We start from the raw sequence: 58,102 nt of genomic DNA, 5'->3' as shown, positions 1-58,102 counted from the left end.
TCTACACCTTGTTATCTCAGATTCTCCAGCATCTGCAGTTCCTACTATCTCTGAGACAACTTGGGAGATTTACCTTAGTAGGTATACATGAATGCAAAATATAAGGTAGAAACATTCTTAAACCTTGCACCAAGCCATTACAAAGCTTGTTGTTTCATTCTTAATAAGGACATTTGCCATATTGAACATAATTTGCTTTAGGATTTTGACAAATGTATTCCTTTGCTTTTACATTCCTACTGTATACACTCTGTAACTAGTGGTAGTGACTCTCTACTGTATAATCTCTACCAGCATTGCCCCAAGTATGCTAGTGTACTACAAAGACGTTTAAGAAATAATGCACTACTAGATAAGTGAAACTACAAGCCTAGTTCTGCTTTATATTAAGTTCAGCTGGACCAACTTCTTAGTTAAACCTCACTTTGCACCAAGCTGACATTGTATTGTATGCATTGGGAAACTTCAGTTCTTAAATTTGACTTCAATGGAATTGGACTGATGAACTGAATTGTATTGCATTGATCCTATTAGAATCAGCGTGCATCCAAACACCATTCATAGTATGATAATAGCAAGTCTGGTAAAATCTTTGAAAAGATCTAAAATCTGTATGCTGTATATTCCTGAGGAGGTGAATATGGGTGTAATTGCAACATTTAAAAGACATTTAGATAGGTACATGAATAGGAAAGGTTTGGAGGGATATGGGCCAGGACCGGGCAGGTTGGACTAGTTTAGTTTGGGATTATGTTCAGCATGGACCAGTTTGACCGAAGGGTCTGTTTCCATGCTGTGTGATTCTGAACCTATGTATGTATCTTATACTAAGGATACTTTTATTTGAAATGTGGTGAAATTCGACGTTCAGCAGTTCGGAGATGCCACATAAATAACACAAGAAAATTAGAATGACCTTCATTAGTATCCCAATCTAATATACTCCACCTTTTGCAGTCTCAGTTGTCCAAGCAGTTACTTCGCGTGAGTCAGTCTGTTCTCAATGCATAGATGAGTTTTCAAATGAAACCATTGACAGCTGCTGATTTTATTTTGTGGGAACTGTGCAAATGGAATGTTTTTGTCTGTCAAGGAAATGTTAATAACTAGGGTAAACCATGATGAAATGATTTATGTGCTAATCAAACAGTATTTGGAGTTAGGGGAGTGATTAGAATGACAGCTAATGAAAAATATTTTATTAAGTTGACATATTTTTAGCTTTCACAACTAATGTAGCTTTCATTTAATTGTAGATTGTAGATATTATAGAACAGACATCGATTTATTGCTTTCTCTATTCAATTTCATTCAACTTTGCAGAAACTGTACCAACGGTTTCCAAACCCAAAGAACCTCAAACTGTCATTAGCAAATCTAATGAGGAAATAATACAGACACTCGAGGTGAGAAATAGAATTGCATGTTTATTTTAGTAGCCAATCTGTGACTTAATGCTATATCTTAACAAATGAAATTAACATTATCAATTCAGTAACTTAGATTTTTGGAGACTAATGACATCAAAAGATGTGGAGAGAATGCCACTTTCCTTGCAGTGTGATGCGATGATCAGCCATGATCTAATTTGAATGGTGAAGCAGGCTTGATTAGATGAATGGCCATATATTCTTAATGAGTTTTCTTTTTATCTGATCTGTTTGTGACTGCAGTTGCAAACAATCATGACTTATTCTTTTATTCTTCCAGACAAGACCCTTACCACAACCATTCGTTTAAGGAAAACATCTTTTGTTATGACTGCATAGTCTATTCCTCTTAGTACAATGTTGTTTATTTTGAATTTGTCAACAGTATGATAAAGATAAAAATTGTTTCATAAGGTTATTTATCATTCCCTGCTTTATTCTATAACTCTTTAATATAACAGCTGATTCTGAACTTTATCTTGCCTGAAACCAAATTTCATCAAGTGACATCCTATCCACCCTCTGCATTCAAATGCGTCCCTCGGGTTTTCTGACTCCATTTAAAATGCATTGCCAGTTAATGTGCAAGTACTGACATTCCTGACTTAGATATTGCTCAGTAGCCATGTTCTTTCATTTAGTTTTCTTGCCATAACTGTTTTTCCTGCTAGCTCAACTTTTATTTGGCCAAATGAAAATGCCTCTGATACCACTTCCTAAAATTTCGACTTGAACCTTTTTTTTCCTCCTGACTTTTCTATAAACTTTGCCACTTCCCACTGATTCACATCCTCCTTATGTCTGTATATAATTTTTGAAAAGCCTGTCCTTTTGAAAATGTTGCAGTTTGCCCAAGAGCTTTTATTTTGTTTTCCTGCTTATGGACATTGTTAGCAAGACCAGTATTTATAAGACTATAAGGCTTTAAGTTATAGAGGCAGAATTAGGCTGTTCAGGCCCCTCAAGTCTGCTCCACCATTCGATCATGGCTGATATATTTCTAAACCCCATTGTCCTGTCTTCTCCCTGTAACTCTTAATCCCCCTACTGGTCAAGAAACTACATATCTCTGTCTTAAATACACTCAATGACTTGGCTGTCACAGAAGGCTGTGGCAATGAGTGCCACAGATTAACCACTCTCTGGCTGAAGAAATTCCTCCTCTTTTCAGTTCCAAAGTGTTGTCCCTTCATCCTGACACTATCCCTTCAGCTCCTAGTCTCCCCTACCAGGGCAATATCTTCTCCATGTTCACTCTATCCGAACCTCTCAGTATTCTGTAAGTTTCAGTGAGATGTCCTCTCTAAACTCCATTGAGTACAGATCCAGAGTCCTCAACCGCTCCTCGTATGACAAGTCTTTCATCCCCGGGATCATTTTTGTGAACCTTCTCTGGACCCCTTACAATGCCAGCACATCCATCCTTGGAAAAGGGGCCAAGAAATGCTCCCAGAATTCCAAATGTGGTCTGAGCAGAGCTTCATTTAGCCTCGGAAGTTTATGAAAGAATCAGAGAATCCCTACGGTGTGGAAGCAGGCCATTCTTTGGAGTCCACATTGACCCTCTGAAGAGCGACCCCACTTCCCGCACATCCCACCCTGTCCCTGTAGCCGTGCATTTCCTATGGCCAATCACTCAACCTGTACATCTTTGGACTGTGGGAGGAAACCCGAGCAACCAGAGGAAAGCCACATACACATGGGGAGAATATGAAAACTCCATACAGTCAACCAAAGCTGGCACTGTGAGGCAACAGTGCTAACCACTGAGCTGCCCCTTCATCTTTGCTGTTGTATTCTAGTCCTCTCAGGTTGGGAAAGGTAGGGTGTGGGATTAAAGGAGTAAATAACAGGTGGAGATGGAGCCCAGAGAGAGAGAACAGCAGTTGGGCAGTTAAAGGACTGGATAATGGTGAGCTGGGGAGAAAGATAAGCTACTAATGGGGACCATTCGTGTGTGAAAATGGGTTGGATATAATGAAAGCAGTCTTTGTGATGATGGGGTGTGGTGGTAGGTAAAGGACACAAGGTGGTCAGGCCCTAAAATTATTGAACTCATTAGTGAGTGCTGAAGGCTGCAGGGTTCCCAAGTGGAAAATAAGATGCTGTTCTTCGCTGAGCCTCACTGGAGCACTACAGCAAGCCTGAGGCACCAATGTAAAGGTAAATAAAGGTCAACATAGTGCACCTATGGATAGTTATTAATGCTTAGTAAAGATTTAGTTGAACATTGAAGCTTCTGTTTGCTTATAGATGTTCTGTTTAAATTCTGTACCATACATAATTGAATGTTATCTCTGTTATTTGAATGGAGGATGTGCTTTTTGTGGTCTTCTGTGTTGTTTGTACAAATGTAATCCGTATGGTTAAAGGATCCTGTCTTCTTGCTGCCTTATTGCATGGAATTTGCAATATTCTAGTACTATTACTACTTCTGGATTAACTGTTTTAACTCGTGAAGTGAGAAAAAGCAATATCCATTTGTACTAATGATGGTTGTTTTCTATAGGTCCTAGAGAAGAAGGATTCAGAACATAAATCTGATGAAGAAACTGAAGAGAAGGAGAAAGATAAAGGTGACGAAGAGGATGAAGCTGCAGAAGAAGAATATGATGAGGAAGAATGTGAAGAGGTCAGTACTTAGCATTTCAGCCATTGTTCAGAAGCAAGGCTGGCAAATTTATGACCTGTTAACATTTCTGCTATATATGTACCATGGATCAGAAAAGTACCCATTTGTACTTATTACTACCAAGTCTGGAGAGGTGAATAAAATCCTCTTTTTTTCCAGTACTGAGTTTGGCATTTCAGAGCAATGGCAAGATTTGTGGCTGAATCGGATGAGAGTCTCGGGAGGCTGATCTTGACTTCGGGAGCATCCCACCCCAATTCAGCTTTCTGTCTTGCCAAATCTTCCCAAAAAAAAAACACAACTCAGACTTGGCCCAAAAATGTAGCATTCAACCCTGAGTTTTTGAAATTTGTCAATAAATATATTTTTTTCTTCAATTCTATATGTACTTGATATAGTTGCATTATAACTATGAAGAACCAAGCCAGACAGACCCCCTCTGACAAATAAAACTGAGTTAGCTTTTTGGAAACTTACTGAGGAAAAAGTTCAAATATTCACTGAAAGTGATGTCCTGAAATTGATAACATACACACATATACTAACATATAAGCAAACCGAACAAAGCACAGGGTAAGGTAAGGTGGAATTGTAAAACAATTACAGTTCTCAGATGATGGATTTATACATTCTGATGTTGATCTAAAGATTCTGGTGGGTTTTGAAGCTCATCTGGTTCAGTTGGTCTCCTGAAGGTAGTGTAAGGAGTAGGTTTCCACATTTTACAAGATCTCTGTTCACAGGTAGTTTTCTATCACAGTTGATCACCTTTTGCAGAACCAAGTACTCTACTTCCGAAGAGTTCCTTTGTTACAAGATGTTACTCACTTCTGTAATGACAACAGAAGCTTATAATGATGGCCTCTCTGAGAAGATGGAGGAGAAGAAACCCTCTGTTTTTAACAAAATGGTTACAATAGTCCATCAATGCTCCTCTTAGCACTGCAAGTTTCAGTTTTCAGTCTTTGTTTAGCAATACCTATAGTAGTTTTGTGTTTTGGATTAGCTGTTTCAACTCCTCAAATATCTAAACGCAATGTCCACTTTTCTTGTAAAGAGCATAACTCCCTCTCCCACCCAAGGCATTTCAAGGTTTCTTTATGAGCTGTACACTGCAGATGATGACTTTCAATGTTTACATAATTACACTTGGCATATCCTTTTCAGGGTGTCCTCAACAATTTGTCATGTTAGTTAGATTATGTTTTGTAAATTCTCATTGACCTTGGCCATTTTAAACCATCCCACCTCCTTTTTAAGGGCTTTCTCTTGAACCAAAGTTCCAGGCTTTGAAGTTAATTGATTTTTAAGGATCAGTGGTCCATATTTTATAGCATCATGACAATTTGGAGATACAAAATAATAATTAATTGTCTATCACCTGTAACTTTATTTCATTATTGGCAACTACATGTTCACGATCATAAGATATTGAATGCAATTTTGTAGAAAGTAAACTGAAAAATGATTTTCACTGTTTTTAGGAAAATGACTACATTGCATCATACTTCGATGATGGAGATGCCTATGAAGCAAGTGATGATAATATGGATGAAGCTACATATTAGTTGTCTGCCGGATTATGCAATTAATGTATACTGTGAAAGTGTTCACCATTCCTGCAGGATTGTTCTGTGTGTCCTCAGGTCATTTGCAGGGTTTTGTTTTGCACATGTAAAGGAATTCAAATAAGAAATATTGTTTACAATGAAGATAAATGGGTTCCACTTTAGCCTCAATAAGCATACATCAGTTAGCGCTGGTCACTTTAGACTGGTTGATTGAAACAAATCCTGGTTTAAATGCACTTAGGTTGGTGGTCGCACTGGCGTTCATGTACCTATGCAAGTCTTGTAGCAAAGAGCAAGAGGAATGTGTCAAAGTATCTTCCCTGGTGGTAATTTACATGTCAGCAGTTTCAGATAATGATTATCGACAGGGATCATTATTTATTCTGAACTATAATATATTGTAAGTGAAAGTAGACTGGTTTATTGCATCTTTGGTGCTAAAATGTGTCAGTTCTTTCAACTGGTTCTGACTTAAACAAGCATAAAAAAGAATTCAAAGCAATGGGTTGGAATAATTTGATTTATACTGCCTGAATATTTAGGAGCACTTGTATTGTTCTCAGGCTTAAAATTGTTCTGAAGTTATTGTTATCATAATGAAATGCAAACATGTTTGCAAAAAAAAAATCAATTGCCTCCATTGCCCAGGCATGTAACCTACCTCTTTAAAATTATAATTGCACAAGTATATGTCCTTGGATACTTCAAGCCTCCAGATTAGTGTCACCTCTTCAATGTAATTGGTTTTATTCTTGTGTTTGTGCGTTATGGGGCATTGCTTGCTAGGCTAATATTTACTATTCATCCTCAATTGCCTTTGAGAACTGATGAGCTGCCTTCTTGAATTGCTGCAGTCCTTGGGATGTAGATAACTTCCTGTACTATCAGGCAAAATGTATAATGTTTAGTAACTTCTTTAAAAGAAAGAGGCAGACCAAGGTTGAATATGAATGTGATAACTCACTACCCTCCGAACTATTCTCATTGAAACAGCATTTAAAGATCATTTGTTTGTTTACAAAAACCGTGATGAATAGTATCCTATATGAATCCTATATGAATAGAAATTTAGGAAATGACATGGCAGATCATGAAATGTGGTCAATCTGTCCCATTGATCTTTCATAAAAAAAATTCCAGGCTCTTCAATACATCTTACCGGCTTATACTCAGTATGGCTGCCTTATTTCCTGCTGTGCCTCCAATGGCTGGGTACCCTTTGGCAATCAGAATTGTACATCATGCACTAAATATGGATGTATGAGAGCTGCCTCATCACCTCTTGTGAAGCCAATATGTGGTTAACTATTCCTATAGTTGTTACAGTGTTGTGTTTTGATTCAGTGAGCTGTCCACCAAATAATCAACTCTTCTCCTGTAGCCCAGAGTGATATAGCTTCTAATTACACTTTTTAATACCTTCTCCAAATTTTGTTTCCCACTTACCAACCTGACTAGCACTGATACTACTTGAGTGACCCCTTTGTTATTGCTGAACCTACATTCAAGAACATTGTTTTCTGATTTCACCAGCCTTTAGTCTAAATGCCTCAAATTCCATGCCTTGTGAGCAAGTGACACAATCAAAAGCTTTTCTGAAATCATAAAAGAACTTGGTTTTCGAGAAAAGACATGTGCCTTTCATGTTCTCAGGTCACCCCAAAGCATTTCGGTCGATGAATTGCTTCTGAATCATAATCTCTGTTGTTTTGTGAACAAAATCTGCAAGGTCCCTCAAAGAACATACAAGTAAATGAATAAATAAGCTATTTTAGTTTGGGTAAGAAATAAATATTTGTTCTGCACTAAAGTCCCTGCTAAAGTTATAAATTCATTTTTTTTTCATTCTGAACTTAATCATAAACCTTAACGTAATGTTGTCAAAGATTTGAAGATGTCCTGTGAACTCCTGGTTTTTACTTAACATCAGGACAGTATTTTGAATAGGAAAAAATAGACTTCAGTCAGTCTGCAGCCCTCTTCTATCATAATCTGCATATAATCAAGGAACATGTAGACAACTTTCTAAGTGGTCTGACTGGAAGGTCTAGAATTACCCTGACAGGTTATTAATGAACTAATGACTTGAAAATTAAAGTGTAATATTACCTTGCCTTTACATTTTTTTAATAGGTTTTGTTAGTCAATGAAAACCAGTAGTACCAGGGCTTATTTGCATTTGATTTTGTATATTTTTGTGCATAAATAAATGATTTGGTATTTGCTATAACGTATGCTAAATGTATGAAATTTCTGCAGATTTTTAAAGTTACATATTTATTTGATTTACTTTCTAATATCATTTTGTTTATGTGATGTAAACTTAACATACCATGTCATATTCTTAATTCCCAAAAGTGTCAATAAAGTGTTTGGTTATATCACACACATATTTTGTTGTTGATTGAAATCTCAATTCTTATTTTGAGATTTTTGTCTCACTATCAGAAGTTAACAAATCAGATTAACATAGCAACAGAAAAGCAAATTTATATTTTGTTACACTGAAATTTGTTAATTTGGTGGATTTTGGTCTTTTGCAAGAAATACCAATCGATCAAATTTTACAACACAGAATTTTGTCAGCCTAATGCATCTTTCTTGTCTCCTCAGAGAAGCTATACAACTGTCCCACTCCCTTGCTCCACTTGTTTCTCCCTTCCAGTATTATTGAATTCCTTGTGACAGTTCCTTTACAATTTCCTTTGTAATAGTAATACGTTTATTAAGATTAGGCACATGATGATTAAAAATCATGTTTAGAATTTTTTTCATCCTCTTCCTCCACTAAGCCCCTCCCAAACTTTTAAATGCCAAGGAGAAGAAAGAAACCTAGGATCAATAAGGGAAGAAGCTGGAAGCTTGCTTCTACTTTTCAAAAATTAATTCATGGGATGTGAATATTGCTGACAAGTTGGTATTTACTGCCTATCCTAGTTGCCCTTAAAAGCAGCGGTGAGCTGCATTCTTGAACAGTTAAAAGTCTGTGCAGTAAAGATACTTCTGCAATGCTGTTGGGTAGGGAGTTCCAGTATTTTGGTCCACAATCGAAGAAAGAATGTAATGTTTCCAAACCAGAATGGTGCGTGTGACTTGGAGTACAGGTAGTAGTATTCCCAAATGTCCGCAGTCCTCATCGTTTTTGGCAGTGGAAGTCATGATTTTGCGATAATGGTAAAGAAACCTAGCTGACATGCTGCAGTACATCTTGTGGGACAGTGTACCAATGGTAGAGACAATGATTGGGTGATGGACATGTTGCCAATTGAGCAAGTTGCTTCTTTTCCGAATGGTCTCAAACTTGACTGTTAAACACATCAGGCAAGTGAATAATGTTCTATCCTATTTATGACTAGTCTCATAGGTTGTGAACTGGTTTTAGCAGGTCAATTGGATTTAAAAAAAAAACTTGTTACTAAATCAGCACTTCTGACTGGGTTTTTGTAGTTACAGTGGATATGTAGTTGGCAACTGTTAAAATCTTACCCTTCTACATCTTAGGAACTTAATGGTAACGATGGAATGTCAGAGATGTTGTTACACTCTTGCTTGTCAGAGATGATCACTTCTTTTATATGTTGTAACTGTACCTGCATCTACTACTTCCTCTGGCAGTTCATTCCACACGTGAACCACCCTTTGTGTGAAAAAGTTACTCTTCAGGTCCCCTTTAGATCTTTCTCCCCTCACCTTAAAAATATGCCCCCTAGTTTTGAACTCCACCACCCTAGAGAAAAAAATCTTTGTTATTCACCTTATCCATGCCCCTCATGATTTTATAAACCTATATAAGGTAACCCCTCAACCTCCACTGGAAAAAGTCCCATCCTCTCCTTTATAACTTAAACCTTCTAGCCTGGCAACATCCTGGAAAATCTTTTCTGCACCTTCTCCAATTCAGTAATAGCAAGGTGACCAGAACTGTACACAGTACTCCAAAAGTGGCCTTACCAATGTCCTGTACGACCTGAACATGATGTCTCAACTCCTATACCTAATGGTCTGAGCAATGAAGGCAAGCATGCTAAATGCCTTCTTAACCACCCTGTCTACCTGTGACCCCAACTTTCAAGGAACTAGGTACCTGAACCCCTAGGTCTCTCTGTTTGACAATACTACCCAGTATGGCCCCTACCATTTACTGTATAAGACCTGCTGTTGTTTGCCTTACCAAAATGCAAGACTTCACATTTATCCAAAGTAAATTCCATCTACCACTCCTCAGCCTATTGACCCAATTGATTAAAATCCCTTTGCAATCTTAGATAACCTTCACTGTTGACTACACAACCAATTTTGGTGTTATCTGCAAACTTACAAACCATTCCTCCTAAGTTCTCATCCAAATCATTTATATAACTGACAAACACCAGTAGACCCAGCACTGGTCCCTGCAGAACACCATTGGTCACAGGCTTCCAATCCAAAAAACAATCCACCACCATCCTCTGTTTCCTACGTCAAACTAAGTTTGTATCCAATTGACAAACTCACCCTGAATACCATGCGATCTAACTTTACTAATCATTCTACCATGTGAACCTGGTCAAAGGTTTTACTAAAGTCCATGTACTCAACATCTAGCGCTCTGCCCTCATCAATCTTTTTGGTTATATCCTCAAAAACTTAATCAAGTTTGGTACACACGATTTTCCTCGCACAAAGCTATGCTGACTATCCTAAATCAGTCCATGCCTCTGCAAATGCATATAAATCCTATCCCTCAGAATTCCCTTCAACAACTTACCCACCACTGATGTCACCCTCACAGGTCCATAGTTACCAGGCTTCTCCTTACAATCTTTAAATACAGGCATAACATTAGCCATTCTCCAGTCCTCTGACACCTCACCTAGGGCTATAATGATACAAATATCTCTGCTAGGGGACCCTGCAATTTCTTCCCTAACGTCCCACAACGTCCTGGGATACTCTTGATCAAGTCCTGGAGATTTATCCACTTTTTTTTAAGGCCTCCACCACCACCTTCTCTGTGATGTGGACTGTTTTCAAGACATCAGTATTTATTTCCCTGAGTTCCCCAGCCTCCATGTCTTTCTCCACAGTAAAAAGATTTGCAGATAACACCAAAATTGGTTATCTAAGATTGCAAAGGGATTTTAATCAATTGGGTCAATAGGCTGAGGAGTGGCAGATGGAATTTACTTTGTATAAATGTGAAGTCTTGCATTTTGGTAAGGCAAACAAAATATTCATTTAGTATCTCTCCCATCTCCTGTGGTTCCACATACAGATGACTTTGTTGATCTTTACGGAGTCCTATTCTCTCCTGAATTGCTTTAATGTACATGTAGAATCTCTTTGGATTATCCTTAACCTTATCTGCCAAGGCTATCTCTTCTCTTGCCTGCCTTTCTATCCTTCCTATAGCATTTAATCCGAGAACACTGAGCTGTCAGTATTTTCCCTCCATCAGCCATGTTCCTGTAATAGTTATGATGTTGCAGTCCCATGTTCCTATACATGCCCTGAGTTCATCTGCTTTACCTGTATGACCCTTTGCATTAAAATTCTTCAGTTACCTTGTTCTCTGACTTGCTCTTGCTTGCCTTGTGTAATTAACATGTTCTCTTTAGCTTCAGAACCATCCTCAACTGCTCTCTATTCTGTTTCGAAGTTGGTTAGAGTATTTGTGGATTGCAAGGCAGGATGTTAGAATTTGTTGTTTGAAAATGATAGGGGGAAAAGAGTGTGGTCCCTTTTAAAAGATTGACCCTTCATCAGAGGGTCTAGGCCCAAAACGTCAGCCTTTCTGCTCCTATGATGCTGCTTAGCCTGCTGTGTTCATCCATCTCTGCACCTTCTTGTCTCGGATTCTCCAGCATCTGCAGTTCCTACTATCTCAGGTGCATACATGACTCCTGAAATTGAAACATTTACATCAGGGGCTCTGTGGTTACTAACCCAGGCAGTAGTTTGTTCAGGCAACCACTTTGAATATCAGCCAACTGACGTAAACCAGGCACTTTCAGACTGAAAACCAATTAAATTTAAATCTAATGGTTTTGACAACATAGGACCAATCCTACTGTAAGAAACTGATAGGTCATCAAGGGTATAAAAGAAGAGGGCATTTGAAGATCGGTATGAGAGCAACTGTCATCTGCTAGAGTTAACAACCCTTCAGCTCTAAAGAGAAAATCACTGACTCTCACGGAATTCTCTAAGCTCACAGAATAACCATCATCTAACTAAAAGTATCACGGCACTCTTAGCGTATATTCCTGACACAAGAATTCGACGGAGAAAGGTGTTCCTGACTGAGGATCAGCAGAGAGAGCACACAGCATTCCAGAATATGTAACCTAGCTATAATTTCAAGAAATTAAGTTTGTTTTAAATTTTGGTTTATGTAAGTGGGATCTGCATTTATTGGAACAGCATACCATTGGAGTTTTGTTTTATGGGGGAATGGTTAGTGATTAAGAGAGAATTGTTCGGTTTGTTAGTAGTTCTGTTAATTTGTTCACTGTTAAAGTTAGATAGATAAATTGTTAATTGTTGATTTATTGAGCGAGTAAAAGGATTTCATTTCAGTTAACCACTCCTTTCTAACAGATTAGGGGATGAGAGACAGATTATACCACTTTTCACACTTTGTTTTTAAAAACAGATTTTGAGGAGAGGTGAGCCTTTCTGGGTGTTTCCGTTACCTCCGCTTTGTAACAGATTGGAGGCTCATGTCCAGGATCTGGCCGGTTCGTGTATGGGATCCGAATGGATTTGGACAAACTTGAACAGATTTGGGTACGAAAGGTCCCAGCAGATTTAAACAGATTTGGGGATGAGTGTCCTAGATCTTTAACTAAAATTTAGGTGAGAGGTGGAAAATCTGTTTAATTTCGATTACTTGTGGTTGGTTAAATCAAAAGTGGGGTAAATGGCTTTTAACATTGCTAAAGAGGTTCTGGGGTTTGAAGATGCTTCCCAAATTTGCCAAGAAAGTTTAAAAAGACAGAGGAAGGATATACTTTTAGACTTAGCAAACAGGCTAGAATTGGGTTTAATTAGTGATAAGAGGAAAGCTGAAATTGTAATAGAGTTGGTCAAGCATTTAGGTGTATCAGAGAAACAGGCAAGTGCAGTGAAGTTAGAGAAAATTAAATTGAAAATTAGACAACTGGAGTTAGAAAGGAGAAAGGGAACTGAAACGGTTTGAATTACGGTTACAAGCAGAGGAAAGACAAAAGGAAAAAGAGAGGAAAGGGAGAGAGTTTGAAATTCAGAAGTTACAAATTAAACAGAAAAGCCAATTTAAAAGGATGGAGATGAAGATAGAAGATAGGCTTAGTGAGGAGGAGAGTGATGATGAGCAAACCCATTATAGCCAAAGACGTGGTAGGGCTATATACAAATATGTCAAAACATTACCAAAACTCAATGAAAAAGATGTAGAAGCCTTTTTCATTTCCTTTGAGAAATTGGCTAAACAGATGAATTGGCCAGAGATTGTGTGGGTAATGTTAATTCAGACGAAGTTGGTAGGCAGAGCGAGTGAGGTGTTTGCAGCACTGTCAGACAATGTGTCAGGAGACTATGAAGAAGTAAAATAGGCTATTTTGAGTGCCAACAAATTTGTACCAGAAGCATATAGACAACAGTTCAGAAATATAACGAAGGAACCAGTCAGACTTATGTCGAATTTGAAAGAATTAAACATAGCAACTTTGATAGATGGATGAGAGCATTAAAGATAGAAAAGCCATATGGAGGATCTGAGAGAGATTATTCTACTGGAGTTCAAAAACTCACTTCCAGAAATGATACAAACTCATGTTGAGGAACAGCAAATTAAAACAGCGAGAAGAGCTGCAGAGATAGCAGAAGAATACGCGTTAGTGCATAAATTGAAATCTAACTTCTGACAGCAATTTCATTCCGTGAGGGATAGAAACTGGGAAAGAAGGAGATCTTTCAATAAAAAAACAAAAAGTAGATCACACTGGGAACAATGTAGCACTTTTTTTTTCCTTTATTCATTCATGGGATAAGGGCTGGTTAGGCAGCATTTACTGCCCATCCCTAATTGCCGAGAGGGCAGTTAGGAGTCAACCACATTGCTGTGGGTCTGGAGTCACATGTAGGCCAGACCAGGTAAGGATGACAGTTTCCTTCCCTAAAAGACATTAGTGAACCAGATGGGTTTTTCCTGACAATCGGCAATGTATTCACAGTCATCATTAGATTCTTAATTCCAGATATTTATTGAATTCAAATTCCAACATCTGCCATGGCACGATTTGAACCGGGTCCCCAGAACATTATCTGGGTCTCTCGATTAACAGTCCAGCGATAGTACCACTAGGCCATCACCTCCCTGTATGAAATGTGAAAAAAGAAACCCAAGAGGGTGGAAGAGAGGTTAAAGACCTCAGGTGTTTTCACTGTAATAAACTGGTGGTTTAAGAAAGGCACTGGGAAAATGTATTTTCACTGCAATAAGGTGGGACACACGAAGTCACAGTGCTGGTAGATTAAGAGAGGCACTGGGAAAAAGGATGTGGTAAAAGAGGCTAAACCAATGGGATTCATTGAGGTAGTGAAGGAAATCCCAAGAGAAGTAGAGGAGCTGCAGGAATGTGCTATATTCTATTTTATTCTATATTACAGAGATCTAAAAGAAGAGGTTCTGAAGAAGGGTCTAGGCCTGAAACGTCAGCCTTCCTGCTCCTATGATGCTGCTTGGCCTGCTGTGTTCATCCAGCTCTACACCTTGTTATCTCAGGTTCTAAATACAGTATTTTTCTCCCCCCTAAAAAAAATACTACCTTCCCTTACCCACAGTTTTTAGTTTTAAGCATACAAAAGAAAATAATTAATATTTAATTTTTTAAAGCTCACTTCATTCTTCTTCCCAAATGCATTATTTCATACCTTCTAATATGAGCCTTATCAACAGTTTAGCATCCTCAAGTTTGCTAATTTCCAAGTTCTACAATGCCTGTAACTTCTGAAATTATCACCTTTATCCAGGTCATTAGTCGATTCTAACAAGTGATCCGACTAATGGTCCTGCTATTCAATTTTAGGTCCAAACCTTAGTAATGATATATTGGCCTTAAATGAGGCACAGTATAGGTTCACCAGTTACAGTAGGGCTTAAAGGTCTAAAACAATGTGGCAACTGACCTACTCATCATGATCCAAATGGTGGGGGATTTCCAGAATCAGAAGGCATAATCTGTAAATGTAAAGGTCAGCCATTCAGAAATAAAAGTTTGCAAGCTCAAAGGGTAATAGTGCTAGATAGTTCAGCTGAGCGGGGCAGGTTACAGGATTTTTTTTTTCTCTCTCTGCAAGTTAGACATACTCCCACTGACCCTGCAAACTGGCATGTTAATGACAGTAGTGCTAGTGAGTGAGACCAATGCTAAGAATGTTGAGGCTAGTTTGTTTACTCATTGTTTATTCCAAGCTAAATATAAGTGAGAAATACATTATGCATATGTGTTTCAATTTTTCAATTTTTATTCTAAATTTTATGATAAATTCCAAAAGAATAGATTCTGTTACAAAGCTTTAAGAAAATACAACCGGTGTAAATGCTGGAAGTTCATTTTTTTTAAACAGCCACATTTTCATTTATAATGTCAACAATTTAGATCCATTTGATCTTTTGTTCACAGTTATAATCTCCAGTTTAATTACAGAATAACTGCTACACACAACACTAACTTTGAATCGTTCAACACTAAATATCTGCATGCTCTCAACTATGGTAATTTAACAGTCAATAAATACATTTTTATATTAAAACTATTAATCTCAGGCAACAAAATTCCTTTATATGAATGGGTGAGATTAAGACTTTTGTGTTGTGACATTCGGAATGTGCTATTATTTATACATTTAAAAAGAAAAGTAGTAACTGCGTGGTTGCACCTAATATCATTGAGCTGCTTTAAGAAAGGGGCATCATTTTTGAAACTGCTTAAAGTTTGTTCCTTTATCTTACATATTAATGCTTGACAGAATTGCAGTTCAATAACTGTTGTGTTTTCACTCTTGAAAATAACTGGACCACAAAAGAAATCTTGTTCACAACAAAATTAGAAATATATTTTACAAAAGCTAATTAGGAAAGGAAGACATTTATTAAGAAACAACAAAGATGTTGTTTCGGACTAAAATATTAATCCAAGTTCAATTATAGATGCTATATGTTATCAACTGACCCAGGCAAAAATTCTTCTCACATGAAATTAATTTTGTCAGTTACCTTTATATTATTATTTCCCATAACATTGGAAGGCAAGTCTTAATGCTTCTCTTCTTGAGTTGAATATATGACATTTCTAGCATGATGCAACTTCCCCAGACACTTTTGAACATAATTGTTTTATGTTTGCACTGCACACAATGCTGTGCACTAGATGTTTGTGGTCAGGTGACAGTCACATGAACATTAGAATTCACTTGCTCAAGGGCCTCATCTGAGGCCATTTTTGTCCTTTCCACAGAATTAATTCCATAGCTATACTTTGGCTCTTGCTGTGAAGGCTGGGTAACAGGTAGGTTTGTTGATTCCACAGTAGAATGATGGCTTGTCTCGACCTTTACAAGGACTTCATAGTAGAGTAGATAAAACACAGGTGTAATAATTCCAACTACCAACATTATCATCACTGCATTCCACCAGCGCATGCCCCAGTCAGCTCCATAATGCGGATCTTTCCGTGGTAATATTTTTCGATCTGCTGCTTGATAAAATGGTTGTGTAGATAAAGCTGAAACAACCTCATTTAAATGCTCCTTTGTGGTATCATTTGACTTCACTATTCTTTCTATATCTTTATCAACCTCACGGAGAAAGTTATCAGCGTTTTCATTTGAAGAGCAATCTTCACCCGTATTGGATTCCTGAAACTGTGCATTAGCTTCCAAGGCAGGACGTGGAACTAGTCTTGATTTGGCTGGACTGTACGTGTCACCGAGTAAAGTGATCTTTTTCACAGGAATCTTTACAGATCTGAGAGCAAAAAAGTCTTGGTCTTTGATCAGATTATTAATTCTCTTGATATCTGCAACCTGAAAATTAAATTTCATGTTTAGCAAGAAAAATTGTACTCACGTTGTTCTTTCTGAAAGCTTTGCATGGTGCACCTATATTTCTCGTTACCATCAATAAATGCATGACATCAATCAGATTACAATTCTAATGCCAAAGCTGGTAGCTGCCTCAAACTGTATCCCAATCTCATCCGTTCTGTGCCTGCATTTTGACCTCCCACTATTTTCCTGGACCTCTAGATTCAGTTCGTAATCCCAGGCTTTTCTACTTTGCATTCCTAATGGAAAAATAAAAATCTCTTCCATTGTTTTGATTATGACATCAGTCAGAATGTAAAATCTTTTTGAGACAGTGTGGTTTGTTGAAATTGATTTTTTGACTTAAGAATTAGGGACTTCTGGGAGGTAGTTGGGTATATTGTTGAGTATATTGTTGAATGAGTGAAGGGGCACAGGGAGCAACAGGGTGGCACGCAATTTCAGAAAATGGAGCAAGAAGAAACTGAGTTTATAGTGAGTTACTTCCAGTGAAAAGCTCATTCTAAAATAAGCAGAAATTACCAGGTTAGTGGTACTATGCACAGTGACCCATGTACTCCAGTCACAAACATGAGTCATAACTTTAAAAAGTCTAATTACTGTAACAGGGCAGAACAAGCTAAGGCTAATTGAGACTAAAACATTTGGCAGTGAATAAACTTTAGAAACAATTTAAGAAAGAATTAAGTGTTCAAAAAAAGCAGTTCCAATGAAAATCAAAACTCAAAAATTCATCTGTGGGTCACTAGGAAGGTTAAAGATCATATTAGATTAAAACAGGCTGATAATATGGTAAAAACTAGTAGCAAGTCCGAAGATTGGGAGTGTTTTAAAAACCAGCAAAGAGTTTGAAAACCAAAAAACTCTTAACTGCCCTCTAAAAAAGCATAGTAAGCAACAATGTTATATCAACTGCTGACAAATGCTCAAATAAAAAGGAATCAAACTGGATAGATCACTTGGAATTGATGTAGGTACCAGAAATATCGCTACCATTATCCCTGGATAAGTCCTGTCTCACCAGCAGCATAGACCCAACAGAGGTGGCAGAACAGTGGTATAAAGTCAGAAGAAAGTTGCTCTGAGAGCCCTCGACATTGTGTTCGGAATCAATGAAGTTTCACGCATCAGGTCAAACATGGGTGAGAAAACCACCTGCTGATGACTCTGTACTGCCCCGTTCCAATTGATGAATCAGTACTTTTCTGTGTTGGAGGCAGCATTGAAGATGGCAAGGGCACAGAATGTACTGTGGGTTGTGGATGTCAATGTCCATTACCAACAGCAGTTTGGCAGCACTACTAATGACCAACCTGGTAGAGTCCTAGAGCTCATTGCTGCTAGACTTGGTTTGCGACAGGTAATGAGGAAACTGAAAAGAGGGAAGAAGTTTTTGTTTTTGTGAGGATCTTCACTGCCTGCTGCAAGTGCATCCGTCCATGTCAGAATGGTAAGGGTGACCATCATATAGTCCTTCTGGAGACCAAGTCCCATTCTCACATTAAGGATATTCTCTGTTGTTGTGTGTGCATCATCACAATGTTAAATGGGATAGATTTCAAACCAATCGAATAACTTAAGACTAGACATCCATGAAGTACTGTCGGCCATCAGCAGAACAGTGTTCAACCACAAGCTGTCACCTCATGTCCCAATATATTCCCCCACTCTATCATCATCATCAAGCCAGGCGATCAACACTCCTTCAATGAGTTGTGCAGGAGGGGATCCAAGGAACAGCAGTAGGTATACCTAAAAATGGGATGTAAACCTTGGAGAAGCTACAAAGTAGGATGACTTGTGTACCAAATAGTACAAGCATTCTATATGATATCAAGAAACAGCTGAAGACACTTGAATATTGTAAAGACTTTGGACCCTAACAACATCTGGCAATAGTACTGAAGAAGTGTACTCTAGAACTTGCTGTATTCCTAGGCAAGCTGCTCCAATACAGCTATGACACTGGCATCTATCCGATAATGTAGAAAATTGAAATTCAACAAAAAGTGCTGGACAATCCCAGTGTGTCTGGCAGCATCCATGGAGAGAGAAACAGAGTTAATGTTTCAAGTCCAATATGACTTTTTCAGAACTGAAAGGAGCTGGAAAATGATGTTTTTTTTAATGCTGGTGACAGAGACAGGAGGAGGAGCAAGTAGAACAGATGGCGACATGCCCAGAACTAAAGACGAAGTAAATGTTAACTGTGAAAAGATTGCACCTATTTTCATATCTATTACTCCTTTGCCACCAATATCACAGCCTTTTTTTTGGTTTCCACCAAGGTCACTCAACACCTGATCTCATATAGCCTTGGTACAAATATGTAGAAAAGAACTGAATTCCAAAGGTGAGATAAGAGTGACCGCCCTTGATATCAAGTCCACATTTGACTGAGAATGGCATCAACAAACTCTAGCACAACTGGAATCAATGGGAATCAGGGGATCAGGGGAAAAACTCTCCACTGGTTAAAGTTATAGCTGGCACAAAGTAAGATGGTTCTTCATGTTAGAGGTCACTCATAGAATAGAGAACAGTAGCACAGAAACAGGTCCTTTAGCCCATCATGTCTGCATTGACCGTAATGCCATTCTAAACTAATGCCAGCTGCCTGCATATTGCTTGTATCTCTCTATTCCCTGAGTGTTCATTTATCTATTTAAATGCCACTTAAACGTTGGTATTGTCTTTACTTCTACCATTTACCCTGGGTGCACATTCGAGGCACCTACTACCCTCTGTAAAAAATCTTCTGTGCACATCTCCATTAAACCGTTCCCCTTTCACCTTAAACCTATGCCCCCTGGTATTTGACATTTCTACCCTGGGAAAAAGACTCCAACTGTCCACTCTATCCATACATCTCATAATTTTATATTACTTCTGTCAATCTATGATGTGCTAGTGAAAACAGTCCAAGTTTGTCCCACCACTCCTTATACCGAATACACTCCAAACTAAATACATGCCTAACTAAAGTTTTATAAAACTGCAACATGACTTGCCACTTTTTATACTCAAGGCCCCACCTGATGAAGGTAAGCATGCCATATGTTATCTTAACCACCTTATCCACTTGTGTTGCCACTTTCAGGGAACTATGAACTTGCAACCCCAAGATCCCTTCATTTATCAATGTGCGCAAGGGTCCTGCCATTTATTGTACACTTTCCTCTTGCATCACCTCACACTTGTCCAGATTAAACTCCATCTGCCATTTCTCCACCCAACTCTCTAACTAATCTATATCGTGCTGTATCCTTTGACAACCTTCCTCACTATCGGTCAGAAGCTAGGAATCCTGCAGCAAGTAACTCACATCCTCAATCCCAAAAGACTATCTTCCATCTACAATAAATAAGTCAGGAGTGTGATTGAATATTTCTCACTTGCCTGAGGATGAGTCATAGGTTTGACACCATTCAGAACAAAGCAGCCCATTGGCATCACATCCACAAAGATTCACTCCCTCCATCACCAATGCTCAATAGCAGCAGAGCATACTGTCTATAAGATGCACCGCAGAAATTCACCAATACTCCTTAAAATGCATCTTCCAAAGCCACAACCACTACCATCTAAAGGACAAGAGCAGCAGAGAAGTAGGAACACAACCACCTGCAAGTTCATCTCCCAGCCATTTATCCTCCTGACTTGATGAAAATCTCGTAACTCCCTCTCAATGAGCATTGTGGGTCTACCTTCACTAAATGGACTACTGTGGTTCAAGAAGGCAGCTCACCACCATTTCAAGGAAATTAGGAATGGGCAATAAATGCTAGCCCAGCCAGCTGTGCCAACATTCTGAGAAAGAATAAAAAAAAATCACTTCTGTTTAAGAAAGGAGGGAGAGGAAAACTGGGAACAACAGGCTAGTTAGTCTGACATCAGGAGTGTGCTGGGATCTGCGATTTAGGAAGTCTTAGTATGATTAGAACAAGTTAGCATGTTTTCAACGGAAGGGAGATCTGGTTTGAAAGATTAATTTGAATATTTAATTGTGGTTAATGCAATATTGAAGGAAGGATATACTTGCATTGGAGTCAGTACTACCAAAGTTCATCAGATTAGACCCTGAAATGAGAGGCTGAACAAATTGGGACTTGTGAGAAAAGATTTAACAGGTTGCGACTCTACTCACTGGAGTTTAGCACAATGAGAGGAGATCATATTGAGACATGTAGGAATCTTAGAGTTTGACACACTAAATGCAGAAAGGATGTTTTCCCTCATGGGACTGTCTAGGACTGGAGGGCTTAATCTCAGTATAATGGGGCACCAATTTAAGGATGAGGTGAGGATTTTCCTCTCTCAGAGGGTTGATTGTTTTTGGAACTCCTTACCACAGAGAACTATGAGGGTAGAGTCCTTGTGTAAATTTAAGAAATTACAATAGGATAGAAGAACAGATAGATAGATAGTAGGACAAAGGGCAGGAAAGTGAGGAGTGCTGGAGTAGCCCACTGAATGCATCCCATCAAAAGAACTGTTAACAAAAAAAAACAAGATTTTGAAAGCAAAAAACCAAAGCTGGCTACTGAAGCTGAAGGACTTTTGATACCCAAGAGCAATGGAGATATATACCTGTAGAAACAAAACATTAATGGGAATGAGAAAAAGCAAGGAAACATCATTGCATTAAAAAGTATCCCTAAAAAAGGACATGTTATGTCAAAGCTTTTCATCATACAACAATCAGCATAATTCAGAAGAATACCAATGCAAAGGGAAAACAACATTTACATTGTATAAGAGGATGCTGATTGGTTGACAAGTGGACTCTGAGTAGTAAATGGAATTCCATAGAAAATGCATCAGTTAGATGATGACTCACAGTTAACTGCTAATCTTTCTTTAACTTTAAACTAGGCAGATGGACTCTGATTGGTCAAGGTATTGTCCTGAGGAATGAACCAAACAACAGCTGTCAACTATTTTGTTGAATTGAAACAGAAACACTACGTTCTTTCTGTATAAAAAGAATATAGTCTTGTGTATTGTGTAACTTTTGAGTACACTCACATTGCAAGCCTAACTGACAAACCTGAATTGGTTACCAGTGTAATTTTTTGGCATATTCTGGACTCTTTACTGAAAGCTATCCAATCACAGAATCACTATGTTTGAGTTTTGCAAGAATGGAGTGCTAGGCATTGATCAGTACCTCGGCTCTTGCAAAATCTAAAAGGTGTAGGAATATGCTTTTTGACACAACCCTATTTCAGCATCGAGCTTGCACGATGAATAAATTGCTCAAGCCTTATTTATGACATTGATGATAAAGTCAACCTTGTAGCACATTGAATTGTTGCAATCCAAATGCAAATATTGACCAGAGAAAGTAGGCCTGCGAAAGACAGTAGTGGAGAACGCCCCAACCGACCAATTTCTCAACTGGGACATCAAGAAAAGGGAGCTAATTTGGCTGCTCTATTTAAAATGTGAATTTGAGTGCAGGGTATAGCCTATTAAGACCTGTAAGGAAATTCTTAGATGTAGCAATGAATTCAGAAATAACAAACATATCTACATCACTGGAAACATACCAGGGAAGTGGGCTAGCTATCATTCCATTGAATAATAACTACCCTGATCAAATCTTGAAGTTATTGAATAATAAGTTACAGCAGATTAGTTTGATAAATACAAGGCAATCAGGTGGAGTCGATGTGGTTTTCTGAAATGGAAACTGTGTTTGACGAATCTATTGTAGTTTTTTTTAAGGCTGCGGATAAAGGGAAACTGCTGTTTATACTTTATCTAGATTTCCAAAAGTCTTTTGAGAAAATGCCTCATCAGAGGTAATTGCAGACAATAAAGTTCAGTGTTGGGAGTGGTATATTCATATGGACAGAAGATTGGCTGACTAACAGGAAATAAAATGTTGGCATAAAAATGCCTTCTTCAGGTTGTCAAGATGTAGCGATTGGTGTGCCATAGAAATCAGCGCAGAGACTGCAACTGTTTACAATTTATATAGGTGACTTAGATGAAGTGACGGAAGGATTGGACGCCAAATTTGGTGATGATATAAAGATAGGTAGAAAATTATGAAGAGGAGGCTATAGTGAGTGGACAAAGATCTACCAAGCCAAGAATATTGTGGGAAAAGGTGGAATTGTCTATTTTTGCAGAAAGAAGAAAAAAAATAATCTAATGATGAGAGACTGCAGAATGATGAGATGCAGCGGGATCTTGGGTGTCTCAGTTTATGAATCACAAAAGGTTTGAATGCATGTACTTAGGAAAGGTAATAAAATGTTATAACTTATCGTGATGAGAACTGAATACCAAAGTAGGTTACACTTCAGTTATACAGGATACGAGGGAGTCTACAACTGTTGTACTGTGCAAAGTATTGGTCACTTTAAGAAAGGAAGGATGTAAATGTGTTGCAAGCAGCTCAATGAAGATTTACCAGACTAATAATACCTGAAATATGCAGGGTGTCTTCACAGGAAAGGTTGGACATGTTCAGCTTGAATAAACTGAAGTTTAGAAGAGGAAGATGTGACATGATTGAAACACAACCACAGAATTGTTACAACACAAAAGGGGCCATTTGGCCCATTATGCCAGCACTGGCTCTTTAAACAAGCATCATTACATACTGCCAATCTCCTGATTTTTCTTCATACGCTTGCACATTATTCCTATCCAAATAGTCATTGAAAGCCATTTTGAATGTCTCAACTGAACTTGCCTCCACCACATTTCCAGGCCATGCATTCCATACCCTAAATACTCGCAGCGTGAGAAAAAATTTTCTCAACACCCTTGCTTTTTTTGCATATCAGTTTAAATCTATGCCTTTTCCTTGTTCCTTTTATGAATGAGAACAGTTTCTCACTATCTGCTCAATCTAGTCATCTTCTGATTTTGAAAATCTGTACCAAACCTCCTCAGATCCTCCTTCTCTCTGGGAAGAACAGTCCCAACTCTTCAATCCATCCTGTATCTGAAGTTTCTCATTCCCGGAACTATTCTTGTAAATTGCTTCTGAACTGTGTCCAATGCATTCATACCTTTCTTATAGTGTGGCATCCACAACTGTACACAATAGTCCAAGTGAGGTCTAATACAAGCTGAGGGCTTATACATTTCAACATATCTCTTTGCTCTTGTACTCTATACCTCTATTAATGAAGCTGAGGAAACCGTATGCTGTATTAAGTACACTCTCCACCTGTCCTGCCACCTTCAAAGATCTGTGCACATACTCACCCAGGTCTCTCCATTCCTGCATCCCTTTAGAAATGGATCTCCTATTTCATATTGCCTTTCAATGTTCTTCCTACCAAAATGCATCACTTCACACTTCTCTGAATTGAACTTCATCTGCCACCCATCCACCTACTCTACCAATTCCTACCGGAGTTCCACACTGCCCTCATCACAGTTTACAATTCTTCCAAGTTTTGTGTCATCTGCAAACATTGAAACTGTCCCTTGCACACTGAGATCCAGATCATTAACATATATCAGGTGAAGCTCATGTTCCAATACAGAACCCTGGGAAACTCCACTACGAATCTTCCTCCAGCCCAAAAAATATCAGTTAACTATCATGCTCTGTTTTCTATCACACAGCCAATTTTATATTCACATTGTCCGTGACCCTTCTATAGCATGCCCTATAACTTCCACCACAAGTCTGTTGTGTGGCACTGTATCAAATGGCTGATAACATGCTGAAAGAGGTTTAACAGGGTAGATGTGGAGAGGATGCTTTCTCTTATATGAGAAGCTAGAACTAGGGGGTCACTGTGTAAAAATAAGAAGTAGTCCATTTAAAACAAAGATTAGGCAAAAAGTTTTCTCTCTGAATTAATGAGTCTTTTGAACTTTCTTCCTGAAAATGCAGTGGAGGCACAGTCCGTTAATAATTTTAAGACTGAGGTAGATAAATTTTAGTTCAGCAAGTAGGTGAAAGTTTTATCAGTGTGGGCAGGAATTTCAATGAGAGGTTACAATCAGACCAGCCATTGTTTATTTAATGGCAGAGCAGTCTAGAAAGCTGACTGGCTTATTCCTGGAAAAAAACAAAAGAATTGCAGATGCTGGAAATCAGAAACAGTTGGAAAAGTTCAGTAGCTCTGGCAGCATCTGGAGAGAAATCAGAGTTAATGTTTCAGGTCAAGTGACCATTCCCCAGTTCTCCCCACAGATACTGCAAGACCTGCTGAGCTTTTCCAGTAATTTCTGGTTTTGTTTGTGGCTTACTCCTGGTCCTTGTTTGGATATTCATATCATTTCTCAGTTAAGGAACAGGCCTAAAGCCATCACTTCTGGTGCTGAAAAGTACCGAGTCTACGTCAGATTTCCCCAGAAGCATAAGGCATCTCAATCATTTGACTAACGGGTGAGGCTAGCTGCTTCATGCTGCTACTATGTAGGGGGAACACAAGTGGTGTTTGCTACTAAAAGGAAGGAACTGTCAAGCAAAAATGGTATTCTGCCTACCAAACAAATAGTCATACAGCACCAGAAAGAGACCCTTCGGTCCAACTTGCCTGTGCCGACCAGATAGTCCAATGTGACCTGGTCCCATTTTCCAGCATTTGACCCATATCCTTCTAAATCCTTCCTATTTATATAGCCATCCAGATGCCTTTTAAACATTGTAACTGTACCGGCCCCCACCATTTTCTCTCACAGCTTGTTCCATGCATGCACTACCCTCTGCATGAAAAATTTAACGCTCAAGTCCTTTTTAAATCTTTCCCCTCTCACCTTAAACCTTTGCCCTCTCACCACCTTAAGAAAAAGACCTTGGCTACTCACCCTCACCATGGCCCTCATGACTTTATAAACTTCTATAAGGTCACACCTCAGCCTCCAATGCTCCAGGGCAAAACGACCCAGCCTATTCAGCCTCTCCCTATAACTCAAATCTTCCAGTCCCAGCAACATCCTTGTAAATCTTTTCGGTACCCTCTCAGGTTTAAAAGCATCGTTCCTATACAGTGCAACTAGAATAGTACTCAGTATTCTGAAACTGGCCTCACCAATGTCCTGTTTAGCCGTAATATGACATTCCAAATTCAATACTCAATGTTCTTAGCTATGAAGGCAGATGTGCCAAATGCCTTCTTCACCACCGTCTACCTCCGACTCCACTTTCAAGGTATAAGCAACTGCAGCCCAGGTCTCTTTGTTCATCAACACTCCCCAGCACCCTACCATTAACTGTACAAGTTTGCCATACCAAAATGCATCTTTTCACATTTATCTAAATTTATCTATCCCTCAGCCCATTGGCCCATCTGAGTAATCGTTGTACATGAATTTCACTACTAGATTTTTCACTGAAAGATTGGTACTTTGTATCAAACAGGACATCATTTGGAGGTTTGCAATAAGCAAACTCTCACCAACCAGGCTACATTTATCAAGCTTAAAACATCATTGAGCATTAGAAGTAATTCTGCAAATGGGCAACATTTGCAAAATAATCCAGAATGCACAAAGAATTACAATAACAATCAATTTAGGATTGTCAGTCAAGCTCACAATATGACATACTTGCTCATAATGGAAGCTTCATATATTACTGCACAGTACCCTTTTTTTTGTCAATGAAAACAAATTGTACACAGTGCGCTTGTTTCAACTCAACAAAATGGGCGACAGCCATTCTGTTGTTCATTTCTCAGGGAAATACCTGGGCCAAAGTCAAACTGCCTCACTCAAGATTTAGACAAAGCTTGGCAGTTAACTTTAAGTTATCACCTAATTGATGCATTCTCCATGGCAACAACTCTCCCAATCTGAGTCCACTTAACAATCAATCAACACTTTCCTCTCACACAGTACAAATGTTGTTTTTTCCATAACATTGATATCTTGCAAATTGTTCTGATCACTGCAAGATGAAAAGTTTTGATGAAATGTGTCTTTCTCAGCAACACTGAGGCTCTATACTACTAAACAAAATTAAATCATGTGGATGTGAAACTAACACTATCAATCACACATGATGGGGCCTTCTGTGCTGAAGTATATTGTGATCCTGTAAAGTTAACAAGTATGCCAAGCTTCGAACTGAAAACATCTAATTCTAACTTATCCCTACATGAACATTTTGAAAGGTTAATGGAACAAAAACGTAAAACTTTATTTAGTCTTCTTCAAATTATCCTGTTAAGGTATTTTTAAAGAACCAAGAAGTAGTTTATACAGTGGATCCACACAAAGCTTACCTATATTTTGAGGCATCGATTTGGTCTTGGAAAGATAAAAATTTTCTGGTTTTTACTTCTTAAAGTAGTAGTCCCAACAACACAGTGAAATGTATGATAGTTTGTAAAATATAAAAACACTGCATTGCAATACTCAACATTAGAACCCATTTCAGCACTTCCACCCTAAACTGCGAATCTAATTTACTTTGGCAGTTGGAATCATCAAGAAGTGCTCTGCACTTAAGTCAGCCACATTGTACAGCCACTAGAATGAATTTTCTACAAAAGAATCTTTGTTGTACTCAACTCTTGCTTTCCCTTCAGTTTTGGTTCTGCTACATTAACACATTACTTTGCAGTACAGTTTAACACCAGTGTTCTGTGCCTTTACTTCCACATCTATACTTTCAAACCTATTTTCTACCTATAGATTTTAGTACCATTCCTTCCGCCTCTTCTTCTAATAATCCTTTACATTATGGCTGAAATCATCACTTACAGTACAACAGTATTGCAAAGCAAGTGCATTCAAGGTGTCGCCCTCTTGAATTTCCCGGAACAAATACACAATATCATCCAACCGATCTTTAGATGTTGTTCTTCGTATTTTTTCCTTTCCTCTTGGTCTCAGCTCAAAACATTCTGCATCCTCTTCTGAAAGTTCATTTTCTGAAGGTGTGCCACTTGCAAACACGTAAACATTGCCTCCTAGTGCAGGCTGAATGGTAGCCGGCAAGAAACGAGTTTGACTTCTCCCTGCCATGGTCAACTGTAAAGAAATTTAATTTAATTAGTCTAATACTGCAGTAACAAAAGTAAGCAACTATTTTAAGAAGTGAACGAGCATGAGGAAGGCCAGTAAATCCTTTGCCTTCTGATTCAGGGATGCTGACGTTATATGTGGAATCCAACTGCTCTGCTGGCTAAGAACAACTCAAACAAGAGATGAAATCTAAAAATAAAGAACTGCAGATGCTGGAAGTCTGAAACAACAGGAAGTGCTGGAGGAACTCAGCAGGTCTAGCTACGTCTATAGAAAGAAAGTGATAAAATCTGATTGGCTCTGTTTTCAATGACTAAACATAGAGATAGGTGAATAGCTAGGGTCTTCTCCACGATAGGGGAGTCCAAAACTAGATGGCATAGGTTTAATGTAAGAGGGGAAAGATTTAAAAGGGATCTAAAGGGCAACTTTTTCATGCAGAGGGTGATGAATGTGTGCAATGAGCTGCCAGAGGAAGTGGTAGAGGCTGATACAATAACAACATTTAAAAGGCATTTGGATGGGTACATGAATACGAAGGGTTGAAGAGGGATATGGGCCAAATGCTGGCAAATGGGACGAGATTAATTTAGGGATTTCTGGTTGGCATGGACGAGTTAGATTGAAGGGTCTGTTTCCGTGCTGTACAACTCTATGACTCTACGACACAAATATTTTAAAATACAGGTTACCACTTAGGCAATGCCAGTTAGAATCGTTAATACATTTTTGTGTATAATAGTATTTTGAGTTCAAACAAACGGTTAGGATCCGGAAAAGTTAATAGAATGGAACTAATGACCCAGGATGTACACAAATGTAAAGAAATGAAAAGGAACCAGAGCCAAACTCCTGGAGGTTACCATCTCAGTGATAAATGAAATGGTTTCCTACTTTATACCACATCAATGTTTACTTACATTTCCCTAAATCCGCTGCTTAAAAGCTATGTGAACAAAAAATCTTGAAATACAGTTACAACTAGGTTTATCGACAAGTGCAATATCAAACTTTTATTTTTCTAATCCATACCTCCAGATATAAAACCAGAGAAGCTGTTTGACTTTGTTATGGTTGTGCTAGCATGATACTTTTAATGTCCAGATTATCTCCAAAGCACTGTACATTACTTATTAGTCAATGAAACTGCACCATTTGGAAATTAAGCATACAACATATGTCTCTCCTCTCAGTTTTTGGTTGCAAATCTTGTTCATCTTACTTACTGGTTGTCACTCTAATATAGCGCCATATTGAAATATTAAGATCTTCCTTGGGGAGAGGTCAGTCTCTGACCTTACCATGAACATCCAAAGACCCAGCCCACCGGGCAAAAGACAATAAGACATAGAAACAGAAGTAGCCCATTAGACTGATCACATATGCTTTGTCCTCCGATGAAATCATGGTAGATCTCACAAACCTCAACTCCACTTTCCTGACTTTCACCATAATCTTTGATTCACCTACTCATTAAAAATTTGTTCATCGCCGTCTTGAACATACTTAACAACACTGCAGTGAAAAATTCCATATTTCTACTACATTCAGAAGAAATTCTTCCTCATCTCTGTTCTAACTGGGTGACTCCTTACTCTAAGGTTATGCCCTCTGGTCTTGGAATTCATAAGCTAATCCCTCCATATCTGGGATCAACCTAATGAATCTTACCTGGACTGTCTAAGACAGTTTTAACAAGACTTCCTCATTTTTATACTCCATTCTTTTTGATATAAAGAACAAAATTCCATTTGCTTTCTTTTTTGCCTGTTAAATTTATATGCAAGTTGTTACTATATTGTAAATAATTGGGGGCCCAACACTGATCCTTGTTAAAAACCAAACGAACTGCAAATGCTGTAAATCAGAAACAAAAACAGAAATTGCTGGAAAAGCTCAACAATTCTGGCAGTATCTGTGAACAGCAATCAACGTTAACGTTTCAGGTTGCGTTCTGAGGAAGGGTCACTTGATTGCTCTTCACAGATGCTGCCAGACCTGCTGCACGTCATCAGTTACAGGCTGCCATCCTGAAAATGCACCCCTTAACCCAATTGTCTACTGACAATTAGTCAATCCTCTAATCATGCTAATATATTACTTCAAACACCATTTATGTTATTAAATAGCATTATGAGCTGTGCCTTATCAAACACTTTTTGGAAATCCAAATCTTTGGTACCCACTGGTTCCTCTTTATCTATCCTACTTGTTACCACCTCAAAAGAACTCTTAATAAGTTTGTCAGGTGTCATTTCCTCTTCATGAAGCCATGATCGCTCTGCTTGATTATATTTTGTGTTTCTAAATGCTCTGCTATTACATCTTTTACAATAGAAACTAACATTTCCCCAATAACAGGTTTTGAGCTAACTGCCTACAGTTTACTTTGTTTCCCTATCATTTTGAATGTGTGTTCCACCGATAGCTTTTCAGTCCTCTGGGCTTTTTCCAGATTTAGAAGATTCTTAGAGTCAAAGACTCATAGAACCATGCAGCAGAGAAACAGGTCCATCAGCCCAACATGTCTATGCCAACCAATAGACACCAAACTACACTAATCCATTTACCTGTACTCGGTCCAAATCCTAGTGTGCACTAGCATTTTAAGTTGCTCATCCCAATGCTTCTTAAATGTTACCAGAGTAGCGGTCTCCACTAACTTCTTGGGCAGCACATTCCATAGATCTACCATCCTCTGGGTGAAAACAAGAATTAAACTTATGCCCTTTGGTCTTAGGCCTGCCATAGGGAAAAAATTCTCAGGATCGACTGCGTGCGCCTCTGGTAATTTTGCAAACCTCAATGAGATTCCCCTCCCCCCAGCCTCCTGTACTCCAAACAAAACAAAACAAACCCAACCGAGTCAGTTTCTCCTCACAGCTGGAAGATTACCACAGCACTATCCACTATCTCGGTATATCTACTCCTTTGAATATCAGAGGATGTATCCCATCACATCGAGAGCTCTCATCAACCTACGGCTCCTATTAGCTTCCCTCACAACTGTTCAACAGTGACAGCCGCTGTCCCCTCGGCCCCCCACCCCTGGGGAGTTTGGGGCTCTCTCTCGGGTCCTGGGGGGGGGGGGGGGGGTGGAAGGGGTTGGTTTGGGCTCTCTCTCGGGTCCGTGGTGACAGTGGATGGGGTTGGTTTGGACTCTCTCTCGGGTCCGTGGTGATGGTGGATGGGGTTGGTTTGGGCTCTCTCTCGGGTCCTGGCAGGGAGGGGGTGGAAGGTGTTGGTTTGGGCTCTCTCTCGGGTCCTGGCGGGGAGGGGGTGGAAGGTGTTGGTTTGGGCTCTCTCTCGGGTCCGGGGTGATAGTGGATGGGGTTGGTTTGGACTCTCTCTCGGGTCCCCGGGCGGTAGCTGCTGATTCCTGAAGGAGCGGCCTGACGCCAGGGACTCACCTGTCCGCTCTCCCGGCTTCATGTTTTCACCGAGCCGAGCCACGTCGCCGGGTGATGGCGGAAGGAGCCAGGCATCGCCGTGTTGTCGGCGGGCAGTCCCCCAGCCCGAGGCCGGGCTCTCTACTCGGACTGACTCTAAAAATACCCGCTCTCCTCTCACTCCCTCTCTCTCCGAACTTTGATGTTCCTCAAACTGCCAGATCAGCCAAACCGTGTGATCTCGCGAGGGTGAAAGCGTGAAGTCAGTGTTTGCGACTGGGACTGGGATTGGGGATATTTAGACATTGGGATTGGGGATATTTAGACGTTGGGATTGGGGATATTTAGATGTTGGGATTGGGTTTGTTAAAATATTGAGATCGGGGATATTTAGACGGTGGGATTGGGATTGTTAAAATATTAGGATTGGGGATATTTAGACGTTGGGATTGGGGTTGTTAAAATATTGGGATTGGGGATATTTAGACTTTAGGATTGGGGTTATTAAAATCTTGGGATTGGGGATATTTAGATATTGGGATTGTTAAAATATTAGGATTGGGAATATTTAGTTATTAGGATTGAGGTTATTAAAGTATTGGGATTGGGAATATTGGGTTATTGAGATTATTGAGACATTGGAGATGGGGTTATTGGCATTGTGGTTATTGAGTTATAGGGTTGGGGTTGTTAAAATATTGGAATTGGGGATATTTAGATATTGGGATTGTTAAAATATTAGGATTGGGAATATTTAGTTATTAGGATTGAGGTTATTAAAGTATTGGGATTGGGAATATTGGGCTATTGAGATTATTGAGACATTGGAGATGGGGTTATTGGGTTATTGGCATTGTGGTTATTGAGTTATAGGGTTGGGGTTATTAAAATATTGGGATAGGGTATACTTAGATTTATTGGGATTGGGATTATTGGAATTGGGGTTGTTAAAATTTTGGGATTGGGTTAGCGAGGTATTGTTTTGGGGATATTGAGTTATTGGGTTTGGGTTTTTAGAGATTATTATGTTTGGAATTATTAAGGATCGAATTTAGGCTATCGATCTGTGGGCGTGAAGTTTCAGAAACGTTTCTTACGACTGAATTTCATGTTCAAGCAGATATGCTGTTGTAGATCTAGCTCTTTTATAGTTTCTCAGGTCTCGCCAAAGCTGGTGACATGGTTTTCAAAGCTGAGTCAATGTTAGTAAACACAGCAGCCAAAGTCCACAGCAAGATTTCCTTGTTCTTCTTTGTCATCGGCCATTCTTCAACTTGAGAATGAAACCAAGCATTGCAGGTTTCTACTGTGGGTCTTCATTGTAGCTGAACAGGCCAAATTTTGACCTGAAAATCTCTGCTTTCACATGGTGTTGGATGATCTATGAGGTAATGAGATCCAAACATAGAATTTGTTTCCATTTAGTATCATAGAGGTTTTACTGTACAGAAAGAGGCCTCTTGGTCCATTGTGTTAATTGATCACAAACATCCATCAATTGTAATCCCATTTTCCAGCACTTGGCCTGTAGCCTTGTATGCATCACTTTCCTAATCTGCAACATCATGTAAACGTTTAGACTCAAAGGATAGGGATGCAGTGTGATGGACAAATTGTCGCTAGATGCTTGGTAGTGTGCTCCTCCCAATCATTAATGCCAATTCTGACACTCTTCAAAGAGAGCATCTTTGTCCTCCAGTGGAATGTGAGCATTTGAGAGTTGAGAAAACAGGACTTATGGGGAGGTGCTTTGCATCCATGCAGACTCCATATCTAGACCATTGAATTTGATTTGGCATCACTTTTACCTGAACAGTGATGGAGATGGCTTCAAGAAGTGTCTGTTTGATGATCCATTGAATACAGAGGATGCAACAGGGACATCATTTGTCATGGTAGGTCATGTTGGTCTTTAGTAAGCTATAAACTTTAGTTAATGTACAACTGTTCAGTGATGTCTGTAATTCAACTACATCTAGGTCAACTTCCCTTTCTGCTTCTGTACATCTGTTCTGAAGAAGGGTTATTGGACTTGAAATGTTAACTCTGCTTTCTCTCCACAGTTGCTGCCAGTCCTGCTGAGTTTCTCCAGCTATTTCTGTTTCTGTTTCTCTCTGCTTGCCAGCTGCTTGCTGTCACGTGATGAGTTCTGATGAAAGACCTTCAATCTGAAAAGCTAACTCTGCTTCTTCCTTGCTGAATGTATGCAATATTCTATCTTTATTTTACTTAAGAATGAACTATACCCAGAAGCAGAAAAATGGGAAAAATTATTTATGGTAAAATAGTATTTGGAAAACAGTAAAGATAAAACTGTCCACAAGACATCAGTTAATCTTTTTTACTATGTATTTCTTACGCAGTGCAATAATGATGAAGAATTTTGGACAAAACAGTTTATTCCAGTTTGATGGGAAATTTCTACTTGCAGCAGCTCTATAATTTCTACTCGTTGAACTGAATATTAACTAAAATTGAACAGTTTTATTATCAAAGAATTCTTTTAAATGAAGGGTTGCATTTATGCATTAACTCCTTTCCTCAAGCATATAACTTAATGGAACGCCGAATTAAAGCATGATTTTCCACAAGTGCAATCGCTGACTGGAATTATCTGTCCACTCACTTGTTAAGATTGTTTTTGTCCAGATATGTGGCCAGATTGGCATGGCCTTGGTTTAATGCCTTTATTTGAAAGATGGCACAACCAGTAATGCAGCACAATCTCAATACTGCTTTGCATTGTCAGCTGTGTTATAGTCTTAATTTCTGAAGTTGAGCTGGGCCCACAACCATCTGTTGGGGGACAGTATTAATGCTGAAACAAGCTGGCTCTTTAATACACAATGTAAATTATGCCAGATATGAGAAGTTTAATGTCTTTGTTTTCTTCTATGCATAAGAAAGGGTTTCTTCCCAAAATGAATTAAATGTATTTTTTGATTGGTAACCAAGTTTTTCATTCCTCCAAAGATGTTATAATTTCTGAAAACCCAAGATTGTTATAAACACACATATTATGCTCAACATAACATCAGATAATTAAAACTAAAATGCAGAAATGTATTTAGTTGTACCTTTTTCATTATAAATTCCTATATTTAAAATTATTAACAGAAATTTATATGAAAAATATAATCCGTAATGTAGTCCAGCCACCAGGTGGACCCATCTTTGCTTCAATAAGTTCTCAGTGTGCTTACTGGAAGTTTTTTTTCCAATAGATTTTAATTCAAACATTTCCATTCAATATTCTTTGCTCAAAGACTTAAGTATCAAGTATCTAAAATTGAAGTGTAAGAGCTACAATTGCAAAACAACATGATTCAATTTGCCAATTGAGTTGCCTTCTTTTGCCTTTGACTTCAAATCTGAGCCAAAATGTCTGAATCTGTATTTGGGTAGAGCCAAGATGTTGGGAGCTGAATTTGGATTGTGCAGTCTGTGCATTTGCATGATGCACTCATTTCCTATGATTTATCTGTGCCATTCAGTCATTCATACTGCACAGATATTTTTCTTTGGCATCTTACAGTTTTTGCACAGGAAGTCGTGGGATGCAGTTGGTCATGCCTCCTGATTCTGAGGCAGAATTACTGAGATTAAGTCCCGCTCCAGGACTGGATGGCCGCAGAAGGTGCATTAGTAACTTGGTAAAACAGACTGATTATAAGCCTACAGATCTTTCCAGTACAACTGTGGGAGGTGGTAAGAGTAAGACAGTCTCCTGTTTAGGCAGAACCATGTTGTAGATGCAAAGCACCAATCTCCTAACTGTAAAATTCTGCCCACAAGTTCCTGCATCAGGCTGTACGCCATGGCAAGCATCCTCTTTGTTTTGTGGGCCACCCAGAAGAAGAACAGTTTCTATTTTGTTTATTCAGATACAGTTTGTATTAAGTTTGTTTTTGACAGAGATTGTATTTGTGTGTGTGGGAGGACCATTTGTATTTTTTAGTTTATGTTCCAAAAGTTTCAAACTCCATTTTAAGTTGTGTTGTTGCATGAATTATTTTTCATTCACGGCATGTGAGCGTCGCTGCCTGGCCAACATTTATTGCCCATCCCTAGTTACCATTGAGAAGGTGGTGCTGCCTTCTTGAACTGCTGCAATCCACTGGATGTGGGTTGACCCACATTGCTCTGAGGGAGGGAATTTCTGGATTTTGACCCAGCTTGTCTGTCATTTTTCTGCAATTCCCAACTCCACTGGTGCGGTTGCAGAGATGTTAGTGTGAAAGGACCTTCTTGTGGTCCTCTAACATCAGCAGCCTGCCCTTTGTTCCTCATTGGATGACAAGTCCATGCGTCATCGTTCACTGGCCTGGTCCTTATAAGAACTGGGACAACATTTCTACAGTTAATTTATTCTTGATTTAATCTTTCATGGATGTGGGTGTTGCTGGCAATTCCAGCATTTGTTACTAGAACTTAATTACCCTTGAACTGAGAATTCAGTTGCTGTGGGTCTGGAGACGTATGTCAAGTAACGATGATAAGTTTCCTTTCCTAAAAGGGATTACTGCATCAGATGGGTTATTACAACAATCAATAATAGTCTAATGGAGAATGAATCTGAGTTGCGTTGAGTTTTTTTGTGTGTTTGTTGCTGTGAGGCCGAGCAACTTCTCATGCCATATCATACCAACCTTGACACATTAATCATCTACCCCATTGCTACGGTGTCTGTCACATCTAGTTTCTATCCCATCATGCTACATACCTTCCCTGAAACAACTCGGCACTCACTGTATATCCACCAAAGACCAGCATCCTTTATCCACGCCACTTCAGAAAGGATGCCTTGCACTGGCCATGTGTTGGCAATTTGGTTTTGCCCCCACTGGCAATGTCACGGCACATCAGCCACAAAGCCATGCTGCTCATGGCACACAGGCAACATGGTTGATACTCATTCTCTCACCCTTGTCACTGTTTAACCACGACACCACAAGCTTCACCTCTTTCTAGCTGCATTCTGTTTAAACACCCTCTAAGTCAGCACTTGCCCTGGCACATTTACAACTGTAGAGCTGCATCTTCTCATTGTCCAGAAGGCAAACATCAAATACAGGCAAACAATTGAATAAATAAAAACACAAATGTGATTGGAAGAACATTCAAAGGACAATATAAAATAGGAGATATAATTCTAAGGGCCGGGGGTGCGGTGGGGGGTTGTGGGGGAGGGTGGGAGAGGTGCAGGAGTGGAGAGACCTGGATGAATACATGCACAGATCATTTAAGATTGCAGGACAGCTGGAGAAAGCAGTTAATAAAGTATACTTTCTTCTTGGCTTTATTAATACGTGCATAGAGTATAAAAGCGAAGATGTTGAATTGTATAAGACCTCAATTTGTATTAGACCTCAACTGGAGTATTGTGTACAGTTGTGAATACCATATTATAGGGAAGGTGTGAATACATTGGAAAGAGTACAGAAGCAATTTTCAAGAATGGTTCTAGGAATGAGAATGTTCAGTTATGAGGATAGATCGAAGCAGTTGGGACTGTTCTCCTTGAGAGAAGAATGCTAAGAGGAGATCTGACAGGTTTTCAAAATCATGAGTGGCTTGGATAATGTAGATAGGGAGAAGTTGTTCCTGCTCATAAAACGCAGAAGAACAACAGGGCATAAATTTAAAATGATCTGCAAGAAGCAAGGGTGAAATGAGAAAAAAACATTTTCGCTCAGCGAATGGTTAGGGTATGGAATGCGTTGCCTGGAAATGTGGTGGAGGCAGATTCAATTGAGACATTCGATTGGGTAATTTGGATAAAAATAATGTGCAGGATCTTAATTCTCCGTTGAGTTTTGGAAATTTTTAAAATCATGACACAATTATGTCAGTTCTGTCACTGGTGTTATGTAATGTTTAATATATGGTCTAAGTGATCCTTCACTTTTTCTAATGGTAGATGAGTTACTTTTTTAGCAGTGTACAGGCAAATGAGCTTAACATCTCGATGCAGTGTAATGTGGTATTCCTGTTTTAATTTTCCTAAGCCACTGAATAACTGGAAATTCTTGGCAAAATTCTTTTCCATTTCTCTCTTTCAGCGCTGCATCTTCTCTCTCTTAGAGGCCATGCATTTCTACTTATTAGTGATGTGTTCTGGTTCTTCAGTGTGTAAAGTTTCACTGATCTCTCATCCATTATGCCTGAATTTGGGGGTAAATTTACCGTACACATGAAGATATGTGCCTTCTGGACCTTCCAGCTTTATGCTTACAGGTTGAATGTCCAGAAGATAATAACTGCAGAATATTGACAACTATGTAATAAAATGCCAGTGATTGTTCAGAAATTTAAGGATATTAGAAAGAGGGTGACTTAAAATGTCTTCAGAAATCTTAATGTCAACAACTATTCACAATTTTAAAATGTAGATTAAATGCTAAAAGTTCTTATTTAAATAAACTTCCTTTTTTTTCCTTTTATCTGTTGTTTTACCATGTGAGGACAATAATTTTTAAGGTTAGCAAAATGTTCCAATTAATTTTTATCATCTGCAAACTGAAAATCACAAGTCCAACCATTATATTACCCAAGTCCCAACACTGTTCTATCTCTAAGATAGCAAGGCTTTCCTGGGCCTCTGATGTTGCCTGGCCTGCTGAATTCATCCAGCTCTACACCTTGTTATCTCAGACTCCAGCATCGGCAGTTCCTACTATCTCTCACTGTTCTATCTCTATTTAGTGTTGGATCACAAAAACCTAAATCAAACTTGTGATACCAAGCAGGGAACGAGTGGCCCTCGTCTTAGTTGGGAAATTTCCTGAGGGCTCTATTAATAGTGCTGTATCATCAATGACCCTTTAATTTTGTGAAAATCTTGAAGAATTCAATACTTTCTGGAGATGCCTATCTGCCATTAAACCAAGTTTGAAATAGTTAGCAAAAGGATTACATGAATCACAAAACAGTAATTTAGGATAACTAACAGTTTTTCATTCAACAAAACTAAATTTTTGGTAAAATTTTCATGTTATCTTGACCCAATTCTCTTTCAAAAGTTTCCCTTATTTTCGGAATGTAATAGATTAGAAGGTACTTATGGGACTGTCATGTGGGATATTCGCATTAACTGCAATAGGAGGAAAAACCAAATGGAGTGTAAAACTGGTAGCAGATGTCTGTTTTACATGCCCACTGAAGGTTCCTCAGCTAAAATCAGTAGCACTACAGAACCTAGCAACAAGTCACATGTTTATACATCCTGTATAAAGTAACAAATACAAGTTGAAATAATGACATTAAGTATTAATACTCGATCCCTAATTAATTATACCCCTTGACGGTTTGTAGATTAATTATTTAAAGAGGCATTTACTATGGAGTTGATTTGTAAAGGTAATGTGATAACATCAGAATTAAGTAACCAATAACCCATAGCATCTAGAAAGAAAAAAAAGCTTACATTCATGACACAAAGCTAAGAATGTACCAGTGATTTATAGCTATTGATGAATATTTCAAGTCTAGTCTTTGTAAGGAAATGTATGTTATGAAGGGAAATTCAACAGCCAATTTGCAAATAAACAAAGTTCTTCAAACAGTATGGTGACAAATGTTTGGGGATAATCTATTTTAGTAGTGTCTGTTGACACTGGTTAGAATGCTGGAGAACCCTCTCGCATTATAAATATTGCCATGCACCTTTTTGTATGCAGCCGAGAGCACAGGTTAGACTTTGGCTCCTGCTTTTCAACTGAAAGATTTTTGACAATGCAGTACTTCCTCAATACCTGAGGTACAAACCTGGATTGTATACACTTACAGAAGGATAGGGGCACAGCAGTGCGCAACAGTTATCATACTGGATTAATAGTCTAGAGATTTGAGTTTAAATTCCACTTTGGCAACTGAGGAATTCAAATTCAATAAATTACCTTTTTAAAAATCTGGGGATTAAAAACACTTTCAGTGTTGGTAACCATGCAACTACTGTAGTACTATTGTAACAATCCTATCTAATTCACTTGTGTCCTTTAGGGAAAGAACACTGTTATCGTTATCCAGTCTGACCTATATATGACGCCAGATCATAGCAATAGTATGTGTGAAATAAACTCAGTTGTCCTCAAAAGATGTTAAATATCATTTTCTCAAGTACAATTAGGGAATTGAAATAAATGCTAACCGTATTAGCATTGGTCATGTCACAAGAATTAAGATAAAATAACTTCTGGGACTGAGATTGAATCAATAACTTTCTGATGGAGAGGTATGAGTGCTACCACTGAGCCAAGTTTTCACTTTCCCTAATTGAAATTACATTACTTCACTGAACATTTTCAAATGTCAGTGTAGTGAAAATCTAAACTATGAGAAAATATTTACTTACCAGTGTTATATATTTACTGGTTAGTGAACATTTCTGTAATTGCTTCTGATGTATTTACAAAATTTCTTATAAAAGGAAGTAAAAACTGTAGTCCAGTTGTGGCCTCAACAATATAGTATACAACTGCAGCAAAACATCCCTACTTTTAATTTCTATTCCCTTTGCAGTAAACAGCAATATTCCGTTCCATAAAGGGCTGATAGGAAAGCAGATAGAAATGTCAAGTGCATTTACAAATCTGCTGGAAAGCCTGTAGTCGTGTCTAGTAGCATGGAGAAGATCAAGATCAACTCAGCTCAGAGCTTAGGGCAAAGTCTGAAGCTAATGGTGCAAATTTCCTTGCAACACGATTTGAACCAATGCACAAGTGCTGCAGAGGCAGACCTTCATGGTGGTGAATGGGAGAATGGGCCTTACACTAACAATTATAAGGCAAAGGTCCTCTACCAACTTTGCCCCATCACACCCGCATTGCCCACCAATGATCAAAATCCATGAAGACACCTTGGACAATGTGGATCACCTTCCATGCCTTGACAGCTACTGTCAACAATGGCAGACATTGACGATGAGGTTCAAAATTGCCATCAGTGTACCAACGCAACCTACGGCCACCTGAGGAAGAGAGTGCTTGAAGACCACCTCAAACCTGGCACCAAGTTCATGGTCTACAAAGAAGTAGTGATACCCACTCTCCTATATATGCTCAGCATATGCACAGCATGCACTTCAAAATGCTGGAGGGATACTACCAGAACTGCCTCCACAAGATCCTATGAATCCATTGGCAGGAGAGGAGCATCAGTGTTCTCACGCAGGCCAACATCCCCAGCATTGAAACACTGACCATGTTTGTTCAGCTGTGTTGGGTGCCCAACATGAGACTCCTGAAGCAAGTGCTTCACTCAGTGCTTCGTCACATCAAGTTGAGGAGGGCAGAGGAATCACTGCAAGGACACCCTCAAAAGCCTCCTTGAAAAAGTTCAACATTCTCACTGACACTTGAGACACTTTGTTTCAAGACCACCAAAGTGAGGGAAAGCATCTGGGAACAATTATATCTCATCATTAACCAAGTTGACAACAAGTGTTGACAAAGAAAGTAATGCGTAGCATCCTGGGCATCCCACCTTCAACCCCCAAATAACATCTGCCCTACCTGTGACAGAGACTGTAGGTCATGTGTTAGACTCTTCAGTTAGCTAGCAACTCATTTCTTGTGGAAGAAAGGTCACCCTGACTACAAGGATCTGCCTTGTAGAATCACTAGTCAAAGCGGTATGTAAAATTTCACAGCAATCTGTGCTCCAGAAAGATTAATACAAATGAGCACGAGCCTGCTGTCCACCTTCAAGACACGGAGGTGCTGGTGTTGGACTGGGGTAGACAAGGTCGAAAGTCACACGACACCAGGTTATAGCCCAATAAGTTTATTTGAAATCCAACAGCTTTCGAAGTGCTGCCCCTTTGTCAGGTGAAGTGAAGACAGTACGTAAGCACGGACTTTATAATAAGAGAGATCAAAAGATCATACAAATGGTGTGAACGGAATGTTGACAAGCCAAATAATAGGTCTCTGCAGGTGATCAAGAGTGTCAGACGGTGTGAGTAAAGTGTCAACAGCTGAATAACAAGTGAAGGGATGATCTATAATCCAATTAATTGAGGCAGAAAGATAATTGCAAAAATTTAAAAATAAGGTGGTGCTGGAGACAAACCAAATGACTGGAATAACATTTTCTGAAGAAGGGTCTCAACCCGAAACGTCAGCTTTCCTGCTCCTCTGATGCTGCTGGCCTGCTGTGTTCATCCAGCTCTACACCTTGTTTTCTTATGACTGGAATAACATGCTAGGTATAAGATTTGCATGCTGTGGGTCTAATCCAAGTAACGAGTAATCCAAAACTGTACAAACTAATTAAGGTAGGGAATTCATAATAAATTATCAAAGTGATGGTGTCAAAACAGGACAGTAAAGAAGATCTTACAGAACAGTATAGTGGGGTCACATGTCATGTGATATGAGCTCAAGATCATGATTTGAGATCGTCTTCGTGAATACAGAACTTGGCTAATAGTTTCTGCTGAGTGATTCTGCGTTGTTGTGTATCTCGAAGGTTGCCTTGGAGGATGCTTACCCAAGATGGGAGGTTGAATGTCCTTGACTGCTGAAGTGTTCCCTGACTGGGAGGGAACATTCCTGTCTGGCAATTGTTGCACAGTGTCCATTCATCTGTTGCCATAGTATCTAAATGGTCTCGCCAATATACCATGCCTTGGGGCATCCTTGTTCACAGTGTATGAGGTAGACAACATTGGCTGAGTCACATGAGTATCTGCCATTTATGTGGTGGCTGGTGTTCCCATGTATAATGGTAGTGTCCATGTTAATGATTTGGGATGTCATGCAGAGGTTGCCATGGTGGGGTTGTGTGGTATTGTGATCGATGTTTTCCTGAAGATTGGCTATTTTGCTGCATACAATGGTCTGTTTAAGGTTTGGCGGTTGTTTGAAGGCAAGAAATGAAGACATAGGGATGATGTTGGCGAGATGTTCATTGTTATCGATGACATGTTGAAGACTGCGAAGAACATGGTGTAGTTTCTTCCCGTCGGGGAAGTACTAGACAATGAAGCGTACTCTCTCATTCGTATCCTGTGTCTGTCTTCTGAGGAGGTCATTGCGGTTTTTCGCTGTGGCACGTTGGAACTGGTGATTGATGAGTTGAGCATTGTATACTGTTCTTAGGAGGGCGCCTTCCAACATCTTTAGGTGTCCACCACATTCCTCCTCGTCTGAGCAGATCCTGTGTATATGCAGGGCTTGTCTGTAGGGGATGTCTTCTTTAACATGTTTAGGGTGGAAGCTAGAGAAGTGCAGCAACGTGAGGTTATCAATGGGTTTGTGGTAGAGTGAGGTACTGAGGTGTCCATCCTTGATGGAGATGCATGTCTCCCAAGATTGAGACTGATTCTAAAGAGTAGTCCATTGTAAGTCTGATGGTGGGATGAAACTTGTTGATGTCATTGTGTAGTCGGGGAGGCGATGGCCTAGTGGTATTATCGATGGACTGTTAATCCAGAGACCCAGAGAACATTCTGGGGCCCGGGTTCAAATACCGCCATAGCATATGGTGGAATTTGAATTCACTAAATATCTGGAATTGGAATCTAATGATGACCATGAATCTATTATTGAGTGTCAGAAAAACCCATCTGGTTCAGTAATGTCCTTTAGGGAAGGAAACTGCCATCCTTACCTGGTCTGGCCTACATGTGACTCCAGAACCACAGCAATGTGATTGACTCTGAACTGCTCTCTGGGCAATTAGGGATGGGCAATAAATGCTGCCTAGCCAGTGATGCCCTCATCCCTTAAATGAATTTTAAAAAAGTAATTTCAGTGATTCCTCACCATGAGTCCAAAGGAAGAAAATGTTGTCGATGTATCTGGTGTTTAGAGTTGGTTAGAGGTCCTGTGTAGCAAAGAAGTCTTGCTCGAACTTGTGCATGAAAATGCCAATCACCCTCAAGATGATAGCATTCATTTCCCAACATTCCTTCAGTTTCTTGCCTTTTGCTTGTTGGCCAAATTGCCCAAACTGCTTCCCTATGCTCTGATGGTACGGTCTTATCAAGCTTTCTCAGGCTATAGCTGCTTAATGTTGACCTGCAAGTCTACCACCGAGTTTTCTCCCAGTCGCAAAAGCCTTCCATCTGTATGCTGCAGCTACTGGAGTTGTACCATGTAGCACTGGAGCAATCAAATACATATGATAGAAGGGGAATGCACATGGGTGATTAGTTCACTTTTTTATGGAATATTGCGTGGTTTGTTTGATAAAGTCGGTTTGTCATGTCATAGCTTTTAATCTAACAATGTGGCCAAGAGGATGCTGTGATACTTTAAATTCTTTTAGGTTGTGTGGGTATTGCTGAGAAGGCCAGCATCTGTCCTTGAACTGAGTGCCTTGCTAAGCTATTGTATAGGATTTGGGCACACGTGTAGGCCAGACCCAAGAAAGGATGGCAAATTACCTTTCCTAAAGGGCAATAGTGACCCAGATAGGTTTTTACCACAATCAGTGATAGCTGTCCAGGTCAGCCTTATTGCAACTAGTTCTATATTTCAGATGTGTTCATTTGTTTAATTTATATTCTATCAGGAATTTGAATCCATGTCACTGAGACCCAGGGGTTACTGTTGAAAATAGGCAGTCACCCACTTAAGATAGTAAAAAAGGAAATTTTCTTTCTCCCAATGGGTCAAGAGTCTTTGGAACTCTCTTCCTCAACTAGCAGTGGAAGAAGTGTCTTTGAATATCTTGAAGGCTGGAATAGGTAGATTCTTGCTAAGAAAAGGAGTAAAAGGTTTTTGCAGTCATTGGAAATCTAGAGTAATCAGATCAGCCATGATTTTATTGAATGGCAAAGCAGATTCAAGGGGCTGAGTAGCCTGCTAGTGCTCTTATTTTATTCATAGAAAGCACTGTTTGATTGATTGTAGCCACAAACTGTTAAACCTTCACTCAATTGGCAAGCGTATCATTTTCAAAAAACGTATTTAATCAAACAAGGAGTGTTTAAAGAGGGGAACCATTCAACCCCTTCTCACCTGATCATAACAAACCCTTCTAACAAATGCTGTCAATGCTCTGGAACTCGTCTAGATGTCATCCTGCGGGATACTACACCGCTTTGGCACTGCCAAAGGGAACATTCCTCTGTCAGAAACTTTTTATTATATGAATGAGTCATTGAGAGATGATGATAATCGGATTGTTTTTTTTCAAATGTAACAACATCAGAGACGAGACACAGGAGGAGTCTTTGAACTGTGTCACCCCAGGGTGTCAGCATTTCAAAGTAATCTACAGACAGGAATTAATTAATTAAACACACACCATAATTACATTGACACACTTTAATTCTCTGCAGTTTTAAAATTCCCTTTCCTTTTTGTCAACTTTTCTAACTATGTTTGTTGTACATCTTAGAGATGCATGCTCTTGAACTTCCAGTGTCCACAATAAGTAATATAATGCTAAATAATATTCAGGTTGATCTTCTGTTTTTAAAAAAACCTGAGACAGAGGAGTAAAGTTCCCTTGGGTTTCACCCAATCACACGCTATGAATAAATGTAGAGAACTAATTTTCATAGGTCTTTAGGCCATATCTCCAGAGTCACCTTTCATTTCCTAATGAAAGACCAGGAGAACATTCTTACAAAGTGAATTAGAAATTGAATAACATAACTGGGTAGTTTCAAACACATGAAACTTTATAAAGCCGATTTTTCAAATCATTCTATGTAAAGAGGAATAATTGCAAATTCTGGAAATCTATGACAAAAACATAAATAACGCTGGAAATATAATTATCATTTTTTATGGGGATCATGTAACATTTAAAGAAGATTGTGTTTGCCTTGAACAAATTGTGCCAACAATGCCCTTAAAAAGGCATTTTATTGACATAGCATTTTTGATGTATTTCCAGTCTTGGCTATTGCTAATGTAAGAAAATTTCTAAATTAGCATAAACAAATGACACAGACAGTCACAATCTCTATAGATATTACCACGGGTAAATGTTATACTTTATTTTGATTCAGTATACAAGTCTCCAACAGTATCACTTTTACCAATGAATATTTCTACAATTGATCTATCCAATGATGCAGTGTTCCTATGGTGAATAATTTGAATCCTCCCTTAGTTTTTAATATCTTGAATTGATTTAGAAAAATAAATTAAGCCAGGAAGACGGCAGGAAGATACCATTACAACAAAATAAAATTGAGTGACACATTATTTAAATGCAATATCAATAATAGCACCAAATGCTGCTCTATAAATCAGATTTCAAAGTTTTTGTGTTAGCACTTGATGTTGTGGTACTTGAGATAGACGATTTATTTACCAGTATTTTAAAACATTTTTTCTGAAACCAAGACAACAATCTATTCCGAACTTAAACTTTTTTGTTTTTTGCCTGAAGTGGCATGTTTAAATAGTGCAAATATTGATTCACGGAAATGAATGGCTGCATCATTCATTGAGCTTTGACAAGGAGACAAATGCTTCCATGGTTACTTTTTGATATTCACAGCGGACACTGTGCTTTGTCTGTCTCCTTTGCTGCTGGTGAAGTGAAATAGCAATCCATAGGGAACCGCCACACATGATGAACAGAATTCTGGAACAGGTTTAAAAAAAACATGTTGGCTCATCTTACACAGATTTTAGCAATACTGATATTCTTTGGATTGTTATCGCAATTAGCCAAAAGAGTATTTAAAAGTGACAACATTTTGAAAGCTACAAGTTATTTGACAATGATCAAAACCTTTAAACGTAAAACATTGCACAAAATTGTGGCATTGATTGAGTTGCATACTTCTTTGTTGCTGTCTTTTGGGTTTCCAGTAAAAGAGAAAATCTTAAAGAAGGACTTATGATTCCTGATGTTTATTTAAGTTGCAGTATTTGGTGTAGTTTTAATTTTTGAAGCACCACTTTAACTTGCTGCTTTCAGTAAACTTCTGTGTCTTCTGCCAGGAAAGAAACCTCAGAGACAAAGAGATTACACAGACTATGTAGTGTTTCATAGATGTTTCCAGAGAAAAATCCCTGATCATCAAAAATCTGTGGTATATCCACTTGTTAGTCAAAGTTCCTGATGCTATTATTGCATAGATCTGAAGGTAAAATTGGCAAAAGCTACCAAAATTCAACAAATAATTTCTGGATAAAACTTTCACCACTAACCCTGTTTTTGTTTCGCTGGCAATACCTGCAACCATATTAGATGATATATGTTGTATTTTTGAAAGAAAGACTTGCATTTATTTATATGGGTTCTTTCTTGACCATCAAATATGCCAAAATATTCATTTCAAAATATTTCTGAAGCATAATCACTAATGCGCTTTAGGGAATATACCAACCACTTTGCACATAGCAAGCTCTCACTGACAGAAATGTAATAATACAGGATAATCTGCTTTGGTGATGTTATTTGAGTGGTAGATATGGGATAAGATACTATGTATAACTCCCTTGCTGTTCTTCAAAATCTCTTCAAGGATCTTTTCAACTACCTTAGAGAGCAGGTAGCTTCTTAATTTGATATTTTATCTGAAAGCCAACACATCTGACAGCTCACGCTAACTCAATATCACCCTGGAGTGTCAGCCTAAATCTTTGTACTCAGATCTCAAGGGTAGGACTTGAACCCACCATCTTCTGGCTGAGAGATAAGTATGCTCCCAACTGAGCCATGCCTAACACCTTCAAGGTCATGGAGGACAACTATCAAACATCCTACTACTGCTAGCTGAACTCCAGAGTTGAGGTGACAGGGGCAGCCCTTGACATCAAGGTAGTACTCAACCAAGTTGAATGGAGCCCATGTCATCAAGAAGCCATAGCACAATTGAAAGCAATGGGAATTGGGAAAAAAAAACCTCCCGACTGGTTGGAGTCATACCAAGCACAAAATTTGTGGTTATTGGAGGTCAATCATCTCTGCCTCAGGACATTACTGCAAGGATTCCTCAGGGTAGTGTCCTCAGCCCAATTATCTTGAGCTGCTTTATCAATGATTTTCCCTCTATCATAAGATCAGATGGGGGATGTTCACCAATGATTGCACAAGGACAAGTTAGACCGAAGGTTTCTGTGCTGTATGACTCTATCACTCTACTTGCAACTCCTCATACAATGAACCATTTCATGTCAATACACAACACGACCCGGATAATGTTCAATCTTCGCTTGATAAATGCCAAGTAATACTTGTGCCACACAAGTGTTAGGCAATGATAATTTCCAACAAGAGAAGATCCAACCATTCTTCCTTGACATTCAATAGCATTACAATAGCTGAATTCCTACACTAATTTCAAATAACCTTCCCACCGATTCCCTGGCTCCCTTTCCACCCCAACCTCCTCCCATTCCAGTTTCTGACTCTCCCAGCCACCAACCATATCCATCCCTCCCATCGACCAACCAGGTCTCACCTAATACCAGTGTTCACCTTTCACCACCATTCCGCTACCCCCTCCCTCTCTTTATCTGCAGCTCCCGCTATCCCCACATTCAGTCCTGAAGAAGGGTAGTACCTAAAACAATGACTTTTTCTTTCCTCCAGATGCTGCCTGGCTTGCTGTGTTCTCCCAGCCTCCTCTTTTCTACCTTGAATTCCAGTATATGCAGTTTTTTTGTCTCCTACATTGTAAATGTATTAAAGGTTACCATTAATCAGAAACTGAACTGGACCAGCCATACAAGTAATGTGGCTACAAGAGCAGGAATTGGAATTCTGTAGTGATTAAATCACCAAAATAAAACAAAGAACTGCACTTGCTGGTGATCTGAAACAGAAACAGAAATTGCTGATGAAACTCAGCAGGTCTGGCAACATCGTGGGAAGAAAGCAGAGGTAACATTTTGAATCTGGTGACTCTTCATCAGATCATCAGGAATTCTGATGAAGGGTCACCAGACTTAAAACATTAACACTGCTTTCTTCCCACAGATGCTGCTAGACCTGCTGAGTTCTGGTAGCAATTTTTGTTCTGGTTGTGATTAAATCACCTCTGTCTCTCTAATGCCTGTTTTAAACACATTGGGGCGGCATGGTGGTTCAGTGGTTAGCACTGCTGCCTCACAGCGCCAGGGACCTGGGTTCAATTCCACCCTCGGGCGACTGTGTGGAGTTTGCACATTCTCCCTGTGTCTGTGTGGGTTTTCTCTGGGTGCTCCGGTTTCCTCCCACTGTCCAAAGATGTGCAGGTTAGGTGGATTGGCCACGTTAAATTGCCCATAGTGTTCAGGGATGTGTAGATTAGGTGAGTTATAGGGGGATAGGTCTGGGTGGGATGCTCCAAGGGTCGGTGTGGACTTGTTGGGCTGAAGGGCCTGTTTCCACACTGCATGGATTCTATGATTCTATGATGGTAAGTCAGGAAATGTGATGGAATATTCTCCAGTTGCCTGTTTAAGTATATCTCCGATAACACTCAAGATGCTTGACACTATCCACAACAAAGCAGCCAGTTTTACTGGCACCACAACCACCACCTTCAATATTAATTCTTTTCACTATTAATACATCATAGCAGCAGTGAGTACCAATCACAAGATACACTGCTGTAATTCAGGAAACCTACTTCGACAGCACGTTCCAAAATGCAACCTCTACCACTTAGAAGTACAAGGGCAACAGGTATATGGGAACACCGCCAATTGCTGTTCTCATCCTAGTCACACACCATCCTGACTTGGAACTCATTGTTCCTTTAGTGTCACTGGCTAAAAACCCTGGAAATCCACTCCAATACACTTTGAGTATCTCTATATCCCAGGAACTGCAGTCGTTCAAGAGACAGCTCACCACCAACATCTCCAGGGCAATTAAGCATAGGCAATAAATGCTGGCCTGACCAGAGACACCCACATTCCATGTACAAGTGAAACAAATTTCGTGCAAAGCACTTTGGAACTTTTCTGGTCTGAATGGCTAGACCATTGAAACCTGGATAAAATTGCTGAAACATCAGATATTATTCTCTGAATTTCTATTCATATTTTATTTTTACATCTGTATAGAGTGATGCTGAATTTCAATGCTGCCTGTAACATGGCACGTGTGCAATTTATTTATTGAGGTAAACCCAGTAAAACACCAATCCTACATGATGAGTTTTTCCATAGTCTTGACATTTTGAAATGTGTGGCTTGATGCAGGGATCTATACAGGGTTGGAAGAAAATTTAAATCATTTCACAATTATAAAATACAAGAAATCACTCAAAATTAGTTTATATTACCTCAAGTAGACTGCCAGTTCACATGTCTGACAATCTTGAAAAGGCCAGTTGCTCCATCCAGCCTGACCCACACCAATATTGTACTTCACAAGAGATACCCTCCAAAGTTGTGTTCAAATTGATGTTGAGTGCAAAAGGTGTAGAAATATTTAATTACCCAAACCTCTCATTGATCAGTTTCAGTATTTATCTGTTGGCACAACATAATATGACTGATATAGAATATAGGATATTTGGATGCCAATGTCAGTATTCCATTGTAAATAGTTTCAATTAGTTAGGATTTGAAAACCTGGTTTTGATTTTCTGACATGAATTTTTGCCTTGTCTGTTTTCTGGGTGTTGCAAAAGCAATGAACTAAAAGATTCAAAAATCTTCTTAATAACAAAAGCTTGTTTACATATATTTTTTCTTAAAATAGTAAAACATCCCAAGTGCCTCAGAGAAGTGTTATCAAAACAAAATTTGACATTGGACCACTTAAACTCTTATGTTCTTATCAGGATGGGTGATCAAAAGCTAGATCACAGAGGTAGGGGTCAAGGGGAATCCTAAAGGAGGAAATAGAGCTGTAGAGGTTTAGGGAGGGATTTCCAAAGCTGGTGGCCTTGGCAGCTGACAACATGCGCATTACTGCTGAAGCAATTGCAATCAAGGGTGCTGAAGATCCAGAATTGGTGGAGTGCAGGTATCTCAGGGTGTTGGAAGCCTGAGGAAGTTGATATGGAAAAATGATGAAAATTATAAAACTGACACACTGCCTATCTGGGAGCTATGGTATGTCAGCAGGCACAGAGATAATGTGTGAGTTAAATTGGTGCAAAGGCAGCAGCAGAGTTTTGGACCACCTTAAGTTTATGAATTGGGATAATGGATGGCCATCTAGGATGTTGCAAGAGGTACCAAAAGCATGGTTCAGAGTTTCAGCAACAGGTAATCTGACACAGGGCAGTATTAGGCAGTGTTACGCAGGAAGAGGTAGGTGGTCTGTATGGAAGCTCATCTCGATGAAATGCAGCAATAAAGTTACAGACAGTCTGGTTCAGTCTCAGATAATTCACACAGAGTGATAGAATAAATTACTAGAGATTGTCATATGAACTGCAGGGAATGGCTTTGGTCTTCCCAATATTTAGTTGGAGGAAGTTCTTCCTTATCCAGCACTGGATGCCAAACAAGCAATCTGACAATTTAGAGACTCGAGGTGTTGAGAAGTATCCCAGTCAGGTAGAGCTGGTAACTGATTGTTAGCACTATGTGCAGTTCAGCCTATGACAAAAATCTATTTCAGGTTCCTGGCCTTATTATCGTGTAAGTTATGGAAGAAAAGTTAGTTGCAGACAGTGAAGGGGTTTAAGTTGCAAGGATTGAGGAACTGGGGGAGTGCTTTGACTTTGGCTCTGTGGAAAGGACTTTTATAATTGCCTCCAGTTGGTGATCTTGAGGAGCATTGAAGTATCACTAACTACTTATTGTTAATAAATTTTATCAAGTGGTTTGTCAAGAAGCATTAGGGCTAATCACTAGGCCTGACAAAGTTACCAAGGTACCTAATGCATTTCCAAGCTGATTGAAAGCTACATCACCACAATGCAAATCAATTTCTACATGTGCACATCTAAACTAATTTCTGTTTACCTCTGCCATATAATTCCTAAATATATTCAAAGTTTCAAGAAAGCAGTTCAAGTTGAATTCTGTACCTTACAGAATAAATTAAATCTAAAAATTCCAAGTTTTTACCTGTACTGTATTATAACTTCACCATTGTGAAATATTATCAGACCTAAAGTTACTTAGCATCTATTGACTATTTACATGGACTTTTTCTAGTTATCAGGATCACAGCAAAATTCAATTATGTTGTTTTAGGGTATGGTATATTGTGTTGGTTAATTTGTATGGTTTAGGTTAAATACAGGGGAATGTTAATAATGGAAGGCCTGGGAATATAATCAAGACAAGCAATATCTGTAAAGGTATTCAATGAAATGATGTTAGCGAAACTGAGCTTTCTTTATGATCAGTACAGAAGCACTTCAGAAGTCTGAGAAACTGAACTTGTGAGAGCTACCGTAGATGCTGAAGTGCCTCATTAGTCTGAGAGAATGAGACTGAGTCATTTTTTTTTGAAGAAAGGACTGTTTTCTACATATAAAATCAGCTGGGGGAATTCTTTAAACAAAATAAGGATTTGAAAATTTGCATGTCATTTACCAGAGTTGTATCTTTTCTCTCTCTAGAAGTAAAATATTGGGGAGTGTTGTGTGGTATTGGTGCAAATCTGAAATCAGAGTTATTTGAAGCAAAAAGTCTGTACTTTAACAGACAAATCCAAGCGAAAGACCAAAAGAAAGTAAAAGAAGGATTCTAAAGGCAAAACAAAAAGCTTTCCAAGAATTTCTTTCTTCAAAAGGATCTTGTTTCTTCCCAATTTGTAACCTTTTAATTTTTTTTGGGTTTCATTTTCCCTAAGTTTCTCCGCCAAAGTAACCCAGCCGTCTCACATAATTCACATAGTTCAAGTCTGGAATTATTTCCATGGATACAATGAATACTGATTCTCGGTTAGCTCATGAAATTCAGACAGAATCTTTCTTCTACCACCTTCATCACCATGCAGATAGTCCTTCTTTCTGAAAAAATGATCGGGCAACTTCATTTCTTCTCCCCAGTTGCAGGTGAATTCCAGTTGAAAATGAACTCCGGCATTGTTTTGCCTGCTAAAAAGTTAATACTACGTTATAACTACAGTTTTGACTTTTGAAGGAAGAGCTTAAGCATAATGTTTTTGTACTTCAGCTGGATGATATCTTTTGTTGGTTGCACAATATAGTAAATGTTCAGATCCCTAGTAATTTAAAATTATAACGAGTACAGTAACATGAATATCATTTTTCCATATACTCAGGGCCATGGATATCCTTTTAGCATAATCTAAGCTATTTTTATTTTTACAGAATTAAAATCAAATGTGTTGGAGTAATAAAATGACCTTTCATTTTTCATACTTGGTAAGAATGGAGAAAAAAATTAATTCAATGTAAAACCCTAAGTGAAACAAGGAACAAAAACAGAAGTTGCAGGAAAAGCTAAGCAGGTCTGGCAGCATCTGTGAAGAAAAAATCAGAGTTAATGTTTCAGGTCCAGTGACCCAAGGGACCAAGGTCACCAGACCTGAAACATTAACTCTGATTTTTTCTTCACAGATGCTGCCAGACCTGCTGAGCTTTTCCCACAACTTCTGTTTTTGTTCCTGATTTACAGCATCCGCAGTTCTTTTGGTTTTTATTTCCTAAGTGAAACAACTTTGGCCAAACTGAAGTCAGTTTTGTAAGCATTTAATTTAATATTTAGGGCATATTAGAGCAATCATCTTCAGTAGTTTTAAAGATAAGTTAACATATAAAGAGTTTTTGCTTGAATTTTTTTTTAGCTCTTCAAAAATAGATGTTTGAACTTGAGTGTTTCCATAATTGATTATTTTATTTGACATTTCCAAATTCTATAGTTTTTAGCTTACTCAAGCAATTGGAGAATTGGAAGTTGACTATTTTATGTATTTTCAGTTGAAAATTTGTGTCTGAAATTCCTCAATATCCATAGCACAATATATGACAGAAAGGCAGGTAAATAGCATAAGTCACGATGTTTCTTGAATAGCTGGTGCACTCATGATGGGGTGAACGGTCTTTTGTGATGTGACAACACTGATCTTGTGGTACTGTTATGCTAGAAAATAATGCCAGCAGGGGGAGTATCATTTAAATTTCCACTCTCAGCATATTTGTACAGTGCTGCTGGTTTTTACTAAACAACATTGAAAGGTCCCAGGAAATTTCAATGAGAAGTAGGAAGCCTCTGTAAAAATTCATTCTTTATCAGACTATTTGAAGACAGCAAGTGGATGCTGCAAAATTTTTTTCTCAACTTCTTTGCATTGAATCCGCAAGGGGCATCAGCCACCTTCATGTGAAGGATCTCTTTTCAAAATACCAAACAGTCACAGGCAAAATGTGCCCATGCTGCACCAAGGTAAGGCAGTGTTTCTTTTTGTTAGATGTTCTTTCAGTACTATGTATATTTATGGTACCAATATTCTGGAGAATCCAACAATGTGTTAGAAAGCTCTTTCACTCTGCTGCCTGAGTGTGATGGTAAAGTTTATGAACTCTGCTGCTGTGCAAGGGGGCACATCATGGCCTATTGAATGTCTATCATAGCAACTGCTTCACCAGTGTTGCACAGATTTCCAATAACAGTTTTATCAAGGTGCTATAAAACAAAATCAGGGCAATGGCCATTTACATTTGGATGGGCAGTCATTCTGGCAGTTGAGCAAGTCTGAAGATTTTCAGGAAGAAGGTCACAGAGATGGTAACTGCAGACTTGAGCAATGGTAAACTTAGAACAATGATCTTCTCCAGAGGTCTTCAAACAAGCTGTATTGCTTATGGCCACACAGTTGATGGTCGTCCCTAATGGTCTGGTGTCTTCTGCCATGTTCCGTTATTCTGAACTCGATGCACTACAGTCATTGTCCTCCCTCTCCATTATGACAGAGCACTATTTTGACTGTGATGGAACGGATGCTCTGGTAATCATCCCTTAGTCTAAATGTTTTGATTCAAGCACCAAAATGCCCAATTATATATCTTTTCTATTGTTATTCAGAAGAAGAGGCTTCTTTAATGAGCTGAAAATCCATATAAAAATAAAACTTGCTTTTAAAAATAAGTGGCAAAATAAGTTAATGTCTAAGGCATAATCTGAAAATAGAACTATACTCGTTTTTAATTCCCAAACATCCACACCCGCACAAGAAAGAGACAACTAAGAGAGGATTTTTTTTTAAAAAAGGGCAAAGGAACACCCCCTTATTTGACAATGCACTGAAAATCAAAGGAATGAATTTGATAAATTCTCAGAGTCTATGGATTTCTTGTTGAAGAAATTGAATTGCTGACAGTCATAGACTATTGAACGATCTTGTACCATCAACCCATCTATTTGAATAGAAAACAAACTGGATCCAAGTTTTTGGATAGTGGTCATTTGACTTTTGTAATTAGCAGATGGATCACAGCCCACTTCCAATAAACCACAGGGGTTCCCTTTAAAACATTAGGAAAAATGTTATTTCATCCAGAAAGTGTCCAAACAGATCAATATCTTTTAGTTCACCACAAGTCCAAAAAATATATTCCCAACAGCACCCAAGTGGAATCCAACATCTATTTCAATGTCTTTCAGAGGAACATGGTAATATGAGATAAAATCATGGGAGATTGCAGTGTCAAAGATGTAGGCCTACAGAGAAAGTTATTATGAAACCTGAAATTAATACATTATATTTTGGGACACTTCAAAGCTCCAGCTCCTCTTTGTTACTTGTAACAGATGACTGAGGGAGCAGCTGAACCTGATATATATTGTCAGTGGTTAAAGACGGAAATTCTTGTGCACTCACCACCAGGTTATTTGCATTCTTCTTCAATTAAACCTGCAGGGTGGATTCTCAAAGTAGATTTGTATTTTTGTGGTGCAAAACTGATGTAAGCACTGGGTTGCAAATTAATCTTTGTTGAGACTGTAACAGCCTAGTTACAGTAATCACTGCTGAAGATTGTGTGGAATTTCTCCTCCTGTGTTTCAATGCCCCAAACTGATGTGAAGAAAGTCACCTTAATCTTTTGGAACATGGCCCTTGGCAATAAACTTCCAGTCACAGTGATGGAGGCCATAATGTGGGCAACAGTATGAATAAGTCATATTCATGCACTGGCTGATATTTTTTGGAGCTTCAGACTTGGTCATTTAATTGGAGGAGTGCCGAGGCAGCTTTACCTTTGTGCATAGTGAATGCAGAGTGCACAGAAGGAAAACTCTGAGCATCTCACACGAGTTATGTAACATATTGGAAGATCAACCAAGAAATTGCAAAGGCTCAGAATGTGAAGGAAGCCTACTAATAGCCTGCATTATGGGGACATCTTGCATGACATTATCTGTGTGTATTTACTGTTGAGATCATGGACAGCCCAAGGGATACTGGAGTTAGGCCTCAAAGCAACAGATGTTTAAAATAATAGGGTTCTGAAGAAATTATTGTTGATGTCGCATTATGTTACTTCAGCAGAATGGGTGGAGCCAGTCTGTTAGACAGACAAGGAATTCTACCCTAGCTTTTAAAGAGAACAGATTTATCTGTACCAACTCCCAAGTTCCTAGCAATCATGCCCAGCCAGATATTGTTATACTTACTGCTATCATGCAATAAACCTTCTCATTATCTAAGAACTGCGCCTCTTCTGCAGATACTATGTTCTGTTGTATTGTCCACTACTAATCACTAGTTAGGCCCAAGACAAAACAAAGACAAAGGAGGATTAGTGAAAGTGGACTACCTGCCCAATAACACATACTGGTAGAAGTGGTAAATATCACAAGATACCAGGGGTGGGGCCATTTGACAAAGTACCACATGGTTGCAATAGTGCAGATGGGAGAAGAAACCTGCCATGGGAGAAGAAACCCAGATGACCCAGAAATGAGGAGAAATTTTCAAGGAAGTGAATTTGCAACTTCAAGAGCATTATCACTTTAAGGAATCACAGATGGTCAGCAGCTGAAACACAATTACCAACAGAGACAGACTGCAACAGTTGTGGAAGCAGCAAAAGCAAGCCCAGTTCTCCAAAGACAAAGCATCATTCAGAAGTTTCACAAAGTTGCAGTGCAAGGATGGGGCTCAGAAAAGAGTGAAAAGCCAGCCATACTTCAAAAATGCAGAGGCCTTAGCAAAAGAGGCAATGTAAGGAGAAAATAAAGGCTCCAAGAGGTAAATTTAGAGATCCGTAAGGGAAAAGAGAATAACTTTATTAAAAACAATGCAAAGATCAGAAAGGGAAGGTGAGGAAGTGAAAAAGACAATTCTCATCTCTCACAATGAGCATCACTGCCACCAACATTACGGTCCATGAGGCACAGCAACAAGGAACAGTGAAAGGCTCAGAAAAGACCTCTGAATTAGGGCTACAGAAATCAGGATGGCCTCAGAATTTATTTACAATGAAAATGAGCGAATTTGCAGAAATCTAGAGAGAAGATATAGCAGAAGAAGAATATGGGACAAGTTAAAATTATAATAGGACCAAGACAAATAATTAAGCCACGTTTCAGTAGGAAGATTTAAAAATGCTGCAGCCAAAGTTTGTTACATCTGAGATGAGAGAAAATACTTGGTGGGTTAGACTCTAAATGAAAGCAAAGCATTCATTTTTCATGGGAAGAAGGAGAAAAACTTGATTTGATTGCAGAAGACAGCAAAATTGTAGAAGAATTGTGTAGTAACCATTTTGGTTTTTAGAAAAAACATGCAAAAATCCTGAAAACAACAGGAAAATTCATTTGAATGCTAAGATGGAGGGTAGCTATTGGCCAGCATAATTTTCACCAGCAGCTTTACCAGTGCAACTCAACCTGCTATGAGGAATTTCAAACTTTCCTTCCCATCTAATTAAATCAATCACCACATCACATTTCCTGTTCTCTTGGGCTTCATAAGATTTCTCCCACTTTTACTGTTCATAGTTACTAAGCATGACAGAGGCATAAAAATCTGCAATCCTTACAAATGCCTTGAAACTAAACTGCACATTTCTTGCTGTGTCAAGTCTTTTCTTAATATTTTACATAGATCTTATGATTCGTGGAGGGAAGAAGCAGTGAAAAAATCTTAACAACTCACTAATCTTTAGCTCTATGCCAAGGTCAGTTCCAATAAAGTTGGATCAAGGCATTTCCTGATTACATCTGTTCACTTATTGTAAGATTAAACTTGTATTGCGATTTGATATAGAAACTCCACAGCTACCAGGATTACAATCCATCCACTGTGGAGTTAGCCATTGTGCAGATAAAACTGGAGCTGTTACAGTTGAGCAGAAATGTGTAAAAACTCGCAGCGGGGACTATTTTTTGGCTTGGCTGAGGAATGCTGGTGCAGGTATAAGTATTCTTATAAAACCTTAGAAAAGAATTAAAAACATATTATCCACAAACAGGAAGCTTGGTTCTTTTCTTGCATTATATGTTGGAGATCTGGCTTGAAATCATTGGTACCTGCTCCTTTGCAGCAGCAAACATTTAAGGTAATATTCCAGAAAACACCAAATAGATTCCAACAATAAGAAAGGGGTTGACACGCCATCCATGGTTAGCTAAAAAAGCCAAAGATAGTATCTTACTCAAAGAAAAGATATACAATTGTGCATAGATAGATGGCAGATCAGAAGATTGGACAGAATAAAAAAAGATTTACGAAAAACTTAATAAGAAAAAGTAGATCATGAGAGAAAGTTAGTCAACAATATAAAAACAGGTAGAAAAACATTCTTCAGATAATTACTAAAAAACAAGAGTTAAAAAAGTACCCCACCCCTGAGCACCAAACCATCATCTCGCAAACCATCCACAACCTCATCACCTCAGGTGACCTCCCACCCACGGCCTCCAACCTCATCGTTCCCCAACCTCGCACTGCCCGCTTCTATCTCCTTCCCAAAATCCACAAACCTGAATGCCCTGGTCGACCCATTGTCTCCGCCTGCTCCTGCCCCACCAAACTGATCTCCAACTATCTAGACTCCATTTTCTCCCCCTTGGTCCAGGAACTCCCTACCTATGTCCGTGACACCACCCACGCCCTCCACCTCCTCCAGAACTTCCAATTCCCCGGTCCCCAACACCTCATCTTTACCATGGACGTCCAGTCCCTCTACACCTGCATTCCCCATGCAGATGGCCTTAAGGCCCTCCGCTTCTTCCTGTCCCGCAGGCCCGACCAGTCCCCCTCCACTGA

General features: G+C 38.9%; 1 protein-coding gene and 1 long non-coding RNA gene across 2 annotated transcripts; one reads left to right on the top strand and one right to left on the bottom strand.

Annotated features, from left to right (window-relative positions):
* Window positions 1-1,320: 1,320 nt before the first annotated feature.
* LOC109911488 lies at window positions 1,321-7,888 on the top strand. Its single transcript, XR_007261751.1, has 3 exons — window positions 1,321-1,406; window positions 3,940-4,062; window positions 5,547-7,888. It is a non-coding gene; the product is annotated as an uncharacterized LOC109911488 (long non-coding RNA).
* A 7,212-nt stretch (window positions 7,889-15,100) lies between these two features.
* Window positions 15,101-31,318, bottom strand: lysmd3 (LysM, putative peptidoglycan-binding, domain containing 3). The gene is made up of 3 exons (XM_020510807.2): window positions 31,067-31,318; window positions 27,393-27,662; window positions 15,101-16,682 (listed from the first exon to the last, which is right to left on the bottom strand). The coding sequence occupies exons 2-3, from the start codon at window positions 27,654-27,656 to the stop codon at window positions 16,038-16,040; spliced, it is 909 nt and encodes a 302-aa protein (XP_020366396.1). The 5' UTR covers window positions 27,657-27,662; window positions 31,067-31,318; the 3' UTR covers window positions 15,101-16,037.
* Between the last annotated feature and the right edge of the window lie 26,784 nt (window positions 31,319-58,102).

Source organism: Rhincodon typus, chromosome 3 (genome assembly GCF_021869965.1).
Source record: "Rhincodon typus isolate 14 chromosome 3, sRhiTyp1.1, whole genome shotgun sequence".
Lineage (NCBI taxonomy): Eukaryota > Metazoa > Chordata > Chondrichthyes > Orectolobiformes > Rhincodontidae > Rhincodon > Rhincodon typus.
Note: the sequence above shows the minus strand (reverse complement) of the source record. Positions and strands in the feature narration are given on the sequence as shown.

Coding starts and splice junctions, on each gene's coding strand:
- lysmd3 (XM_020510807.2), bottom strand. CDS start 27,656: ATGGCAGGGAGAAGTCAAACTCGTTTCTTGCCGGCTACCATTCAGCCT. Junction 16,683..27,392: donor CTTTGCAATACTGTTGTACT/GTAAGTGATGAT, acceptor TTTAATTTTCAG/GTTGCAGATATCAAGAGAAT.